Raw genomic sequence first — 72,089 nt, forward strand, 5'->3', positions numbered from 1 at the left:
CCTGTGGTTATTTAATTTGTTGCACTATCGAACACAACCTAACTGCCGACAAACTATGCCTATGCTATTACAAGATACCATGCATTGTACAGACTGGTAGCACATCTTTTGCAAGGGGTCATTTAAGTGTCCTTATCCTTCAATCTACCTCTATATAACTATATGCAATGACTTGAACACAAATACAAATAACACAAGTGTTCTAACAATAAAATAAAACATGTTTTATTAACAGTACATACAATGCATGAAGGCTGAGCGTGTAGCTACATCTTGAGTGGAATTATTAAACTATGTACAGCAATACAGTAGCAAGATACATAGACAATACATTTAAGGTCTTGAGATTTGTAAGCATATTAAATAAAATACTAAACTATAATATACAAACTTTGTTCGAGGTCTAAGAGTACACCTTTTACATTTTAAAGATGAAATTCATGAGCTTCCACTGAGAATAAGTTATACTTTTGGAAGTGCATGACGGCAGTGTTGATTTACAAGCTTTTCACATGTTTTCATGTAATCTTAATCAACCACAACTTCTCAAATGAATGGAATGTGTAGTCTAGGATCACCCATCCCTCCTCCTGGAGAGCTACCCTCCGGCAAGCTTTCTCTCCAACCCTTAGCTAGCACATCTGATTCTACTGCTCATTAGCACCTAGATTAGCTGAACGAGGTGTGTTACGATTGGGTTGAATCAAAAGCATACCTACACACTAGCCCTTCAGTAGGAGGGATGGCCAATTTGATCCTGAAGAAAACAAACCTTCCCAGCTGACTTTTGTGTTAGACAACGTTTGTCTTGCTAGGCCACCGCTGGGATGAAGTATTGCAGAGACACGTCTTCATGTAGCAGAATCAAATGAATGATCCTCTTGTGGACAATATCTGGTGGGAATAATAGAATGCTCATCAGTAATCTGCAATCAGTGGATCTTTCTTATGACTCAGTCTTAACAATTGTTTTCCCTCACTCACACAATTCAATTCAGTCAAGGCTCTCTGTCTGTCATCAGATGGCATAGTCCAATCTTCACCGACCCTGGTCCTAAAGAGATACATGGTGTGCACGTCTTGTGTGGAAAATCTGTTACTTTAGGGCTTGAACAAAAGCCTGCATCACCTTGTGGGTCTTTGGGACCAGGGTTGGTGACGTTGAAATTAGAGGAGCTGATTGATTGGTCAATATGGTTAATATTAGTAAAAAGTCCATGAGAGTTGACTCACTGCACATTGCCTTGCTGGGGTTGACCTGCTGGCCCATGAGGAACTGTTGCAGCTTGCGGATGTCCACGCGGGTGTGGGCCATGACCTCAGGGTCCCTGCTCTGACTGCGCCCCTGAGAACCATCGTCACCTGAGGGGGGCCAAGAGAGACGAGACTGAAATTAGTAAAAGCCCTGAGACAGGGTCCAGTTTGTTGCCATGGCTAACATGAGTTTTTTCAAAAAGGTTTTGCTACGGTGTGCCTTAATGCACACGACACAAGTAAAGGGGATGCACCTACCCCAGGGAGGATTACCCAGGTCTTTGAAGTGGGTGGTGACAGACACCAGGTCAGTTTCAATCTTCAGGTTCATCTCTCCATTCAGGTTGGCCTCCATCACCTAGGACAGAGGGCACTGTGACTTTGTATTGAAAGCTAATAATCCAATCTACAAACAGCTCTATTTTACGTTACTTTAAAGGACATTACGACATACCGGTGACTTCCAAACAATGTTTTCCTTTATATTTAAAATATTAAAACATACAGTGAAGATATTTTAACAAATATATCATAGTATGTTGGGGTCATGTGTAAAATTATCTGAGCTCATAGTAAACAGTCTCTTACCAGAAAGTTAGAGAGATTCTTCATTCGATCCACAACATTTTTCATAGTTTTCAGTGGAGGCAAATATATGCTCACCTGAAAAGCATTAGATATAGTTATCATTAGAACAAATTAAATAACAGTACACCTGACGTGTTAAACTGGCATTACTTTAGAGGACTTGCCTGGATGCCAGTCTGGTTCTGCTTTAGTCGGCTTCAGCAGAACGAGACTGGGATCCAGGCTAGAGTGGCTCTGGTACTCACGTCAAAGTCTGGCATTCTGGGCTCTTTGAAGTCGTGCCAAAGCCTTCTGGGTATCACGTCCACCGGGATGTCATGGGTGACAACACGACTGACGCTGGAAAGTGTTGGCTAACAAGGAAGAAGAGGGCAGGGAAAGAAAATGACTGAACTTCTGACGTATCCAAACTTCTAGCCAGCCAGCTAGGAGGATGAGCTGCGTCTATGAAGTTTGGTTCCTCTCAAAGTTATTTCCTACCTGGAGAAATTCTTTGCCACTGTTGGGTTCTGAGAATATGAAAATATACTTATTCATGTCACTGATGGAGTGCTGAGGTTTAGAGGGTCTACACCAGAATTTAATGGTTATAGAAGGAAGGTATATAGTGTGTGCAATTAAGCTTTGAATGTGTTGAGTGCAGGGAAGCGATCACATGTGGCAGGCATTGATAAGCGGAGAGAGCCATGGATTAGTGATGGAAAGGGTTTGAGGTCAGGTCAGGTCACCTTAAGGGAGAAATAAAACTTTATGGCCGTATAACTAGTGTCCTGCCTAGCAGTAAAGAACAATGTTTGTACAGATGAGGTTAAACGGTTAAATATCAGTGCTTGTGTGAAAATGTTTTTGTCTAATACAGCTGTATTGATCCTCTGGGAAGAATAAACTTGGTTAAGCTTTCATAATGTCCGTTGAGTGTTTTACTCTGAGAATTAGAACCTAACACCACAAACATCTTGCTTTTAGGGGGGTTAAGACAGTTTCATTTATAGGTGTTAAACATAACCCCGTTTGTTAGAAAAGTGTTACATACTGACTGACTGCTTGACATGTCAAAGATCATAATCAACACAGCCCAGTGAGTGTTGACAGTTTTCCCTTGAAGCAGACACATTGGATATAATTGCTGTAGCTCTTACCAGTTCTGCAACGAGAGTGAGACAAGGACAGTGCTTCTTGGTCAGTTTGATCTTCACACACTTGGCATTCTGAGAGGTTCTCAGAGCCCTGGAAAGGTTTTCGGGGGTTACCTCTAGGCAGATCTCATTAGCGTCAGGCGCCACACCTTCCAGCTGATACTCATCAAAGAAGTTGGCCTGGTCAAATACAACACAAATAGAGAATGGCTTGGATAAGTATAGAGCAGACACCAGTGAACACAAGAGTCTCTTACAAGCCAGAATATTGAATACAATTATATTTAGAGTTACTTTACAGGTTGTCCATGCTGTTAGTTTTGCTGTTAGGAGGTGGAGATGGGGTATCCACAGGAAAGTGTTTACCTGACTTTTTGCGTCGCCAGTAGGTTCTGTGGTTTGAATTTGCAATCTTCTGACACATTGCACATCATGCACAATATGTAAACAATAGCCGAATGTAACCGAACGTAGTTGACCAAAGCACGTTTCCTCGCAATCAGCTGGAAGTGGTTGTGAAATTTGCCAGCTAATTGCGTGGGACAATGTTCTGTCTGTGGTTTGGTTACGCTCAGCCATATCGTGCAAGTGTTTGTCGCGTGCGATAAACCGATTACAGACCAGCAGGTTGAGAACGCTTCCCTGTGGATATTTTGTCCCAGATTACCTCCAACATAAGGACAAAAATCGGCAGACAACCGGTCAAGTGAGTTAAAATGAAGTTATCACCATTTCAACATTCTGACTTGTAATGATTGGAGCTTTGTTCAAGACTATCCTACCAACGGGATATTAAAACTAATATCTTATGTTTCACCGAGTTGAGGCACCTAAAACCCTCACAAACTTTTACAGATGCACAATTGAGAGCATCCTGTTGGGCTGCATCACCACTTGGTACGGTAACTGCACCTTCTGCAACCGCAGGACCCTGCAGAGGGTGGTGCGTTCTGCCCAACGCATCACCGGGGGCAAACTACCTGCTCTCCAGGACACCTACAGCGACCGCTGTCGCAGGAGGGCTAAAAAGATCCCGAGCCACTGCATGTTCACCATGCTATTATCCAGAAGGCGAGGTTAGTACAGGCGCATCAAAGCTTGGACTGAGAAACCTTGGACTGAAAAACAGCTTCTATCTCAAGGCCATCAGACTGTTAAATAGCCACCACAAGCACATAGAGGATGCTGCCTATATACATAGACTTGAAATCACTGGCCACTTAAATGGAACACGAGTCACTTTAATAATGTTTACATACCTTGCATTACTCATCTCATGTTTATACTGTATTCTATAATATTCTACTGTATCTTAGTCTATGCCACTCTGACATTGCTCATCCACATTTGTATATATTCTTAATCCCATTCCTTATTTAGATTTGTGCGTATTGGGTATATGTTGGTAAATTGCTAGATATTACTTGTTAGATATTATTGCACTGCCGGAGATAGAAACACAAGCATTTCGCTACACCCGCAAAAACATCTGCTAAACACGTGTATGTGACCAATACAATTTGATTTGATATGAACGACATGGATAATATACAGTTGGCTGGGTATTCTGTGCATCGGCAAGACAGAACAGCTGCCTCTGATAAGACAAGGGGTGGTGGTCTGTTGGTCAATAAAAGCTGGTGCGTAAAATCTAATATTAAGGAACTCAAGGTTTTGCTCGCCTCATGATAAGCTGTAGACCACACTAAGAGAGTTTCCATCTATATTTTTCAGAGCTGTGTATTTACCACCACAAACCGATGCTGGCACTAAGACTGCACCCAACGAGCTGTATAAGTTCATTAGCAAACAAGAAAATACTCATCCAGTGGCGGCGCTCCTAGTTGCAAGGGACATTTAGGCATGTATTCAGAGCATACGCTGACCAACTGGCAAGTGTCTACACTGACATTTTCAACCTGTCCCTGTGCCCAAAAACACCAAGGTAACCTGCCTAAATGACTACCGACCTGTAGCACTCACATCTGTAACCATGAAGTGGTTTGAAAGGCTGGTCATGGCTCACATCAACACCATCATCACAGATACTCTAGACCCACTACAATTCGCAAACCGCCCCGACAGATCCACAGATGACGCAACCTCTATTGCACTCCACACTAGAGGTCGACCAATTAATCGGAATGGCCGATTAATTGGGGCCGAGTTCAAGTTTTCATAACAATCGGATATCGGTAATTTTGGACGCCGATTTTGCCCATTTTTTTTTTTACAACTTTATTTAACGAGGCAAGTCAGTTAAGAACACATTCTTATTTTCAATGACGGCCTTGGAACGGTGGGTTAACTGCCTTGTTCAGGGGCAGAACGCCAGATTTTTACCTTGTCAAAAATACAGATTTCCGATGAAAACTTGAAATCGGCCCCAATTAAAATCGGCCATTCCGATTAATCATTCGACCTCTAATAAGAACATCCAATAGTCAAAGGTATATGAAATACAAATCGTATAGAGAGAAATAGTCCTATAATTCCTATAATAACTACAACCTAAAACTTCTTCCCTGGGAATATTGAAGACTCATGTTAAAAGGAACCACCAGCTTTCATATGTTCTCATGTTTTGAGCAAGGAACTTAAACGTTAGCTTTCTTACATGGCACATATTGCACTTTTACTTTCTTCTCCAACACTTTGTTTTTGCATTACTTGAACCAAATTGAACATGTTTCATTTATTTGAGGCTAAATTGATTTTATTGATGTATTATATTAAGTTAAAATAAGTGTTCATTCAGTATTGTTGTAATTGTCATCATTACAAATTAAAAATGGAAAAATTGTCCGATTAATCGGTATCGGCTTTTTATGGTCCTCAAATAATCAGTATCGGCTTTGAAAAATCATAGACAGTCGACCTCTACTCCACACTGCCCTTTCCCACCTGGACAAAAATAACAGTACCAGTCAAAAGTTTGGACAAACCTACTCAATCAAGGGTTTTTCTTTAGTTGTATTATTTTCTACATTGTAGAATAATAGTGAAAACATCAAAACTATTAAATAACACATATGGAATGATGTAGTATCTGGTAGTGTTAACAAATCAAATTATATTTTAGATTCTTCAAAGTAGCCACCCTTTGCCTTGATGACAGGTTTGCACACTCTTGGCATTCTCTCAACCTGCTTCATGAGGAATGCTTTTCTAACAGGCTTGAAGGAGTTCCCACATGTGCTGAGCACCTTTTGGCTGCTATTACTTCACTCTGCGGTCCAACTCATCCCAAACCATTTCAATTGGGTTGAGGTCGGGTGATTGTGGAGGCCAGGTTGTGGCGAAATCTGCACGGAGCCTTCACCGTGCACTGCCACTTTAAGAGCGCATGAGCAGTAAGGAAGGAGAAGATGAAGAGAGCTCATTCAGCTCTTTGGGGAGGAGCTCTTTGGTGGCGCAACAGTTTGATTGTGTGTGTGCTGTGCTGCAGAAGTTTTGTTTGTTTTCAGCGTGTGTAGTTTATAGAGTGTTTAACTCTATCATCGGTGTAGTCGCTCTAGGTCGTGGTTGTTTTCATTTGGGACCACGCCCGTTATGGATCGCATGGATTAGTAGCAACATTGTTGCGAAGCTTTAACATACAAACCAACAAGCCATCGGACAGCCAGACAGTACACCTGCACGCCTGAAGACCACAGCTAAGATCTCTCTTGTTCTCTTTTTCTCTTCCCTCTATCGTTCCAGTGCTTTACCCTGAAACAGACTCTATTTTTCCAATGCACTTCCCATTGAAGTTCATTAGAGCTGGACTATTATTGCCCTGCCAGAAGTATTTGGACATTTTAGTTAAAAGGGAGGTTGCTTGCAAGTTGTGTATTGTTATGTGAACTGTATTGAGGTGTACTAATGACATGTGGCCGAGAAGACTGTGGACATTTTTAAGGCCTTTGTTGTGTCGATGAACACCCCCCACATTCATACCCTCTGCACTCATCTACTAGAAAATAATACAGAGTACTGAACCTTTCTATTCTCATAGCTTCTACAGACTGTAAATTAAAGATAAACATAATAATTATATTATTGATCGATTGACTATGACTTTTCAAATCACCCAGTATTGCTATCTGCAGCGTTAGTTCTAGGTAAATGTTGCAGTTCTTCAGCCATTCCTGGACCTGTGACCAAAAACGAGCTACACATGGACAGTATCAAAATAAATGATCTAATGACGGCCTCCTCGCTGCAAAATCTGCAGAGCTGGGAAGATTGTATCCCTCATAAATATAACATTCTATTGGTTGCAAGAATTTTGTATAATAATTTAATATGAAAAATCTGAAGTTTTGAGTCCGGCGTTGTTTTGCGTGTCAATTCATAAACCATGTGCTATGGAATCGGTACATCGAAAATCTCTTCCAACTATTTTGCAATTTATATGGACAGCTGTCAATTTTTTGGACCTGAAATGAAATTGGTACATATTTTTATTTATCACAATTTTCTTTAACAATTTTTGGTCTTTAATGCAGGTCCGACAGACAAGTTCCTTACTTTTTCCCCCTTCCACTTGTCTCGTCCATTTTTGTGGTAATGCTGTAATTAGTTTTAATTTTGGGTAGAGCAGACATTTCCATATATCTGTGTTAGCTGCATGTGTGACATAATTCCACCAGTCATATTTATGATATAATTTACAGAGATATTACCTTTCTTAAAACTTATTGAAAAATATATTTTTTAATCAATTTGCATATTCGAGTTTAACCACAATATTTGTTGTATTATTTGTTCTGTCTTTTCAGGTAGATTAAACTGAAATTGTAACCAACTTTCTAAGGGTTGTTTAAAAAATAACAATATTTTGGAGATGATTTAATTTTAAAATAACCGAAAGTGAGCAGTTGTAATCTGAATAACGGAAAAAAGGCCATTTTTGAACATGGTTGAAATTCTTAGTAATTTACTAGAGAACCATTTCAGATTTAAGTATAACTTTTGTATGACCGATGCCTTTAGTGAGAGGTCTAATGCTTTAATAATTTCTGCCCTCATATTCGTTATATAAAAAGGCCATTTTAATTTTGTCTGGCTTGTCATTCCAAATAAAATTGAATATTTTGGGTTCATATTATTTAAAAATCATTTCACTAGGTGTAGGCAAAACCATAAGCAAATAGGTAAACTGTGATATGACTAAAGATTTGATCAGGGTGTTTTTCCCCACAAATAGACAGGTATTTTCCTTTCCATGGTAGCAAGACCTTATCTATTTTTTGCTAACTTTCTATTAAAATGTATTGAGTGAGATCATTTCTTTCTTTCGCGATATGTAAACCGAGTATATCCACATCCCCATCAGACCATTTTATTGGTAAACTACACGGTAATGTAAAAGTTGCATTTTTTGGTGATCTAATACGTAATATAGTACACATCATAATTTGGTTTTAATCCAGAGAGGTTAGAAAAAGTAGATCATAGACCCTCTGAGGCTGTGGAGGGATTCTAATGGTGGTTTTAAAATAAAGCATGAATCATCAGCGTACAATGACACCTTTGTTTTTAAGCCACGGATTTCAAATCCCTAAATATTATTGTTGGATCTAATTTTAAAAGCTAACATTTCAATGGCAATAATAAATAGACATGCCGATAGTGGACAACCTTGTTTTACTCCTCTTGACAGTTTAAAACTTTGAGATGTAGCCATTATTTACTATTTTACACCTAGGGTTACTATACATAACTTTAACCCATTTTTTTTTAGAGATTCTACAAAATTGAAATATTCCAGGCATGTATATTTAAACTCCAGTCGTATTTTATCAAAAGCCTATTCAAAATCAGCTATGAAAACCAGGCCAGGTTTCCCCGATGTTTCATAATATTCTATTGTTTACCGTACTTGTCTTATTTTACCTCCAATGTATCATACATGTCTGATTCGGATGAATAATATCTGACAATGCCTTTTTAATTCTATTCGCCAAGCACTTAGCTAGAATTGTTGCATCACAACACTGATGTGTAATAGGCCTCCAATTTTTTTTATGGACTGGATCTTTATACAGTGCCTTGCGAATGTATTCGGCCCCCTTGAACTTTGCGACCTTTTGCCACATTTCAGGCTTCAAACATAAAGATATAAAACTGTATTTTTTTGTGAAGAATCAACAACAAGTGGGACACAATCATGAAGTGGAACGACATTTATTGGATATTTCAAACTTTTTTAACAAATCAAAAACTGAAAAATTGGGCGTGCAAAATTATTCAGCCCCCTTAAGTTAATACTTTGTAGCGCCACCTTTTGCTGCGATTACAGCTGTAAGCCACTTGGGGTATGTCTATCAGTTTTGCACATCGAGAGACTGACATTTTTTCCCATTCCTCCTTGCAAAACAGCTCGAGCTCAGTGAGGTTGGATGGAGAGCATTTGTGAACAGCAGTTTTCAGTTCTTTCCACAGATTCTCGATTGGATTCAGGTCTGGACTTTGACTTGGCCATTCTAACACCTGGATATGTTTATTTTTGAACCATTCCATTGTAGATTTTGCTTTGTGTTTTGGATCATTGTCTTGTTGGAAGACAAATCTCCGTCCCAGTCTCAGGTCTTTTGCAGACTCCATCAGGTTTTCTTCCAGAATGGTCCTGTATTTGGCTCCATCCATCTTCCCATCAATTTTAACCATCTTCCCTGTCCCTGCTGAAAAAAAGCAGGCCCAAACCATGATGCTGTCACCACCATGTTTGACAGTGGGGATGGTGTGTTGCTTTTACGCCAAACATGACGTTTTGCATTGTTGCCAAAAAGTTCAATTTTGGTTTCATCAGACCAGAGCACCTTCTTCCACATGTTTGGTGTGTCTCCCAGGTGGCTTGTGGCAAACTTTAAACGACACTTTTTATGGATATCTTTAAGAAATGGCTTTCTTCTTGCCACTCTTCCATAAAGGCCAGATTTGTGCAATATACGACTGATTGTTGTCCTATGGACAGAGTCTCCCACCTCAGCTGTATATCTCTGCAGTTCATCCAGAGTGATCATGGGCCTCTTGGCTGCATCTCTGATCAGTCTTCTCCTTGTATGAGCTGAAAGTTTAGAGGGACGGCCAGGTCTTGGTAGATTTGCAGTGGTCTGATACTCCTTCCATTTCAATATTATCGCTTGCACAGTGCTCCTTGGGATGTTTAAAGCTTGGGAAATATTTTTGTATCCAAATCTGGCTTTAAACTTCTTCACAACAGTATCTCGGACCTGCCTGGTGTGTTCCTTGTTCTTTATGATGCTCTCTGCGCTTTTAACGAACCTCTGAGACTATCACAGTGCAGGTGCATTTATACGGAGACTTGATTACACACAGGTGGATTGTATTTATCATCATTAGTCATTTAGGTCAACATTGGATCATTCAGAGATCCTCACTGAACTTCTGGAGAGAGTTTGCTGCACTGAAAGTAAAGGGGCTGAATAATTTTGCACGCCCAATTTTTCAGTTTTTGATTTGTTAAAAAAGTTTGAAATATCCAATAAATCTCGTTGCACTTCATGATTGTGTCCCACTTGTTGTTGATTCTTCACAAAAAAATACAGTTTTATATCTTTATGTTTTAAGCCTGAAATGTGGCAAAAGGTCCCAAAGTTCAAAGGGGCCGAATACTTTCCCAAGGCACTGTACATGTTAGAGAAGAGACTAAGTATTTCACTTTCGGAAAATAGTTTTTTTTCCATATAATGGAAACAGACAGACTGACCTCTCCCTGGAGTTTCTGTTCTGCTCCATTCACATGACAAATTTAAAATAATGGGCAACAGTGTGCAATTCATAATCCATAGGCCTACATATAATATTGAGTATTAAAAACATAATTGTCTGAGCTATCGAAGTACAACTCATTGGTAGAAATAGACATATTGTATTGAATGGGCATGTACCTGAGATAATTCACACCACATGCCGACTCCTCCGCTGGCTACCTTACCAGACAGTACAAAATATAGGTTGTTTGGAGTAAGTCGCAGGATGCATGTCTTCGTTAGTTTAGAGATGGTATTCACCACACCTGATGGGGAGAAGTTAAATGTAAAATGGTTCAGGGTTCAATTGATAAACATGCACTCTCTCAAGTCGCGAGGTCATCTTCCAAATATCGTCTCGTGGAGCAAAGGATTTTTTCCCCCGCTGCATTTAACTAACGTTAACCCTTTCCCCAACCTGAACACAATTACCCTTACCTGCTACGTTAATTCACCTAACCTACTGCGTAAGTGTTCTATCACGAAAAGTCCATTCTGACAAAGGCCGTATTCCATATAACCAAAACCGAGTCAGAGAAGTTTGATCATGGTATATCCTCTTTGGCAAACGTTGTGTTCTATCAGTCACAGTTAGAACGATGAGGTTTAACGTTAGTTATACAAATCTTTGTATCAGCGTCTTTGGGCTAGTTTAGTAAACAGCCAACTTCTTTGCAGACAGCACCCGCACCAACCATATATTTTCTCTTGCAAGTGAAATACGCTTGCTAGCAAGTAACAGTAGTTGGTATAATTGTTCAACTTTATGTGAAGCCTAGAGAAGGACTTTGGTCAAATTGTTAGTCTAGCTGCTAACGTTATTAGCTAGCTAGCAATGAATGCTTAATACTAGCTAGCTACACAAGAGCAACATTATAGTATTAATGTTAGACTTACGTGTGAAATGGTTAAGACAACCAACATCAATCATTTTTGCTCGGAACTTCATGATCAATTTTATTTTCACTGACAAAAATCAAATATTTTCTTTAGGGAGTAGCTTAGAGCAAAAAGCGTTGTTGTGGCGTTCAATTTGGCCCGCGCGCCATTGACACAGCCCTGTTCTACTTTCCCTGGGAAACAAGTGTTTTTCCTTTTCAGTTCCTATTTCATTCGTTTCTTCTTCTTCGATGAGGTTTAACGGCGGTTGGCATCCAATAAATGCTGCACTACTGCCATCAACTAGACTGGAGTGTAAGTCCCTTATACTTTGATTGGAAAAAAAACCCACCTCCCTACTCCACTAAATCTATCTAGTTATATCTCAGGCCAACAGCCTGAAAGGACGGGACACCACCACTCAACACACAATGTAACTCTTCTGACGTCAAATCTCGTACACCAAAATACTTCTCTGCAGCTAACACCACAACCTACATTTTCTATGATTTGCAGTACAGTTGATAACCATTGCTGTAAACACTAAAAATCCAAACTTACTGAAGCATAAATCACTTGTTGGCCTATCCCTCTGTACTGGTTCAGATCTACTACTCACACCACTCCTCTCAGGATCCCTCCCCCTTCACCCATCTTCCTCTACTTCTTAACTACCTCAGCATATGACAACTTCTGCACTACTCTAACCCTGGTAACCTCAAATTGCCTCTCATCAGACATTTCTGATCCCCAGCCCCATGAGCACCCCTACAATTAGCACATACCGCTTCTTTCCCCAATGCTACACATACAGTTGAAGTCGGAAGTTTACATACACCTTAGCCAAATACATTTAAACTCAGTTTTTCACAATTCCTGAAACTTAATCATAGTAAACATTCCCTGTCTTAGGTCAGTTAGGATCAGCACTTTATTTTAAGAAAGTGAAATGTCAGAATTATAGTAAAGAGAATGATTTATTTAAGCTTTTATTTCCTTCATCATATTCGCAGTGGGTCAGAAGTTCACATACACTCAATTACTAGTTGATAGCATTGCCTTTAAATTGTTTAACTTGGGTCAAACAATTTGGGTAGCCTTCCACAAGCTTCCCATAATAAGTTGGGTGAATTTTGGCGCATTCTTCCTGACAGAGCTGGTGTAACTGAGTCAGGTTTGTAGGCCTCCTTGCTCACATACACTTTTTCAGTTCTGCCCGCAAATTTTCTATAGGGTTGAGGTTAGGGCTTAGTGATGGCCACTCCAATACCTTGACTTTGTTGTCCTTAAGCCATTTTGCCACAACTTTGGAAGTATGCTTGTGGTCATTGTCCATTTGGGAAGACCCATTTGCGACCAAGCTTTAACTTCCTGACTGATGTCTTGAGATGTTGCTTCAATATATTCACATAATTGTCTTTCTTTATGATGCCATCTATTTTGCGAAGTGCACCAGTCCCTCCAGCAGCAAAGCACTCCCACAACATGATGCTGCCACCCCCGTGCTTCACGGTTGGGATGGTGTTCTTCGTCTTGTAAGCATCCCCCTTTTTCCTCCAAACATAACGATGGTCATCATGTTCAAACAGTTCTATTTTTGTTTATTCAGACCAGAGGACATTTCTCCAAAAAGTATGATCTTTGTCCCCATGTGTAGTTGCAAACCATAGTCTGGCTTTTTTATGATGGTTTTGGAGCAGTGGCTTCTTTCTTGCTGAGTGGCCTTTCAGGTTATGTTGTTATAGGACTCGTTTTACTGTGGGTATAGATACTTTTGTACCTGTTTCCTCCAGCATCTTCACAAGGTCCTCTGCTGTTGTTCTGGGATTGATTTGCACTTTTCTCACCAAAGTACGTTCATCTCTAGGAGACAGAACACGTCTCCTTCCTGAGCGGTATGACGGCGCGTGGTCCCATGGTGTTTATACTTGCAAACCATTGTTTGCACAGATGAACGTGGTACCTTCAGGCGTTTGGAAATTGCTCCCAAGGATGAACCAAACCTGTGGAGGTCTACAATTGTTTTCTAAGGTCTTGGCTGATTTATTTTGATTTTCCCATGATGTCAAGCAAATAGGCACTTAGTTTGAAGGTATGCCTTGAAATACATCCACAGGTACACCTCCAATTGACAAAAATGATTTCAATTAGCCTATCAGAGGCTTGTAAAGCCATGACATTTTCTGGAATTTTCTAAGCTGTTTAAAGGCACAGTCAACTTAGTGTCTGTAAACTTCTGACCCACTGGAATTGTGATATGCATGAATTATAAGTGAAATAATCTGTCTGTAAACAATTGTTGGAAAAATTACTTGTGTCATGCACAAAGTAGATGTCCTAACCGACTTGTTTGTTAACAAGAAATTTGTGGAGTGGTTGAAAAATGAGTTTTAATGATTCCAACCTAAGTGTATGTAAACTGTACCTTTGTCTCATGCCCTTCTGCACACTTCTCACACCTAGGAACCTACCACATACACACAGATGCCACATGCCTATAAGCTTGACACCTGTAACAACAAAATGTATTCATTACAAAAGCTTGTACTTTTCACCTTTATTTAACTAGGCAAGTCAGTTAAGAACAAACTCTTATTTTCAACGACGGCCTAGGAACACTGGGTTAACTGTCTTGTTCATGGGCAGAATGACAGATGTTTACCTTGTCAGCTCGGGGATTCAATCTTGCAACGCTCTTACCACTAGGCTACCTGCCGCCCCTTGACAACTTGATAACTGATATATCCTAACATCACTTTGTCGGACAAAGACTCAACATCAGAACTCAAAAGAATAGAGAATTACTTTTTTGTTTCTCCACTCGCCACCCTGTCTGTGCCGCAGGGTTGCACCAAACAACGAGCATCACATTAGTCCTCTTCATTGGTCAACTTTCACATTTACCGCTATCCTAGTAATCACTCCTTTCAATGATACCCTTTTCTTGAGAGCAAAATGTTTCACATCTCTTGTCCCCAGCCGTTTGATGCAGAGCGCCTATTCCCTCTGACCAACAGAAACAATGATCACAAAACCACTTTGGGTTACCTTCACCGATTTCACAGCACCTAACTCTGTTTCCATCCCTTAAAGTACAAATTGTCCGGCCAAAAGGCAAGGGTCCACTTTTTCCAAGAATTTTCACTCCTATTGTCAAAGACTCATCTGTATCCTAGGCCTTGGGCTCCGAGAACTTCACCTCACCTTCCACCTCCGATACTTCGTTCACTTCCATTTCTCATCCTGTCTTAGATCCGGCATACTCTTCTTACACTTTCTACCATTCTTCTTCAACAAACCATCTCCCTTTTTTCCTAAATTCTTTACAAGTTCAAGCTCACTCCCTTCCTCCCTCTCTCTCTCTTAGACCTCCTCAGCCTCTCTTTTTCCCTCCATTCCTCCTCCGTAATCCAAGTATACGTCTCCTTATGATAATACTGCACTTCTCCTGACATACATGTCGTTCTTGCCCTCTCAAGGGACGTCATTCCCCACTCTCCCCAGCCCTCCCCTCAGTTTAAACTGTCCCACTGAGACATTTCTCAGGAAATCCTCAAGATAGTGCTCGGGTTACTTTTCTTCCTGGATGTAATCCTTCAGTCAAATAAAGCATCTTTATGAAAAGGAATATCTAAACTTTATACAATTTGATATTGTTTTAAGTCTTTTTTTGATATTCCCAACATAAGCTATGGATTTAATCTTGCATGCATTACTTTGAATTATAGCATTTGACAGGTTAAAATGTTTGAATAATATTGTAGAAGATGTCCTAGATCAGGGATGGGCCACTTTGATGGGGGTGGGGGACACAAAAAAATCGGAACTCATCATGAGGGGCCACAGTGGCTTGTGGGTCTGTGTACCCACATCCATACCCACACATGCAGTCAGAGCCTTTTGGGGGCCCTAAGCAAAATGTTGTTTTTATTTTATACTAGGCTACTTTTCATTAGGTATAGGTGGTAATACTTTATAACTTTCATTTATGGACATGTATAGAAATATTAAAGCATTCAAAAACATTGCACAATAATTAATAAACCTACATAAAATTAAATGTAATCATCTATAACGCATTTATAAAAGCTTACAATGTCTTATTCTTCAAATCAAATCAGTTTTCGTCACATGCTTCGTAAACAGCAGGTGTGGACTAAGAGTTAAATGCTTACTTAACCACCCTTCCCAACAATGCCGAGAAAGCCATTAGAAAATGTAAATGAATCATACAATAAAATCGTTATCATATCATTCATATTAAATTGCCAATGTCATGCTTTCTAGCATATGGAATGAGATAGATCGTCCCCTTCCTCTCCCTTCCTCTCTCTCCTCCTTTCTCCCTCCCTTCTTCCCACCGTCCATCTGAAAAGATGCAAGGAAGCGCAGAAGTCATTTTAACAACGAGATGTGCAGGAAAGCACATGTGGAGGTTTGATCATAGGAGCCAGAATTGAGGAGGTGTTGCGGAGTTCGAAGTTTCTAACACGGGCTGACAATTTTGCGTGACGACAGACTCGTGAACTATGAAGGAACTTGCGCGCGCGTGCTTTCAGTGAATTTGGATAATTATGGTTTGCCACAGACATTCATCACCCACCTGAGATATCATTGAATGCTTCTGAATCGTGTGTGTGGGATCTTTATTCACGACGTGATGGATACAAATTATTTGGCTGTGTTGAAACTTCTACTTGTTGGAATTTTGGGTGAGTATTCTATGGTATTTTATTAGCATATTATGTAGTCTAGGATAGTTTTCTAGAATATTAAAATAAACTATTTCTTAATGATTTAATAGTCTATTTTTTAGCATGTTGCGTCTGTTTTAAATGGGTTCATATCATGGAATAAATGAATTAAAATACATTAAAATACTTCACAGATCCTTTTGATTGAAATCTGTTGTCATTGTTCATTCTGTAGCCAATAAGACGTTTTAGTTGCATGACCTATCATCTTTAAAAAGGCTGATAATAAATATGAAATAAAAGGGATGTTGATCAATCACTTCATGAATTTCATATAATTTCATCATATATTTGATCAAATATAGTTAATAGCCAACCTAACACCTATGTGTGTCTCTTGACCCTGGTAGATATGTAAATGACTGTTGGCCTATGATAAAATGCCATTAGAATTCATTAAACAATATAAGAAGCTCCATACCAGTATGCTGTTCAAAAAATATTTATTTAACGGAAAATTCCACCCCAAAATGTTATTTTGGTATTTGTTTCATTAGTCCATTGTTGATATAGTCCCAAAATGTTTTGCATGTCAGCAATCAAGTTTTCAAGATATATAATTTCCTACCGGCTGTATTTCTGGATTTTGAAAGTCATGTATCTTTAATTTTTCTTTAACGGATGATGACGATGGATGTCGATTGAAAGGGGCTAATGCAGTCTATACGATTGTCTATAATGACAAGCAATCATTAATATCTTTCAGTTACCACAAATTCATGTTTATATTTGTAACATATGTTACAAAGATACACTTTGTTGTCCCTGTGATGAGATTAATTCTTCTTTGGGGAGGATTTTTTCTGGTTCTCTCATCAGGGGGAGACTTGGACAGGAACCCACCTCCATATACCCAATAGCTTATATTCAAAGCTGAGGCCCAAAGATTATGGGTCAGGGATATACTAAAGTCCCGCAAAATAGCCGATGTACAGTGGAAAATGCAAAGGCAGATTTTGAGGTTTACAACCCAAATGGGACCTTTTACATGCATGCATGGTATCCTCAAAAGCTGCATGTATCCAACTGTATGGGGCACAGGGGGACTATGATTTATATGTTGTAAAATGTATTAACAAAAGATTATGTCATTACATCAGTGCTGCAGCACAATTAGCATGGCTCCACTGAGTAAGGTCTGTTTACTTGAATTAGCAGATAATAATGGTCAGGCTATAAAGGGGCATCGAAATTCTGTAACCAAGGAAAAAGCCTTAGACTCTTCAGTTCTGCAGGTTTTGGCTCCTGCATTTGCATGAGCAGTGTCTTTCGCCTTGAGTTGGCACTCAATCAATAGCACTGCTCTGTTAATGGGTCACCGCCTCTGATAATGTAATAGTGCTGATGAGCGAAACCCCCAGTTGGAAGCCAGACCTCTGGCTTGGCTTCCCACGGTCACAGCAAGAGGGCAGAGTTGGAACAGTGTTGTGGCTCAGCCAAGGATAGTGTAGAATGCTCTTTGTGTGTGTGTGTTTGTGTGCGTTTGTGTGTCTGTGTGTGTGGGTTTATGCATGTTTGTGTTTGTGTGTCTGTGTTTGTCTGTGTGTTTGCCTGTGTGTTTGTGTGTTTGTGTTTGTGTGTCTGTGTGTGTGTGTGTGTGTGTGTGTGTGTGTCAGTAGTTTGAATATGTGGTCCAGGAATAAATCCAGGTTTCGTTTGCATGTCTCTGTGTGATGTGGAAGTGGGGTACGCTCACTTGGATTGTGTAGACGTCTGGAAGAGAGTACTCTGTGTGAATTGAAACTGAGGTGAACCCTTATTGCCATTTTTCATACCTCAAAATGGGTTTTAAGTACACTGTAAAAACAAATCCTGTTGTTTATACAGTAACTTACTGGCAGCAAATTACCTGTAAATTACTGCAAAAAAGGTACAGTATGTTACCATAAATTCCCAAAAATGTTGGTTTAACAGTACATTAATGTAAACTTTACAGTAATGTAAATCCAATCAAATGTTATTTGTCACATGCACTGAAAATAACTTGTGTAGACTTTACTGTGAAATGCTTACTTACGAGTATGTGGAGTGTATATATAGACTAGTGAGTGTGCGTAGGGTCAGTGCAAGATAAGAGTCAGTGCAGATAGTTTTGGTACCATTAATTTACTATTTAGCAGTCTGGCTATTTAGCAGTGTTATGGCTTGGGGGTAGAAGGCATGTACTGTTAAATCAAAGTTTATTTGGAATTTACGGTAACATACTGTACGTATTTTTACAGTAACTTACAGGTAACTGGCTGCCAGTAAGGTACAGTAAAAACAACAGGACGTTTTTTTTAACAGTGTACTGAAATGGAGTGCTGTGCTGTGTAAGTTTTCTGTGCCTGATTTCAAACTCTAAATGGGGTGGCCATACCTGTGTCCTCTGTCTCACTCACTCGCACACACACGTGCACACGCACACACACATGCACACACTTTCTTCTCTTTTTCTCCCTTCCTATCACTCTTATACACAGCAGGTCACAGAGCCACTTTGGCAATGGGCTGCCCTCCTGCATGGCAAGGGTCATTGGCACTAAGACAGATTTTCTAAATGAGCATGGCTTACAAAAATGGTGACTTTCCATGAATTAACTCTTGCGCTGTGACTTACTAAGGCTGACACAGATTCCGCCTAGTCTTGGACTAAGAAGACATTTCGGAAGAGAGAACCGCCATTGAACTTGTTTTTTAAAGTCTAGGTCTAGGCTTAATCTGTGTCTGGAAATGAATGTGTTAGAGATAAGATTCAGTGGTGTAAAGTACTTAAGTACAAATAATTTAAAGGACTACGTTTTTTTTTTTTTACTATTAATATTTTTGACAACTTTTACTTCACTACATTCCTAAGTAAAATAATGTTATTTTTACTCCATACATTTTCCCTGGCACCCAAAAGTACTTGTTACATTTTGAATGCTTAGCAGGACAGGAAAATGGAGGCTATCACTCACCTATCAAGAGAACATATCTGGTCATCCCTACTGCCTCTGATCTGGCGTACTCGCTAAACACACGTCTGAGTGTAGGCTATCCGTATAAAAAAAGTCTTATAAATGCTGCCGTCTGGTTTGCTTAATGTAAGACATTTGAAATGATTTATACTTTTACTTTTTACTTTTACAGTTGTACGGGGAGACAGATATCGATGTTGGTTCTCATGGAAACCATAGCCTTGCCAGCTCAACTGTTTGAAATCTCCCTAAACGACTTTCTTTTGACTTCCGGGTCCCTTGTACGTCAATAATCCTGCTGGATTTAAAGCATTGTCATATTATTGTGTTGCCATGCAACTGCTAGAATGCCAATGGTATTTTATTTTTTTCTTATTATTTAATTAAGTTCATGTGCTAATAGACTGCCTTGCAATACCAGTGTTGTTTAAAAATATATATCTGCCAGACATATTATGTGTGGTATTTGGAGAGAACTGAAGGCAGAAGGAGGCTGGAGGATATTCTTTCATTTTTCATGAATGGAATAGACTTGAAGCAGTGACTTTCAACTAAATGCCTCAGTGACTTTTCCCCACTCTATTTTCTGTTTGGTTTTCTCTCCCTCATATTGGAATGAGTTTAAATTTCAAGGGCTTTTATTGAATGACTCAGAGGCCTCCGCTCCAGCCAATTCACCACGTTGTAATTTTAAGATTTTTTATCTGTAACCAACAGTCTGCATTGGTAATATTGACTGATCATGGTGATGTTGTCACACAGTTAACAAAAGGAAAGCGTTCCCATTTGGTTGTGAGATGACATCATCTAATCCTGTCTGAATATTATTGGAATGGTGTCAGGTATGACGTTCCAGAAACATCCTCAGCACGTTCAAGCAACATCTCCATGGCTTTTTGAGAATAATTGTCGCTGCAATGTTTTTTCAAATGGGACATTCTCAGAACAATTCCATCCTAGACAATTAGATGTTAGAGGAAAATGATCATTATGTGAACCCAAACATGTTTTTAAGCTAAAATAGAGAAAATACACCTCAGATATTTGGTCAGGTATCTGTGTTTACATGTGTCCCATTGTCTACACCTCCTACAATAACTTTCCTCTCCAAACAGGAATGGGTTAATGCTATAGCCTCTTTGGAATGTCCCTCCTTGCTTGGAGTGACCATCCCTCACATGATTTTAATTCAGGCTTTCTCTTTCCCCCGGCTATGCAGTGTTTATTTCGGTCCCTTTTCAACATGGCCATTCATGACAACCCCTTCCTGCTTTTGTTTGCGAAGTCCAGAGAGCCTCTCTCTGTCTTCAACATCCGTGTCAATCCTCAGTCGCCTTTTCCGCTCCACTTTCTCATCCAATCCCCATGGCCCTGTATCACAATCTCACTTTGAACCTTACCCTATGACTTCGGATTGAGGTTGTGGTTGCCAATCCACAACATCCACGTAATCTTGAGCCTTTGTCCCCTGGTCCACTTAGTGGTTCATTCCCTCAGTCAAAGCAGAAGTCGTGCACAAGGTACAGATGTAGGGTCCTAATTTGAACCAGTTTGCTACAGCAGGAATATAATCTTGCAGCAACAGTAAATGGTCATTATTATTTGGATTATAATTAACTGACATTAACTGACAAGGGTTGATACTAGAAACATCTAGTCAAAGTGGAAATTACAAACTTCATAAGCCTTTATAAACCTCATACATTACAAGTTTTACATTTGCAATGCAGGAACGTTTTCCTGCAACAGGGTGATCAAATTAAGATCCTAAATCTGTAGTCTAATACTTCAGAACCTCTTGGGGCTAAATGGAAGACATGTATTAGCAGTTAGCAATTAAGAATAATTTCATAATATGTACTTTAGTTCATTATTTAGGCGAATGACTGGGGCATTCTAGGGCATTTTGTGGTGTTAAGTCATTAGATGTTATCACGTCTGCCCAGTTTAATTTGAACAGAGGTACATTTTCTATTTGGATTTATGCCTGTCTTCCACCAAGGTGTAGTGGCCTGATTGAAATGTGAATTATGTTGTCCAAGGGATTTGATATGTGTGATAAAAATAATCAAAGGGCTTTGATCAAAGCATTCATGATGAAGCCTGTTTAATGTGCATAAGTCATCTAAGAAGATCTTAGAAGACGATCATAACATCGATGTTGGTCATTAATGTTGGAAATGTATGTTTTACTGGTCCTCTTGAATTAGTTATCTACTCTTTTTGCAGCAATAGGTTTTGAACCTATGTAATTAGCGGGCAAAACTGGCTGCTATGATGTCTTAAGACTTCATGGTCAGGTTGTATACTGGTTTTTAAAGGACAACCAAAGTAGGACTTATTTCCTATGACATCTTGATGTCGTTATGAAAAATACATCTTTGCCTTGTCTTAACAGAGACCAGTTTGTTGTAAATCTAGTTATGTGGCAAATAACCAGCACAATTTTAAAATCACAGCAGAGGTAATTTCAACGTTCTCTTGCAAAGCTGAAATGACGGAATCCAGCCCTCCAATTCTCTCAAGTACAAATCAATAAATAAGACAGGTCTGGGAACATTCTTTTATACCATTACTGCTCTCAACACAAAAGTGTGACAATGAAAAATGTGCATTTAAGTATGTGACTTTAGACACTATGTGACCTTAGACACTATGTGACCTTAGGCATGGAACAGGATTTAAGTCAATTGACTGCCTCTATTGGGCTGTATGGGAGCATAAGTCTAACTTTTGAGTAAATTATGCATAAAAAATTTCAATTTATGTGCTGGTATAGTATTTGGCTTAGTAAGAATGCAAAGTTGGCCACATAACAGAAGTAAAATGTATTGCAATAGCTATAGTACAGTTCTAAAACATTTAATCTGGATTGATGCCATCTGCTTATTGTAATTTATTTGTTTTTCAACAAATCCCCCCCAATTTTCATCTAATGATTGAGAATGAATTGCAAGAGATATTAATCCTAGTCCACATAGAGAGTTTCTCTCTCTATCCCAACATGGCCAGCACTAAATGACAGCCTTTTTAACCTTTAGAACACAACCTTAGCAGGAAGAGGTGTGTACTTCAATGAGTGACAGACAAGCTTCAAATAGATTGTAGAATGACATTGGGGAACCTTGGTCAGTCGAAGTTAGTATCACAACTACATCCTCCCATTGTTGCTGTGACACAGGGTGCATGCTAGTTTCTGCGCCTGTGGTGAGAGTCAATTTATTAAAATCACAGTTAACGACAGCAATTTGGACAATGGCAAATTTGAGAGCAGACTGTTTCAGTTACCTGCACTAATGGCTTCTATATTTTTGATGAAGTCTTCGAGGACCGAAATGTCAATATTATCAACCAAAATGAATCGATAAACGTCCCGGTTTGTTAAACAAGTGACAGTGGTACCTTTATCCTCACCATTTTTGCTCTGTATTTTTTGCACCCAGACAACCTCTACTCAAATATGATCTCATTTGAATCAAACACTCCCTTTTGCAATTGACTTCAATGAGCTCATTCTACGACATAATTTATTCATTGAGGAATTGCAAATTACCTCAGACCATAAGAGTGGTTTGAATGTAACGTAAGATGCAATGCAATGTATGATAGGAACCATGTACTTGATTAGAACTGCATCATGGACTTGACAAGTCCAACACCCCCCCCCCCCCCCCCCTCTCAATCTGTCTCTCTCTCTCACTATATGACACCTCCCCATGCATCCCAGCAGATCATTTGCCTTCATTGATATTTTTGTCTCTGCTGAACTGTTTGTTTCAAGTTAGCAGCCGCAGAGCTCGAGCAACTTCAAAGGACCACCTCAACTTGAAATGAATAGAAACGCCATAGGTCCACATTAGCATTGATAATGTTTAGCATCAACAGAAGCATACAGTGAGTTGAGATCGAGCCAAAGAGCCTTGCTCTCTGCAAAGAAACAGCCATAATGCCAAGGGAACAGGGAGCTGTAGCGTTGTCCTTTTTTGACAGCTGAGGCTATACTTGAGAGGTTGAGTAAGTCTCCTCGCTCCATTTGTGAAGTGGACTCCAGTGCCCGGTGAAGCATGACGTCTTGACACCTGCAGATAGATGACCTTAAACTGCTATCGAACAGAGTACAGACTGGTTATTTTCTGATTACATTCGGTGTCTGGCCCTGTGTTAACCTCTAGCAGCCTCAAGGAAATTACTGGGAGATTAGTATCACATCTGAGAAATTAGCACTTTTAATTAAGCCTGGATATGGTCTCCGTGAAATTTCTCCCATTAAGAGTTCCTGGCTAATTACAAGGAATCTATCAAGAAGGATATAGAGCAGGGGTGTCAAACATATGGCCTGTGGATAGTTTGAGTAAAAACAAAAATCTCTATGAAATAATAATCTTCAAAAATGAGCTCGATATACTTTAAAATGACTAAAACCAAATGGAAACTGTGTAGAAATGAGAATGGACCTACATTCTTCACTGTGTCCGGCTCGCTAATATTCACAGTAATGAAAGCTATACAGTGGATACAGGACTATGTCTTGCCAATTTTGATGGTAAGGAAACATAAAAAGGTTCAATGAGGCCCTCTGACCCACACTCACCGTAAAGTGTATTTCTGTGTATAGAATGTTTATACGACAGACAAGTTGGCAATTCAGGAACATGGCAACGCTACAAGGTGAAGCCTTTTTGTATCTTTGTATTTCATGCTTCAGTCGACATTCTCTACCGACAAGTTCTTAATTGTTTCAACCACAAGACTATATCAGGCATATAGAGGGGTGAGGTGGGGGCATGCGGGGAGGTGTTGACAGTCACAGCATTGTTCCCATATGAAGATAAAACCCAATGAGAAGTGTTATGCTTGATGGTCCTGCACTTGTCACAATGCTATGCTTCTATTTTTATTTTCAGAACCTAGCATGTTGGTTCTATAGCTTCCCTAATAGACTTCTACAAAATGGATTATGTGGTTGCTAGGAAGCGACTAATTCAAATACTGTCTCTTCAATTTGAAACAGCATTTTCTTTTTCTTTTTTGTTTTTAGGCTCCAGAAGAATGTTTATTTTCGAGTCAGGATACAAGTGAATTTCTCAGCTTTCTGAATGATATCCTTGTAGTGTGGAAGAGAGACCGACAAGGGTTTACTAGCTCCAGTCTTATAAAAGCTGTGTTTTAATTTCTCTATTTAATGGATGGATTTGGCCCTTTGACTCACTGCTGTACAAATGTAAACCAGGAATATTACTCAAGAGACTGGTTAATGTGAGACTTCAGATTTCTAGTTGCTGCTTCTCATAAACCCTGTCATCCTATTGCCAAGTGAGAGGGAACAAGGCTGTAGTAAAAATGAAGGCACCCAAAGCAGCAGCAGACAGACACCAAGCTGTCTTTGTCAAACTCATGCAATGGACGACAGCCTCAACTCACATATGCATTCTTCAGGTCATAAAGCTATATAGATGTTTCAGACTTCATTCATAAGCAGATATGAGATTATATAGCTATGCAGTACAACGTGGCAAAAGGGTAATGCCCCATTATGCAAGGCACCAGACGTAAGGACCTTTTATATCACCCTTTATGTAGTATGACTTGTTCTAATCATTTGTGTATCATCTATTGAGTGCTTATGAATGCTCTATAAAGAAGTTATAACTTGTTATTTTAAAGTGGCACCATAAGAGAGGCGACAGGTAGCCTAGTGGTTAGAGCGTTGGACTAGTAACCGAAAGATTGCTAGATCGAATCCCGAGCTGACAAGGTAAAAATCTGTTATTCTGCCCCTGAACAAGGCAGTTAACCCACTGTTCCTAGGACATCATTGTAAATAAGAACGTGTTCTTAACTGACTTGCATAGTTAAATAAAAGTAAGACAATTATTTTTTTCTACTTTCCACAAGAACAGCCGTCAACTATTCAGTGTACCCAGTGTGACAGTCAAAGCTGCATTTAAACTGATCGTGGCAGGGGTTTGGCATTCCCCAGCCTCCGCTATCTACCTCAGGGAAGGCTGTGCTCTGACACTATCAAATGGTTATGCAGGCAGCTCAGCGGTGTGTTGTCGCCAAGGGCCGCTTGGTTTACCAGAGAGATTTCATATTCATGGTGTGTGCTCAGAGCTACCTCATGCTGGATTGACTGTTGTATGTCATTTTGGTCCTTGCCTATATTTACAAAACCATCGCTGAAGTGTGACACAGGAGGGAAAGAGTGAAATACCTTCCTCTTCCTTATTAACCTCTACAGATACAGTGCTTTCCATGACATTGAGTGTGTTATGAGTGTGTTATCAATGTGTTATCAGTTTGTTTTTAGTGTGTTATCAGTGTGTAATCAGTTTCAGTGTGTTATCAGCAGTGATGTAAAGTACTTAAGTAGAAATACTTGAAAGTACTACTTAAGTTGTTGTTTTGGGTATCTGTACTTTACTTTGCTATTTATATTTTGACAACTTTAAACTTTTTCTTCACTACATTCCTAAAGAAAACGATGTACTTTTACTCCGTACATTTTCCCTGACACCCCAAAGTACTTGTTACATTTTGAATGCTTAGCAGGTCAGGAAAATTGTCTAATTCACACACTTATCAAGAGAACATCCCTGGTCATCCCTACTGCCGCTGATCTCGCGGACTCACTAAACACATTTTGTTTGTAAATTATGTCTGAGGGTTGGAGCGGGCCCATCTGTAAATTGAAAAAACAAGAAAATGGTGCCGTCTGGTTTGCTTAATATAAGGAATTTGAAATGATTTCTACTTCTACTTTTACTTTTGATACTTTAGTTTATTTGAGCAATTACACTTACTTTTTATACTTAAGTATATTTAAAACCAAATACTTTTAGACTTTTACTCAAGTAGGGTTTTACTGGGTGACTTTCATTTTTACTCCAGTCATTTTCTATTGTGTTATCAGTGTGTTATCAGTTTGTCATCATTGTGTTATCAGTTTGTTATCAGTGTGTTATCAGTTTGGTATCAGTTTGTCATCAGTGTGTTATCAGTTTCAGTTTGTTATCAGTGTGTTATCAGTTTGTTATCAGTGTGTTATCAGTGTGTTACCAGTTTCAGTTTGTTATCAGTGTGTTATCAGTTTCAGTTTGTTATCAGTTTGTCATCAGTTTGTTATCAGTTTCAGTTTGTTATCAGTTTCAGTGTGTTATCAGTGTGTTATCAGTGTGTTATCAGTGTGTTATCAGTGTGTTATCAGTTTCAGTTTGTTATCAGTGTGTTATCATTTTCAGTTGTTTGTTATCAGTGTGTTATCAGTGTGTTATCAGTTTGTTATCAGTGTGTTATCAGTTTATCCGTTTGCCATCAGTGTGTTATCAGTTTCAGTTTGTTATCAGTGTGTTATCAGTTAGTTATCAGTTTGTTATCAGTGTGTTATCAGTTTGTTATCAGTGTGTTATCAGTTTCAGTGTGTTATTGGTTTCAGTGTGTTATCAGTGTGTTATCAGTTTATCAGTTTCAGTTTGTTATCAGCGTGTTATCAGTTTCAGTTTGTTATCAGTTTGAGTTTGTTATCAGTTTGTTATCAGTTTTAGTTTGTTATCAGTGTGTTATCAGTTTGTTATCAGTTTGTTATCAGTGTGTTATCAGTTTGTTATTAGTGTGTTATCAGTTTGGTATCAGTTTGTCATCAGTGTGTTATCCGTGTGTTATCAGTGTGTTACCAGTTTCAGTTTGTTATCAGTGTGTTATCAGTTTCAGTTTGTTATCAGTTTGTCATCAGTTTGTCATCAGTTTGTTATCAGTTTCAGTTTGTTATCAGTTTCAGTTTGTTATCAGTGTGTTATCAGTGTGTTATCAGTGTGTTATCAGTTTCAGTTTGTTATCAGTGTGTTATCATTTTCAGTTGTTTGTTATCAGTGTGTTATCAGTGTGTTATCAGTTTTTTATCAGTGTGTTATCAGTTTATCCGTTTGCCATCAGTGTGTTATCAGTTTCAGTTTGTTATCAGTGTGTTATCAGTTAGTTATCAGTTTGTTATCAGTGTGTTATCAGTTAGTTATCAGTGTGTTATCAGTTTCAGTGTGTTATTAGTTTCAGTGTGTTATCAGTTTCAGTTTGTTATCAGTGTGTTATCAGTTTCAGTTTGTTATCAGTGTGTTATCAGTTTCAGTTTGTTATCCGTGTGTTATTTGTGTTTCCCTTCCACACTTTTCATACGAGATGTAAAGGCCCCCATAGCAATTTCCAGACCCGCCAGAAACTAAAACTGTCAATTGAAACCCATAATAGCCGAACTCTTTCAGCTGGGGAGAAAGTGAGCCTTGAGCCACCTATACAATTGTGGGGGAACACTGTGTGGGTATAAGGGAAGCTGAATGCCTATGTGTTTGGGATGTACATAGTATTGAAGGTTTGTCAGGAGAGGGGGGGGGGGCTGATTTGTGAAAACACTCATTGTGACGACTCTGTATTTGTGTCATGCCCCGATACCGTTTGAACTTATCACACGTAGCGATCACAGACCCCTCTGCTTTGAACACATATCCTGCGGAAGGAAATTGCTAAATTTAGAGTAGTTATCCCCCGGGTGAAACTGAACTAAACAGCATAGTTTTTGTAATCACAGAGCAAGTAAAAACAACTGTGGGTTCACTCAGAATGCTTACACTGTATTTGTGGTTTCGAGTCAATATCCAATAATGACGAAGTCTACGACACTGTCCATTTTATTGTGATCAGCATCTTTGATACATCATAGACATTCTGAGTGATTCCGCAGTGTGGTTTACCTATCTGTGATTGATTGAATTTGGGCATAAGACTGGCACTTGAAGGAAAAAACAAGGAACATAGTAAGAAAATGGGGGGAGAGTGAGACAAAGAGCGATCGAGGTGAAAACTTAACGAATGTGTTTGTGAGAGAGAGAGAGAGAGAGAGAGAGAGAGAGAGAGAGAGAGAGAGTGTGTGTGTGTGCTCGTGTGCATTCTCTATTCAGTGATGCTCTGGTTTTGAAGAGGTGCAAAATGGGCTTCAAATTCCCACGTAACAGTTTTGCTGCACAGACACATTGAGGGAGTAACATGCAGCTGGGTCAGAGAGGGGGATAGAAGATTGATTATGTGTGTGTCCCACACTTGGCAGTGCCAGTGCCAAACAACCGACATGGCATGAGGTCAGATTGGAGGTTTCTCGCTGAACCATATCGCCTCTCCTCCCTCTCTGTCCTATGCTGTGGTAGTGTATGCACTCTAAGCAGTGTTTCTCAACCCTCTCCCCCTCTCTATCCTGTGCTGTGGTAGTGTATGCACTCTAAGCAGCGTTTCTCAATCCTCTCCTCTGGGATCCCCGTTCTATGAATTTGAAAACCGAGCACCGCTACGGTCTTCCTGAGAGCTACAAGTACCATCTCCCGACAACCAGAAGGTGCTTCTGGATTATGTTGTGTTACGGTGCAGAGGGTTGTCAATTTCCACTCTGTCAAACAAGCACACCTGATTGAACTTGTCAGCTAATCATCAAGCCCTTAGTCTAGTCGAATTAGGTGTGGAAGTCAGGTGTGCTTGTCAGGTGTTCTAGTCAGGTGTTCTAGTCAGGTGTTCTAATCAGGTGTTTTAGCCAGGTGTTGTAGTCAGGTGTTGTAGTCAGGTATTCAAATCAGGTGTTCTAGTCAGGTGTTCTAATCAGGTGTTCTAGTCAGGTGTTCTAGTCAGGTGTTCTAATCAGGTGTGGTAGTCAGGTGTGGTAGCCATGTGTGGTAGTCAGGTGTTCTAGTCAGGTGTGGTAGTCAGGTGTGGTAGTCAGGTGTGGTAGTCAGGTGTTCTAGTCAGGTGTGGTAGTCAGGTGTGGTAGCCATGTGTGGTAGTCAGGTGTTCTAGTCAGGTGTGGTAGTCAGGTGTGGTAGTCAGGTGTGGTAGTCAGGTGTGGTAGTCAGGTGTGGTAGTCAGGTGTTCTAGTCAGGTGTGGTAGTCAGGTGTTCTAGTCAGGTGTGGTAGTCAGGTATGGTAGTCAGGTGTTCTAGTCAGGTGTGGTAGTCTGGTGTGGTAGTCAGGTCTGATAGTCAGGTCTGATAGTTCAGGGCAACAACAACATTGTGAAACATATGGGGAGAGGTATGACAAACACTGTATTAAAAGCTCTGAGAAAATTTCTACCTCTATCCTATCCATACGCTGAGAGTCAGATGCGACATTGTTGTATTAGTAATCACGGCAGGGGGTGGACTCTTGATGGAGTAAATATTCATCAGAGAGAGCCCCATCGGGGTGGGGGCACAGGTTCAGCCGAGAGGACGACAGGTGTCCTAAGAGACAGAAAGGAGCCCTGAGCAGTGCCAGTCACCATTTCTTTATCCTTCCCTTATCACTGAACTCTATCTGAGATACAGCCACAGACAGCCACACAGTTAAGGTCTTTTCACACTACTGAGCCGACCCAAGCAGAAACAAACCAAGCTGTACTGAGCTGGCCTGTTTACACATCCACCTTCGTTGCATGGTTTGGTTCAGGTCAGCACGATAGTGTGCAAAGGGATACTAGCTATAGCCATCTCCTCAGCTTCAACATTATATGAATGCTGTCTTACAAATCAAATCAAATCAAATGTTATTTGTCACATGCGCCGAATACAACAGGTGTAAACCTTACAGTGAAATTCTTACTTACAAGCCCATAACCAACAACAGCAGCATTAAAATAACAAGGGAGGCTATATACAGGGGGTACTGGTACAGAGTCAATGTGCGGGGGCACCAGTTAGTTGAGGTAATTGAGGTGATATGTACATGTAGATACTATGCATAGATTAAAAACAGAGAGTAGCAGCAGCGTAAAAGAGGGGTCTGGGTAGCCCTTTGATTTGCTGTTCAGGAGTCTTATGGCTTGGGGGTAGAAGCTGTTAAGAAGCCGTTTGGACCTAGACTTGGCGCTCCGGTACCGCTTGCCGTGTGGTAGCAGACAGAACAGTCTATGACTAGGATGGCTGGAGTCTTTGACAATTTTTAGGGCCTGACACCGCCTGGTATAGAGGTCCTGGATGACAGGAAGCTTGGCCCCAGTGATGTACTGGGACGTACACAGTACCTTCTGTAGTGCCTTGTGGTCAGAGGCCGACCAGTTGCCATACCAGGCAGTGATGCGACCAGTCTGGATGCTCTCGATGGTGCAGCTAGAACCTTTTCAGGATCTGAGGACCCATGCCAAATCTTTTCAGTCTCCTGAGGGGGAATAGGCTTTGTCGTGCCCTCTTCACGACTGTCTTGGTGTGTTTGGACCATGATAGTTTGTTGGTGATGTGGACACCAAGGAACTTGAAGCTCTCAACCTGTTCCACTACAGCCCCGTCGATGAGAATGTGGGCGTGTTCGGTCCTTCTTTTTCTGTTGTCCACGGTCATCTCCTTTGTCTTGATCACGTTGAGGGAGAGGTTGTTGTCCTGGCACCACATGACCAGGTCTCTGGCCTCCCTATAGGCTGTCTCATCGCTGTTGGTGATCAGGCCTACCACTGTGGTGTCATCTGCAAACTTGATGATAGTGTTGGAGTCGTGCATGGCCATGCAGTCATGGTCCTCCCCCCTGAATTTAGTGTGCGCTTGTGCATGACAACAGCAGCAGCAGTAACAACATCCGACATCAGACAGCTTGGCATTGTTCCAGAAAACTCTTTAACGAATTTGTTCTTCTCGCCATCATTTACTCAATTAACGATTCTCGCACAACTGTTTCATAAACTGTGGATTCATGTTTCTTTATTTTTTTGTCAGCCAGAATGTGATTAGAATGGGAAAGGTAAGGGCCAGCTGGTCAGAATTGTCAGTTTTATGTTATATGTTTCAGTTGTGTTTTGACAACAACGTTTAAAACTGCAATGTGTAGCTTTTTTGGCGACCCAACCAAATTCACGTAGAAAATTGTGTTCTAGATCTGTCATTTTCATTGAAAGCAAGTCTAAGAAGCAGTACATCTGTTCTATTTGCACTTTTTCTATGTTTCCCATTCTTAAGTTTTGTTTTTGCGTCTTTTACTTTCGGTTTTGCACACTAGCTTCAAACAGCGGAAAATATAATATTTTGGGTAATAAAAAAAAAATTCAGAGTGATTTAGATGGTACAATGGTTCTCTACACTATACAGTGCCTTGCGAAAGTATTCGGCCCCCTTGAACTTTGCGACCTTTTGCCACATTTCAGGCTTCAAACATAAAGATATAAAACTGTATTTTTTTGTGAAGAATCAACAACAAGTGGGACACAATCATGAAGTGGAACGACATTTATTGGATATTTCAAACTTTTTTAACAAATCAAAAACTGAAAAATTGGGCGTGCAAAATTATTCAGCCCCCTTAAGTTAATACTTTGTAGCGCCACCTTTTGCTGCGATTACAGCTGTAAGTCGCTTGGGGTATGTCTCTATCAGTTTTGCACATCGAGAGACTGACATTTTTTCCCATTCCTCCTTGCAAAACAGCTCGAGCTCAGTGAGGTTGGATGGAGAGCATTTGTGAACAGCAGTTTTCAGTTCTTTCCACAGATTCTCGATTGGATTCAGGTCTGGACTTTGACTTGGCCATTCTAACACCTGGATATGTTTATTTTTGAACCATTCCATTGTAGATTTTGCTTTATGTTTTGGATCATTGTCTTGTTGGAAGACAAATCTCCATCCCAGTCTCAGGTCTTTTGCAGACTCCATCAGGTTTTCTTCCAGAATGGTCCTGTATTTGGCTCCATCCATCTTCCCATCAATTTTAACCATCTTCCCTGGTTTTATATCTTTATGTTTGAAGCCTGAAATGTGGCAAAAGGTCGCAAAGTTCAAGGGGGCCGAATACTTTCGCAAGGCACTGTACATGGCTTGTTTTGTCACATTTAGATTAGAATTAAATTAGGCAAACTATTAGAATTTTAGAAACTAGGAAATGGCAGAGTTATTTCTGCATATTGCGTCTTTAATTTTGGTCCCAAAAAGTCATGCTTCAATGAGATTGTTGTCATGACTACTAACACTGTTTCAAGTCTCTGTGTGATTTTGTCTTTGACAGTGAACTCTTGGATGACAAGAGGATTGTCAGGTAAGCAAGGTTTGCTTACATCCTCCTTCTGAAGACATGAAACACTGTGGAACACAGCTTACAAATGCTGTACTTTTTATGTTTTTATAAGTCATTTTAACCCTGTGATAACAATAATAGTCAAAATTGACAAAATTCAGATTTCCTTACTTCTGACAAACCCTGTGCGAGAAGTATATTCACTTCTGGGTTGTGTTCATGAGGCAATGAAAAGAAAACTGACTAAAACAGAGAGGGACTATCTGGACACTAATTTTCGTTTTCAGTTGTATAACTTTTTCTGTTGCTTGACCTAATGAACACGACGCTAATGTTACTGTGGAACATTGAAGGTTATGTTTCTTTCTGTAATTTGGACCTTTTTATGTCCTGCAGCCACCGAGAATATCAATGTTGAGTCTGTACCACGAAGGCCTAGTGTGGCTCTGTGCAACGAGACCCAGCTGCTGTGGGAGATGGAGGTGTGTGGAGAGGGTTTCAAGCGAGAGATGGCTTACGTGGATCCCCAGAACTGGTGCAACTTAACACACTTCATCAGGTAAAAGACTCCCCTGCCGTCTCTTGCCCTTTCAGTCTTATCAGAACAAGCCAGTGTCCTATCAATTCAGTATAATTTCTGAATAAATGTGTGTGAGAAGGGAAAGGTGGGATTAGTTCCAGCCAGAAAAACATGTGTAGCCCCACTCTATCTGTTGGTAAACGTTTTGCTTTTGGAGGCAGTCTAAGATTTGGATATTAAAGCCAAAATAAAACATATTTCCACTAAAATTATCATTTCAGCACAATAATTATTGTACAATGTCTTGGGGAAGCTCAGAACAGTTTTCCTACTTAAAAAGTTGACTTAAGAAACCTACTGTAAGATAAATCAAAGAATACTGTATTGCAGTGTAGGTAGTCTAGTAAAATAAAACAAAAAGTGCCCACTCTGTGTGTGAATGCATGCATCTGGCTGTTTGTGTATGAACAGGCGATTGGCATCCAAATGCTAGTTGGCATTGCAGATCCAGGGGGCTGTTTGCCTGGCTGGGCCTGCCCAGTGATAATTTCCCCCTCACCAATGAGTGGCACCTGTGCCTGCTGGCTGACCCAGTATGGTTCTCTAACACGCTTCAACCGTCCACACACAGATAAACACACACATGGACACACACATCCACAGGCATACTCATACACCCGTACAGTATTCAGACCCCCTGACCTTTTCCACATTTTGCTATGTCACAGCTTTATTCAATAATGGATGAAATTGTTTACCCCCCTCATCAATCTACACACAATACCCCATAATGACAAAACAAAAACAGTTTTTTAGACATTTTTGCAAATGTAATTTTTTTTAAATACAAAAATGAAACTATTCAGACCCTTTACTTAGAATGTTTTTGAAGCGCCTTTGGCAGCGATTACAGCCTCAAGTCTTCTTGGGTATGACGCTAAAAGCTTGGCACACCTGTATTTGGGGAGTTTGTCCCATTTTTCACCGCAGATCCTCTCAAGCTCTGTCAGGTCGGGTGGGTACTGTTGCGCTACAGCTATTTTCATGTCACTCCAGAGAGCAGGTTATCATCAAGGATCTCTGTACTTTCCTCCGTTCATCTTTCCCTCGATCCTGACTAGTCTTCCAGTCACTGCCTCTGAAAAACCTCCCCACAACATGATGCTGCCACCACCATGCTTCACCGTAGGGAAACACTGTGCCAGGTTTCCTCCAGACGTGACGCTTGGCATTCAGGCCAAATAGTTCAATCTTGGTTTCATCAGACCAGAGAATATTGTTTTTCATGGTCTGAGAGTCTTTTAGGTGCCTTTTGGCAAACTCCAAGTGGGCTGTCATGTGCCTTTTGCTGAGGAGTGGCTTCCGTCTGGCCACTCTACCATAAAGGCCAGATTGGTGGAGTGCTGCAGAGATGTTTGTCCTTCTGGAAGGTTCTCCCATTCCCACAGAGGAACTCTGGAGCTTTGTGAGAGTGACCATCGGGTTCTTGGTCACCTCCCTATATTCTATATTTGAGATAGCCACCCTTTGTCTTGATGACAGCTTTGCACACGCTTGGCATTCTCTCAACCAGCTTCATGAGGTAGTCACCTGGCATGCATTTCAATTAACAGGTGTGATTTGTTAAAAGTTCATTTGTGGATTTTATTTAATTCTTAATGTGTTGTGACAAGGTAAGGGTGGTATACAGAAGATAGCCCTATTTGGTAAAAGTCCATATTATGGCAAGAACAGCTCACATAAGGAAATAGAAACAGTAATCCATCATTACTTTAAGATATGAAGGTCAGTCAATCCGAAAAATGTCAAGAACTTTGAAAGTTTCTTAAACTGCAGTCGCAAGAAACATCAAGCGCTATGACGTAACTGGCTCTCATGACGACCGCCACAGGAAATGAAGACCCAGATACTTTGAAGAATCTCAAATGTAGAATATATTTTGATTTGTTTAACACTTTTTTGGTTACTACATTTAAAAAAAAAATATTTAACTTTTATTTAACTAGGCAAGTCAGTTAAAAAAAAAAATCTTATTTTCAATGACGGCCTAGGAACATTGGGTTAACTGCCTGTTCAGGGGCAGAATGACAGATTTGTACCTTGTCAGCTCGGGGATTTGAGCTTCCAACCTTCCGGTTACTAGCCCAACGCTCTAACCACTAGGCTACCCTGCCGCCCCATGAGTCCATATGTGTTATTTCATAGTTTTGTTGTCTTCACTATTATTCTACAATGTACAAAATAGTAAAAATAAAGAAAAACCCTGAAATGAGTAGGTGTGTCCAAACTTTGACTATTACTTAAGCTTCCATCTAGGTACCTGTCTATTACCAACTGGCCAGATGTTTATGTGAGAGACAAATGATCTTTACAGGGTGTAACAGCCATTTCCACAAACCCTTCCCTCCCCATCTGTACCTTGTACAATACCTCATATTATGTCCAGTAGCTCGTATTGTCAAGACATTGCTTAAGTTTTCTATTTTCAAGACATCCGTTACCAAACATACCAGCTTGAAGGTCCTACTGGCAGCCAGTAAAAAGGCTATCACCAGGAAATGGCTACAAAAAGACCCTCCCACAGTGACACAATGGATAGACATTGTAGAAGAAATATACCACATGGATGGTATGACCTTTGCTTTAAGAACTCAACAGGAGAGAGGTCAAGAATACTGGGAAAAATGGGTTCTGTAATTGGAAAGGGTCTAATTCAAAGATGTCAATGTAACTAATATGATCATGAAGGTATGACGTGCACTGTAACTGCCAGATCTTTTTTGTTGTTCTTTTATTTGACTTTATTTTTAATTTCTTTGTGTTCCTACAATAAAAGTATAAAAAAAAACACACCAGCTTGAAAATTATATTTACAGTACTTGTTAACAAGTTATTCATGAGACATGTGTTCTCATGGACATCCCCAGGGAATCTTTGGTGCTCTGTTTAGAGCGAGAGAAAGAAATAGAATGAGAGAAAGTGAAGGACCTTTGGTCCTCGTTGATGTTCTGCGCTGAGAGAAACAAAGCATGCGGCCATGTCAGCGAGGTGTAAGTTAGATGGAACTCTCTCCAAAGTGCACGGCCATCTACACATGTAAGATCTTCATTTGACCAGTTTCTCATAGCAGTATCCTGCAGCAACAGGAAATGTGAATTATTGTGTGGATTATAATTAATGGAATTTTTTTGTAGGGGTTAGGGCATATCAAGTCTGCTATTTTTAAGGGGAAATTACAAACTTTCACTTTTGAATACGCTACAATTTTGCATTTCCTGCAACAACATGGTGATCAAATTAAGATCCTAAATCTGTATATTGATTCAAATTAGCAAATCTGAATCTCACCACGGGTACACAGTCAAGAGAATGGGACAGCCGAGGAGGCATGGACCAACTGCAGAACATCAGCAGAGACTGAATGCCAGGCACGGTGCCGTCCACTGCTAATGAATATTAACACAGGGACATTATCAACAGCAGGCCTAGGGACAATATCATCAGCAGGCTTGGTCTGCTTTCTAACTAACAGATGCTCCTTCAAGGTCAACAGTGCATGTTAGTGGCCACAAATGGCCATTTGCAAACGCAATGTGAATTTACTGTCTGTGTAATTTAGTAGAACAGAAAATTTGGTAATTACAGTACCAGTCACAGAGGACATACGGAGAGGAGAGTTGGAAATAAAATCAGTTTACCACAACTTGAAGGGAACCGTTTTTTTTCTCCAGGTCCCAGGTCGATCCCTTGGGATTGCTAGTGTATACCACTTGAATGAAGAAGTAAAATGCCATTTTTGTCAATTCCGCAAAACATCAACTCCGTCAGATTTTTGTCTAACGTCAACTCCGTCAGAGTGCTGAAAGATCTGATAGAAGGTTATGTTTTTATTGGGATTTTCAAATGAATCATTTTCCATATTTTGACAAATGTTTGTATTACAATAACATTTTTAGAGGCAAATATATTTTAATCACTGTTCTGCAACATATGCTTAAACAATTTAATTATTTGCTGTGCTAGACCTAAGGGATAATGTTCGCTTTATAAATGTTGTTTCATGTACTAAATCTAGAAAAACTTGCCAAAATTCTAACAAAATTAGCCCTGGACCATTTAATAGTGGTCTAAAACAAAACAAAAAGAAGTTTGGAGATTTGTATGACATTTTTGAATAATGTAGTGTTATAAAAAAACAATCAAGGCCTTTAAACACTTGTTGGACAATACTTGTAAAAATGAAATGCCTTTTAGGATGTCTGATGGAGTTTACATAAATCCAGCAAAACTGCGCTATGCCACTGTCTCTTGGGTCGAAAAAAAATTACCTCAACAACCATAATCCAAAACAATCCAGCAAAAATCCATCTTGGATGACACTGATAAATTTGTTGTAAAGTCTATGCAATTCACTGTACCATTTACAACGTGTATCCTGTGGACGTGACCAATAAACTTTGATTTGATTTAGGTTCTCTCCTCCCTCAAGTATGCCTGTCTGTACATATCCTTTATTACATTTTTTTTAAGAGCGGTGCAGAATTTTTCTGCAGCGTAGCTTCTTCTGACAACCTAATGGACTCATTGACTACACAATCAGACATAATGATCTTTTGTTATGTTTCTGACAAGCTGGACTCAAAACACTTTAAAACAGGATCCCATTGGATAATCAACACTTTAGAAAGCCTTTTTAGAACACTCATAAAGTCTTCATAAGCAATACATGGATACTTCACAAATGATTTACAAGCAATATTATCCAGCATAAACTGTTATATAAAAAGGTCCTAGCGTGTTGTTTGCTGATGAATGATTTCGGAAGCATTTTTATGGACCTTATAAAGAGTATGAGGCTTCATTAAATACATTTTTTCCTTGAAAGTATTGTTTGTGGCCATTTCTGAACAATATTTGTGCAGGCAATGTTTGGCAGTGAAGTTGACCTGTAATGTTGGCATTGTGGTTTGGTTTTGTTTTGCGATTGGGAAGCTTTGAATTTTCCTTGCATGAAAATACATATGAGAAAACATTTCAAATATGCCTCAGCTCTTCTCGTGCACCAAATGTACAGCTGCTGGAAATAATGTAGTTTTTCCAGTTATTACTTTATCTGAAGCACAGCAGATTTTGAAAACAAATTTGCCAATGCTACAGAAGGCTAGTAAAGGCCCAGTGCACAACTTTTGTGTAATAAAAATATATGTGTGTGTATATATATATATATATATATATATATATCCTTTTTTAATTCACATTTTTCAGGGGGTGCTGCAGCACCCTCAGCACCACTACTTCTCCCAAGTGGGAGCAGTGGTCTAAGGCATCCCTACAGACCCTGGTTCGATTCCAGGCTGTATCACATCCGGCAGGGCATTGGGAGTCCCATAGGGCGGCTCATAATTGGCCCAGCGTTGTCTGGGTAGCCCATCATTGTAAATAAGAATTTGTTCTTAACTAGCTTGCCTAGTTAAATAAAGGTCAAATAAAAATAAATATGACTTCATTCGTCTAAAATGTACCCTTGTTAACCTAGAGTTCATGTCCGTGCCCCCGCATAAATCTAATTAGCATAATAAATACATCCCCATCAAAACCTGTTTAAGCTAGATATATCTGTTTTATTTGCATGGCTGCGTCTCAATCCGCCTCATCCACTGATGTCGCCCTTCCGCATCTGCAGTTGAAAGGTGGCAGAGCTAGAGCTGTGTTTGTCAGACCATGAGACATCCTGAAAATTGGTATTCTCATGAAAACGTCTGTAGTGTCCAAATGGTTTAGCCTACAAACTATTTTGACCCCTCTATGGAAAGATGAGACTCTCACAAACATGATGGTGTTGCTCTGGGACGCCCCCAAGCCTCACAAGAAGAGTCTGAAGCCAGGTACCAGTTTAAAAAATGAATGGAAGCATAGATGGAGATAGTTTTGTGCCTAAGATAAGGGGTTAAATACATGTAATTTAAATTTAAAAAAGTATATACTGTATATACATAGGACAGACACTTCAGAACAAACTTGCTTCAGATAATTGTTTTTCACCATCTGTTTATTCATGTATGAAGCTGTTATTACATGTTTTTCTATGAGCTAATAGCAGTAAGGTCAAATTCAATGTGTCATCCCCCCAAAAATGTGTATATAGTTTTGATACCTTAAGGGGTCCTAAAATTCCAAATCAAATAGCAAAATTATCCTTGGTATGACCATTTAAAAACAATTCCATATGTTAGCTTAGTAGAATCCCTCCCCCCAGCTTAGACTCTTAAGGATTTTTAAGCAAGAGACAATAAGCTTTTCTAAGAATGTATTCGTCCTTTTAATGATGGGTAAGCTTTTGCAGTTTTAAATTATAAAAGAAAATAACACAGCATGCAGCTAAATATATATGGTAACTTCACGTATTCTATCACTTTTCAGTCTGGGGTCAACATCTTGTACCATCGTTTTTCTACAATAATATACAAGCCAAAAAGCTATTCCAGAGTTACCATACAATTAATCCATTAATTTACAGCAGCCTCCCTTATGTCTGTATGGAGACACAGTCTACACGCTTGACCGAGACTCATTCGATTTGCAGCACTTAGGCGGAGGTTGTCTGAAAGCAATGATGGGGATTGGCTGACGTCAAACCACACCGCTAGTATGAAAGGCGTAGGAGGGGAAACTGATGTTTGTTGAATATAGAGCTAACCACTTTGGTCTTGACTAGTTTGACTTAATGTGGTCTGATGGGATCTGTTTTGATAGGTAAGCATCATGGCTGGGACCCCATGTTACCCAGAGTGCTATTATATCAACTCTAATCACCCATTTAGCTCCTAACTGTGTACTGTAACAAGCCTGGGAAGTGCAGGTAATTTGTGTCATATTGGAAGAAAAACTGTGTGTGTTAAAATGGGTTGCTTTTAGTGCAGTTTATAGTGCATAGTACACACAGAAATGCACCCTAATGAGGCAGCCTGTGTCCAACTCGTAGCTAAACTTGATGAGGAGGACACACATGGCAAATGGCTACTCCATCAGTTTCCAAAGTGACATGCTTTGAACAAAAACAATTTTACAAGGGCTTTATAACACATTCATAAAGCATGCATAAGCACTACATAGATTCTTCAAAAATCCTCTATTTAAATGTGTCATACTATATAAATTAGGACATCCTTAAGCAGTGCTTAATGAATGCTCTATCAATTGTGGTTCCTTTAAATGTAAATAAGTGAATTGTTTTGCCCCACAGTTAGCCATGATGATTAGCTAGCCAGCCAAAATGGTTTACAGTTACTGTAGCTATCAATCACTTATACACTAATTTGCTAGCTACAGTAGCACTACCGTACCTCCAAAAATAACGTCTTCAAAAATGTACCATTGTGATTTACCATTGTGATGCACATTCATTCATATCGATTTTCTATGCATATTATGACTAAAGAGGCATGACTTGAGCCTCTTTCTTTATAGATTCACGCCGGGCTGAAAAAGTTTTTTGCAGAGTAAGAATTTTAGGGATATACCCTCCCTGTTTATCAGTTTAGACACATCCTATGTGTAAGATTCTGTATTTATTTTCTTAGTCGACCTTGTGTTCTGTTTCTTTGTGTTCTTGAACGCAGCCCTGTCTTTCATTTTTTTCCATTGATTTCACCTGGGTAAGTTACTCACCTGGTCTCATCAACTCCTTATTTAGTTCAGTTCATTCTGTTTGTGCCTTTGAGGTATTGTTCTTTTTGACTCTACTAAGCCTTTTCCTAGTTCGTTTGTGAGAACCAGTTATAGCCTTCAGTCCTAGTTTTATTTCACCTGCCTATTTATGACCATTGCCTGCATGTGACCACGATTCCTGCCTTCGCAGAAGGCGAAATAAACACCTGTCACGCTCTGCGTGTGAATCCACACCTTTTTCTCCCTGATTATTCATTACACTAAGTAGCTGTGCATATGGTAACAGCTAAGATCCAAAATCTGCTAAGTAGACCCCTTATCTCTTCTCCCCTGAAATAGAAAATATATACGGAGATACAGAGAACATCATTTTCAATCTAATCCATGGCCCCAGATTCCCTGCCTTCTGATTGGCTAAACACTTTGTGTTCCTCTGCCATCTGGACCAGGGATTGACCAACCCTCCTCCTGGACAGCTACTTTTGTTCCAGCCCTGCCACAACACCTGAATCTACTGGGCTGGAACAAAAGCCCATGCCCAGGAGGAGGGTTGGCCAATCCCTGCTCTAGGCCGGCAATACCAGAGCCATATATTTACATCTCTATGGCTTTGGTGAGTACTAGCCCTTTCTCAACCTGACTGTTTATTTTAAACATTTGTGTTTCTCTGCTCTCTCCACAGTGAGTACCACGTCTTCTCGCTGTGCACAGAGACCAACGCCGGGCGCATCAACTGCTACTGGCCCAACCCGCTGGTGGAGAGCTACATCATCCGCATCCACAAGCACTTCTTCTCCAACTGCACCCTGGAGAGGGTGATCCTGGTGGACCCGCCAGATGACACACTCACCATCCTCATCCTCATCCCTGTCTTCCTCACCCTGGCTATGATTGCACTGGTGGTGTGGTGCAGTAAGCGCAGCGACATCCTGGCTTAAGATGTTGGTTTGTTTGGTTCCCATGTGACTGTGCAATGTGACTGTCCAGAGACCTATGAACTTCTTTGAATGGAAATACTTTATTGATGCCCAGAGGGGGAATTGGGTTAGACAGGTAGCCTGGGAAGACAGGTAAGTAACCTACGAAGGGTAACCTACGAAACTTTTGTTTGTTCATTGTGTCATGTCAGGATTATGGTGGATTGAATGGACCAAAAGAAGCTACTTAACGCCTTTGAGGGAGATGCATCCTAAATCCATTTTGCTAGCTTGAGACGGTCCAAGCCCTTTTGAGAGATATACAAGGACTCAAGGCACAGAGCTACAAGACATTCAGGATTTTTGATCATTGGTGTAAAAAGGGACAAACGTCCAGGGACTGCTTCATCATCATCACCTATCAAACGCCATTTAAGCTTGTGGTTATATATTCTGGTGAAGATTCTTCTCGATGGGAGAACACCGACAAGTTGACACCAGAACATGTACAATACTTTTCTGTACCAGTGCCGTCTACTGTAAAGACCCTGAGTTTTCCTTCCTTAATTGCCTGCCATTCTTTCTCTACAGCAGTGTTCCTGGCACCATGGCCTGCTTCACGCTTCCTCATCTGTTATGTGTTGTCACTATCAGTTCAAGCTGCAAAGACGGATACAACAATTTCTTTCCAAAAAATCCGATTTTTACCCAACCCTGATTTAACTTACCCTAACCACACCCCTAACCATATGCCTAACCAAAACCTTAATTTAAGACCAATGCTAATTTTCATGTTCATGATATAGGCAATTCTGACTTTGAAGCTTGGCCATAGAATGGGAACAAACCCTATATGTGTCGCTGAGACTAGAGAACTTGGTTTGTTTCTTGAAGTGAAATGGTTGTTTGACTTCTTTATTTATCTTGTCTCTGGGTTGTCATTGCAATGCCCCAAAAGTTGTTATCACTGATCGCACTGCTCATGTGGTGAAACCTCAGCAGGAATTCTGCTCACTCTAATTGTAATTTAATTTCACAGTTTAGTCGTTCTGGGAGGTATGGGCGATAGGAACATAAATCACTGTCAAGATTAGACTCGTTTTGAGAGAATTTCGTTGTGCCAGAAAATTTTTGGTATTGAGGAGCTATTGAATTATTTACTGTAATGCTATTTAATGTTTGAATTAAATTACTTAGAATTAGTCAATGCTTTGGTTATTAATCAAAATGTCCATAGGGCAATTTGTCCCTTTTTGTCCTCTGCCGTTTCGAAACCATTCCTACCTCTACTTCCAACTACATCCATCTCGATGTAACTCCAATTCAATTGAAACATCCTTAGTACTGTGGTCATAACAAAATAATATTGTTTTGACATTTCAGTGTGTAAATGTAGTTAAACAGTCAAATCCGCAAAAAAAATCTGTTCTGACGTTTAGGTTAATTTCAAGGTAAAACTCAACATTGCTGTATGATACATTACCATATGGGCAAAGCTACTAACAAGGCTGTATGAACATTTCAGAAGGGATTGGGGGGGATGTTCATATTCCTCATCAGTGGTGTAATGTACATAAGTAAAAATACTTTAAAGTACTACTTCAGTTTTTTTGTGTATCTGTACTTTACTATTTATATTTGACAACTTTTACATTTACTTCACTAAAATAATGTACTTTTTACTCCATACATTTTCCCTGACACCCAAAAGTTCTCGTTACATGTTGAGTGCTTAGCAGGACAGGAAAATGGTCAAATTCACGTACTTATCAAGTGAACACGTGGACATCCCTACTGCCTCTGATCTGGCAGACTCACTAAACACATGCATTGTTTGTAAATGATTAGTGTTGGAGTGTACCGCTGGCTATTTGTACATTTTAAAAACAAGAAAATGGTGCCATCTGCTTTGCTTAATAGAAGGAATATGACATTTTTACTTTTGGTACTTAAGTATATTTGACTAATTCCATTTACTTTTGATACTTAAGTATATTTAGAACCAAATACTTTTAGACTTTTACTTTAGTATTTTACTGGGTGACTTTCACTTTTCTTGAGTAACTTTCTATTAAGGTATCTGTACTTTTACTCAAGACAATTGGGTACTTTGTCTACCACTGTTCCTCATATTCCAATTTAAGACAAAGTCACTTTATAAAATGGGGACTATTTCCTCATTATTATGCGATCAAAACAAACATATGAATCTAAAGATGTTGACATTCAGCTCTGATCATCAGGATGTCAAATGAAGTGATATACACTGAGTGTACAAAACATTAGGAACACCTTCTCGTTCCATGACATAGACTGACCAGGTGAATCCAGGGGAATGCCATGATCTCTTATTTATGTCACTTGTTAAATCCACTTCTGTCCGAGTAGATGAAGGGGAGGAGACAGGGTTAAAGAAAGATTTTGAAGCCTTTAGACAATTGAGACATGAATTGTGTATGTGTGTCATTCAGAGTGAATGGGCAAGACAAAGTTTTAAGTGCCTTTGAACGGGGTATGGTAGTAAGTGCCAGGCACACTGGTTTGAGTGTGTCAACAACTGCAACGGTGCTGGGTTTTTCATGCTCAACAGTTTCCCATTGTGTATCAAGAATGGACCACCACCCTGTTGTAACTCTCCTGTGACGATCTGAAGGATCAGGTTACAGTGGGTCCGCTATACAGCGTGCTCTCTCTCGTAGAGGGGGAGAGTGGGAAGTCGGCTGTTTTATGGCGGTCGTAAAATACGCTGCCGCTATGCTCTGTTGTGTTCGAGATTGGAATGTAAACTGTGGAACACAGAGAGACACTTGGACATCAAAAGTTTGAATAGTTAAACAATATATTTTTGAGAATGTGGGAATGGTCCATAGGTATTTAAAGAACAATCCTGTCAAAGTTGTTTTATTTTGTGACATCAGGAAAGGTAGTAGGACAAGATAACGGTATCTATGGAAGTGCACATTCCTCAGTTATTCGTTTTCTACCTGAATGTTGTATAAAATGAATGAGTAAATATGAAACTATTTGTGAAAAGATGTAATGTGATGTTAGCTTTCTAAATGAGAAAAGTTATCTTCATATAAAAGGGTTTAACAAAGTCGGTGGCAATGCCCACGTGACCAGACATATCATTAGGCATCATGGAACTGCCCCTTCTTCTACAGAGTATAAAACCCACTTCCGACAAAATTTACATAAGATCAGAAAACATGAAGCCATACCTATGTTGAAATGGTTGGCAATATAAACTAGAGTCAAGATAACGGCGGGATTAGGTCCCCACGTTGGAATGGCTGTCACTCGAGACCAAAACATGCCGGGTGAAGCTGTTGTGTGAAGTGGTTCAAACTACAACTCTATCAAAGGACAAGATCAGAAAACATGAAGCGGTAGCTGCATGTTGAAATGGTTGGCAACTCTGCAAGAGTTAAAAACGCAGGGATGAGGTCCCCACATTGAAATGGCAAATAAATCTACAAACTAAAGAACCATTTTTCAGACCGTTTAAATACTTTAGTCTGGTAAACGCATCCGATCCTAAGAACAGTCCCGTTTAGTACTCTGAAGTATCCATTCTAACAACCTACGACTTTAATCTCTGGTGGACAAATCAGAGACTCTGTCGACTGACTATCCAGCAGACTGACCGGCAATCGCAGAGAGGGACAACAAAGGCAGACACTCGTAAATATGTAAATTGCAATACTTTTCGAATGAGTGGTTGTTCATATTCAGTGTAGTAATCCTCTGAGTTTCACTTAAGTGGTCCCCACCCCTTTCCTTTGTCTACCAAGCCATCATATCGGTTTTGTCCGCTAGAGACTTTTTCTTTGTATCATGTAGTAACCGATGTATGAACTATTTGTGTGTGTGTTTATGTCATTCTGTGATTGATTAAGTTAGTTAGTAAATAAATAAATAATTAAGACAATTTGTCTATCGCTGATTCATGATCTAGGCTAGGTTTTGTGCAGATATCCAAGGTTTTGCAATGTTCAGTAATGAGACTGATGAGGTAAAATTCGTTAATAAGCGACTGTTTGGATAAGATATGAAAATATCTGAAGAGTTATATTCGGGAAATTTAAACTCTATAAACAACATGTTCCCATGGTGCCCGGACTTCCTAGTAAATTAAAGTTACATGATTAGTTTAATCGCATAATTAAATCACACATATAGAATTGATTTGATAATATACAGTCTTCACATTTAATGATAGGCAACGACACGACAGCCCAAAGAACATCCAGCCACAACTGACACAACTGTGGGAACCATTGGAATCAACATGGCCAGCAGCCCTATGGAACACTTTCGACACCTGGTTAAGTCCATGCCCCAACGAGTTGAGGCTGTTCTGAGGTCAAAAGGGGGTGGAACGCAATATTAGGAAGGCGTTCCTAATGTTTTGTACACTCAGTGTACAATGAGAAATTATTATTATCATAATTTTGAGGGATAAACAAAGAGGGACAAGACAAGCATGATTTATATGACAAAAAACAGCCCGGCATTGTATGAGGGTTTAAGACGCAAACAAAAATACAATTGTTCATGCCCTCAAGGATGACTTGCCAGTGCCTCTGCAGCACAAAAGTTGGACTGCAGGAAGGATGTATAATTGTTTCCCAGAGCCGGCGAAGAATTAAAGGAAATGGGCTGGCTATGATTTTAACCAAAAGAGGTAAAGGAAGTGCAAAGAGTGCCATACTTCCTCATACATGCATTGTTATGACTGGGTCCGCCAACGGCACAGTTCAGCTCTGAGAGTTTGCCTGTCTCAACCCCCCCCCCCCCCCCCCCCCCCCTTGGGACCCCCACCCCCACTCCACCCTCCAGTCGTTGATTACAATGTGTAGAAAATATGAATGGTTACAGTATGAAAGGTTACAGTAATGATTCATGAAAATGTTAAGTTACACGTGTGGTCCATGAAGAGAGAGAACCACAGGGAGGAAGAGAGTCCAAAAGCTGCCAACTGCGGGGGAAAAAACGTGTGTGTGCGTGTAAGCACCCTATTCCCACGGAGTCCCTATAACATGCAAGACTCCTTGAGGCCTCCAACAGACTCACTCACAACAGAGGCCCTGCTTTTCTTTCTCTCTCTCTCTCTCTCTCTCTCTCTCTCTCTCTCTCCTCCCCTTTCCCACACTAACTTGCTCCAGTGCACATGACCTTAACAGGACATCCCCTCCCCTAACTCCTCTCACCCCCTCACCCTTACCCTCCCCTATCCTTCAGCAGCACTCGAGTGGTCTGTAGTATTTAATCTGTCACTGATAAGCATTCTACAGACACAAACATGGCTTACAAACCTGCAAATCATCCTCTCAGGCACACTGGCCAGTCCACAGGGAGTCTCCAGAGCTCATTTCATAATGTAATTCATGAGCAGGGCTTTTTTTTTTGTTGGTTCGTTACCACAGCCTGCTCCATTTGGCAGCTGGACTTATTCATGTGGATTTTGCAATGACTTGCATCATTTTATGATTGCGTTTCTAATGATATTCAATTGAATCATCCCAGCAAGTCTTTCGAATGTGCTTTCCCCCCCCCAGAGTTAGCAGTGAGTCAAATGTCCTGACATTCGAGTTAGATCTTTTCCTCCTTCTCTGTGATTTATTAACACACATTGTGGGAGTACTTACATAATTTATTAATTGTAAAATCCTCCGCTGGCACACAGCTCTCAATGATTTGTGTAATTCATTTCTACAGTACTGAATTTTAGTCTCTGGATTGCTTTGATCGTTATCAAGTTTTACATCTAGCGTTACATAAAGTTGCCCTCATGCCATGCAATTACTCTAATTTAATTTATTTATTTTATTTTACTAGGCAAGTCAGTTAAGAACAAATTCTTATTTTCAATGACGGCCTAGGAACAGTGGGTTAACTGCCTGTTCAGGGGCAGAACGACCGATTTTGTACCTTGTCAGCTCGGGGATTTGAACTTGCAACCTTTCGGTTACTAGTCCAATGCTCTAACCACTAGGCTACCCTGCCGCCCCTTAATACACCTTCATAGCTCTCAGAAAATAATTACTCAACTGCACATATGGCAAATGTAGATAATGTATCATCCGTTACAATTACTAAATTGTGTAGTGAGAGGAAAACTGGCCTAATAGGAGTTAAGACTCGTATAGTTACTTTGAAGTTATATTCCATGTAGATGCATGGTATATGTGGGTGACTGTGGTGTACATTTGTATTTTAGGTGTTCCATCCTGACAGTACAAGTACAAAAGGAGAATTTTCTTAAAGCTCAATGCCCTCGAGCACTACCTTACTGTTTACCCAGCGTATTCCACTCTGCTGCGTGAGTTCACACTGAAGCTAAGCCCATGCTATTTTTTTGTTTCGTGGATGCAGAGACCACAGCTTTCCCTAGCAGAACACACTGACGATTTGTTATCGCTAAACTTCAGACTTCATGAATTTGGGGTTGTGGTGAAATATACAGTAGCTTGTATCCACGTTCCCATATGTCAAATATGGATGTAGCCAGCTGCGCAACTGTGGCATTTGGTAGTCTTTCTCTTATGTAGGGCCCACTGACAGACGCTTTAATTGACAAAAAAAATAGACGTGTGAACTTTCAGTTTAATCAGATAGCTAGTCGCTGGAAAGTGAGATGAATTGCTGACATATTTTAACCAATGATGTGTATAAACCCTGGATTGCTGATGTTATGTAATGGCCAATGAGAGGCTTTGAATCCATCGGCCACCACATTGGTACTCCTCAGAAGGAGTAGTCCTCCATAGGAATGAATGGAATTCTACAGTATTTCAATAAAATGTCTCAAGGACAGTATTTATTAAGTATTTATTTGTTGTAGTGGGGACAGTAAAGTTGGTAGGATAGTAGGGGGTAACTTCCCCCCCCCCCCGTAATTTAGATGAAGACCACAAGATGTCACCAAATTATTTACCCAACACTTTCCCTGGCTGTCACTGTTCTTGTTGAACAAAACGATTGTGGTAAGTTTATCAATTTTCTTTACATTAAATAAAGGTTGTAGATGTATATTTTAAAAAATGTAATATAAGTAGGAACCCTAGGAACTCTAAATCCACTTGTTTAGAGAGTTAGAGAATTTTAGATACTTTGTAATAAATAGTAATATGTTGAATGAATGTGTTGGGAGCAACTCGCCCCCCTTTATGGTTATGAATGTGTTTGTACCTGTCATTTAGACAATGACTAGCCCAGTTAGCCCTACTGTAGTTTAAACGCTATTTAGCGCGAACCACCGCGAACTACCTAGCTGTTTCACATCCGTTACACTAACTTGCTAGCTAGCAACTTCACTAGCCGTAAATGCTAGCCAGCCAGTTATCATAAGCTGCTAGGAGTACTAGCTAGCAACCTTACTTCCAGATCGTCTGAGGTAAAATACATACAAAAAATTACTTAATTTCAGTTGTAAATGTTTCCACTAGTGACTGATTGTTTTACAGTTAATGCAACTTTATAGCCTTTTAGCTATTATGCACAGCATTTTATGTCATATATCTATCTACATTTTTCAGAGAGTTTTCAATTGGCATCTCTCCCCCTGTTTTCAGTCACAGGTGGGGACTGGATTAGGTGTGAGCAGTGCAGGAGGTGGGCTCATGAGTTGTGCTCCAATTTGACTGGGGATAGCTTTATTTGTGACCTACAGGTACAAATGAGGATCGTGCAATAGCAGAGCATAAGAGAGTTGCCACATCAATGTTACACTGAGTTAAATTAGTTAAGTTATTCTTATTAAATATTATTAATTATTCTCCATTCCAATATTATATATATATATTTTTTGTGAATTTAAAACTATTGAAAACCTTTTGCTCCTGAAAGTACTTTTAAAGACTGCTGGGATTTAATAGCTTGCATTATTCAAATCCTATTTAGTGCAATTGTACATAATGGATTATATGGAAAAGTAACAAAGAAAATGAATGTGCAGGTGAGTTAAAAAGTGGAACTTTACATCAAATCTCCTCATAGAGCAGATATTAATGGTGACGCATCCCCTTTTTTTAAAACAACATTTCATGAAATAACAAAAAAAAAAAAAGTGTCAACTGTAGCCATTTCCCTTTATAGTTTATTTGCCTAAGCATGAATTTTTTCCAAATGTTGCTTTTTTGTTTCAGCAATTAGGCATTGTTCTTAGGGGGACTAGTTGCCCCCTAGTACCATACTGTTATGCTCAGGTCACATAAAATAATTTAAAAGTATGTGTTAAGGTATCTGAAATAGAATATACCTTTAAGAAATGAATGTAAGCATAAATACATTTATTTGTATAGCTTCCAAAATCTTTTTTTATAATGAAGTACCAAAGTGGCTTCAAAACAGCGGCCCGTTAGTCTTCTAGGGTTAATACATATAATTGGTTTCAACCGTTCTCACTTGCATTCAAAATGGTATACAACATAAAAATAAATACAAAAGGTAGAGGAATACTATCCCTTCTTAAATGAACAGGTGCAAACCTTGCAACAGTGCAATCTTCCCACTGCAGTACACGCATAGTAAATGATTCCCCATGTTGACAGAGTCCTATGAGACAGCAGGTGAGGATAGAAGACCCCCCTGGGTTGCATCCCTCCATTACCGCCCTATAGATATCTCATGAAAGTGTGTTACCAAGTGACCGTGGAGTAAATTGGCTTGGCCATTACGCCAGCTAGTCTACCTGCACAGTAAGCCATACTAGTTCCCGAAGCAATAAGCTCCCTAGTTTGTTTGAAGACCATCTCACCTGTTTTTATTGTTTGATGATGGTTCAAGTAACCATAGAGAACACTGAGGCAGCTGTACACAATCCAAGTGCGGTCATAAAAACAGGCCATATAAGCCCTAAATATCCTGTCTACCAACTTGAAAACGGGCTTAAAAATGACTTAAAATATTTAATATGGAGTAGTAGATTAACCTGGGCCACATTCAGCCGGAACAAAGAGGAAACAATTTTAAAACAAAACTAATATGGACAAGACCTTATTGTGGCAATACTCAGTTTAAAAACACACCTTCCCCCATTCCATGCCTTCTGAATGGGACCCAGTTTTGTTTATCGGCCTGAAATATTACCTTGCCTTTCCCTGTCGAATGCCCAGATTCAATAAAGAGATGTATTACTCCTCATTACGCTCTGTCGCAATCACAAACCATATGAGAAAATCCTGATGAAATTTGCCATTTTAGGCCCTTTTTAGAACTATACTTGCCTCCTGTAAGACCCTATGATCTTTGAACTGTACATGACACAGACAACATCCTGGTGTGATTATAATCCTTATAGTGTGCTCTAACATATGGAGTATGTGTAGATTCTGAAATACACATTTTCACATGAATTTATTCAACATGAAGAATATGAATATCTCAAAACCACTCTTTGGTTGTGTTAATTTTAAGATAGATTGTTTGCAACTGTTAGATTGTAAATAATTGTCGTTTGTGAGATTAATAGCTTTTGTGTTCACAGATCATAGGGTCTTTCTGTATGCAGTGCCTTCAGAAAGTATTCACACCCCTTGACTTTTTCCACATTTTGTTGTATTACAGCCTGAATTTAAAATGGATTAAATTGAGATTGTGTCACTGGCCTACACACAATACCCCAACATGTCAAAGTGGAATTATGTTTAGAAACAACTTAATAAAAAATGTAAAGCTGAAATGTCTTGAGTCAATAAGTATACAACCCCTTTGTTATGGCAAGCCTAAATATGTTTAGGAGTAAGGATGTAAATTGGTGGGGCTCCCCAATTTTGTTAGATGCATGCCAGCAAAGACACTACACAACACAACACTAAACAATACATTAATTGCACTTTAACGGCGACAAGTGGTGCCCATAAACTGTTAGGGCCTAAATAAAGCTGTCCCAACAGCAGAGCTTTCTTTCCAGCACAATGGAGTGAATCCTTACCACTGCTACATCTGGCTATCAGCGGAGCCTTGTCTGGCAGCGAAACAACGAATTCAGCCTTGTTTACTGCCTTTTTAAACGTAGTCTAGGTGTTCAGCACTTTTGAAATGTATGGCAACAGAATGCAGAACAACGGCTGCTCTACAGTATTTTCTCTGTACACCAAGTCAGAACTGTAGGATAAATAAAAGGCTCATATTTTTTTTTCACCTTCATTTAACCAGGTAGGCAAGTTGAGAACAGGTTCTCATTTACAATTGCGACCTGGCCAAGACAAAGCAAAGCAGTTCGACACGTACAACAACACAGAGTTACACATGGAGTAAAACAACCATACAGTCAATAATACAGTAGAAAAATACATCTATATACAATGTGAGCAAGTGAGGTGAGATAAGGGAGGTAAGGCAAAAAAGGCCATGGTGGTGAAGTAAATACCATATAGCAAGTAAAACACTGGAATGGTTGATTTGCAGTGGAAGAATGTGCAAAGTAGAGATAGAAATAATGGGGTGCAAAGGAGCAAAATAAATAAATACAGTAGGAAAAGAGGTAGTTGTTTGGGCTAAATTATAGATGGGCTATGTACAGGTGCAGTAATCTGTGAGCTGCTCTGACAGCTGGTGCTTAAAGCTAGTGAGGGAGATGTGTTTCCAGTTTCAGGGATTTTTGTAGTTCGTTCCAGTCATTGGCAGCAGAGAACTGGAAGGAGAGGCGGCCAGAGGAAGAATTGGTTTTGGGGGTGACCAGAGAGATATACCTACTGGAGCGCATGCTACAGGTGGGTGCTGCTATGGTGACCAGCGAGCTGAGATAAGAGAGGACTTAACCTAGCAGGGTCTTGGAGATGACCTGGAGCCAGTGGGTTTGGCGATGAGTATGAAGCGAGGGCCTGCCAACAAGAGCGTACAGGTCGCAGTGGTGGGTAGTATATGGGGCTTTGGTGACAAAACGGATGGCACTGTGATAGACTGCATCCAATTTATTGAGTAGGGTATTGGAGGCTATTTTGTAAATGACATCGCCAAAGTCGGGGATTGGTAGGATGGTCAGTTTTAGAAGGGTATGTTTGGAAGCATGAGTGAAGGATGCTTTGTTGCGAAATAGGAAGCCAATTCTATATTTAACATGGATTGGAGATGTTTGATGTGAATCTGGAAGGAGAGTTTACAGTCTATCCAGACACCTAGGTATTTGTAGTTGTCCACATATTCTAAGTCAGAGTCGTCCAGAGTAGTGATGTTGGACAGGCGGGTAGGTGCAGGCAGCAATCGGTTGAAGAGCATGCATTTAGTTTTACTTGTATTTAAGAGCAATTGAAGGCCACGGAAGGAGAGTTGTATGGCATTGAAGCTCGCCTGGAGGGTTGTTAACACAGTGTCCAAAGAAGAGCCAGAAGTATACAGAATGGTGTCGTCTGCGTACAGGTGGATCAGAGACTCACCAGCAGCAAGAGCGACATCATTGATGTATACAGAGAAGAGAGTCGGTCCAAGAATTGAACCCTGTGGCACCCGCATATAAGCAGACAATGAATCCTCTCACAATATTTGATGACATTTCTCAAAAACAGGTTATGGCCTACATGTGCAGCACCACCACCGTGTCAGAACAGTAACGTTAGACAAAATTAAGAAGTGAAAATATACCAAATTATTAGGGTGAGGCACATGCGCTACTGACAGCTTACTACACAACATACTTAGTATTACTTTCTTAGCTGCAGCATACATATCTTCCTTGCATATTACATCATTTATGCAGAAGCATACATTACATTTTTGGACTCATCTTGGCTTGTGATGTGCTCACTTAAACATGAAGGTGGCACGGCAGTCCTTTGTGGGCAAATTTTGTCATCAAACTTAATCAAAGTCTGGTCTGGGATGCAAGGGAGTAGTAGAGTTGGGAATCCAGGACAGTAGTAGGTTGATGAGACTTGGACAGGGACCAGAGTCAGAGCGGGCAGAACTGTAGCGGAGAGGAAAACAGCGTCAGGCAGGGAAACAGGCACAACAGGATCTGAATAGTAACAAATAGCTAGAAGAGTAGACTGACTGAGCAGAGATTACGATCTGGCAGTGTGGAAGTGGCAGGGCAGAGTATATGTTGAGGTCTTGATTATGGAACAGGTTGCAGCTGGTGGGGATCTGCTCTGACTCCAGCACACCTGTCTCCGCCCACACAATCACACACAGAGAGAGAGAGAGAGAGAGGGAGGGGGAGAGAGTACTGGGGGAGTGGCAGTACATCAAGGAGACACAGGCTGAGCAGTAGAGGACGTTGCAGGAGCAGATGTGACACATTCAACAAGTTTATATTGTGTGAGAGAATTCATCTCATGTGTGCTACGATTGGCCAGCTCAAAGTCAACAAACCTGTAAACAGTACTTTACTGAGCATGAGCTTGACATCTACCACGGCAATAGTCTGGAATTTCATAAACGGTCAATGGCTTAGGTGGGAAAGCCTGACCGTGAAATATCTGCCATCACCCACTCCATGTTTTCATTTGAAACCAAACAAGCCAAAAAATGTCAAGACTGGCTGTACTGTACACTACATTGCTTAGGGATGTTATAATATTTATTTTAATTGTTGTTACAAATGTCACTGCATGGTTTAAGGGACTGGTTTAACATTTGGCTGTTCATGTTTTCCAGAGAGCCCCCTGCTCCTGATCCAGGGTGATTTGAGCGATGTGGCATGAAACCACAGGGATGCAGGTCGGAGCCCTGGTGAGCTCACAGAGACCTGGACGTCCAGGAGACGGAATGTTTCAGCGACACACTTCATTTTTCTTCTCGGGAATCTCCAAAGTACCACAGTAAACTCACCGCACCACAGCAATGTATACTGCGGAGCAAGAGCTGGGACTGGAGATGCTGCCAGCTATTGTTGACACTTTCTAAACCAAGGAACATCTCATACCATTCTTCCTTTCATAGTCCCTAATGATGGTTTTGTTCTGCCTGACTGGCTTTTCCTCTGGCAGTGGTTGAGCAAGCTTCAGCTCATTGGTCAATCACTGTGTCCGTAACCATTTCTTTCCTGTGTCCTCATGACCAGGTTCACACAACAGCCTGGTGTTATCCTGTCACCTTGCTTTGACACTCGTTCCAAGGCCACACTCTTCAAGGTCTGTCTGTTGTCATTATTTGCCCTGAATAGAAAGTGTTGCAGCAGGTGGGTATTGTACTAGGTTAAAAGCACAGCACACATGTTGCCATTAACCAAGCTACCAAACCAGGTTATGTTAATCCACAAAAACCTTGCTCTGTGGGTCAGGGTGTGGGGAGTTTGCTGTTATACATCGTAGAGACTTTAAGGTTAATATCTGTTGCAGGTAAGGCTACCGGAGAAAAACACACACACACACACACACACACACACACACACACACACACACACACACACACACACACACACACACACACACACACACACACACACACATTCACACACTCATGGCCAAAAGTATGTGGACACGGCTTCAAATGAGTGGATTCGGCTATTTCAGCCACACTCATTGCTGACAGGTGTATAAAATCGAGCACACAGTCATGCAATCTCCATAAACAAACATTGGCAGTAGAATGGTCCATACTGAGGAGCTAAGTGACTTTCAACGTGGCACCTTTCCAACAAGTCACTTAGTCAAATGTCTGCCCTGCTGTGATTGTGAAGTGGGAACGTATAGGAGCAACGGCTCAGCCGCGATGTGGTAGGCCACACAAGCTCACAGAATGGGACCGGCAAGTGCTGAAATGCGTAGCATATAAAAAAAAATCTGTCCTAGGTTGCAACACTCCAAACTGCCTCTGGAAGCAATGTCTGTACAAGAACTGTTCATCTTGAGCTTCGTGAAATGTGTTTCCATGACCGAGCATCCGCACACAAGCCTAAGATTACCTTGTACAATGCCAAGCCTAGGCTGGAGTGGTGTAAAGCTCGCCGCCATTGGACTCTGGATCAGTGGAAACGCGTTCTCTGGAGTGATGAATCACGCTTCATCATCTGGCAGTCTGAAGGATGAATCTGGGTTTGGCCGATGCCAGAAGAACGCTACCTGCCTTCCACCCAGGACAACGGAATGGATCCCAGCCTGCGACCCAAAACAAAGACGTCGTAAAAAAGGGAAACGCAGCGGTCTTCTGGTCAGGCTCCGGAGACGGGCACATCGCGCACCACTCCCTAGCATACTACTCGCCAATGTCCAGTCTCTTGACAACAAGGTTGATGAAATCCGAGCAAGGGTAGCATTCCAGAGGGACATCAGAGACTGTAACGTTCTTTGCTTCACGGAAACATGACTCACTCGAGAGACGCTAACGGAATCGGTGCAGCCAGCTGGTTTCTTCACGCATCACGCCGACAGAAACAAACATCTTTCTGGTAAGAAGAGGGGCGGGGGCGTATGCCTTATGATTAACGAGACGTGGTGTGACCACAACAACATACAGGAACTCAAGTCCTTCTGTTCACCTGACTTAGAATTCCTCACAATCAAATGTCGTCCGCATTATCTACCAAGGGAATTCTCTTCGATTATAATCACAGCCGTATATATTCCCCCCCAAGCAGACACATCGATGGCCCTGAACAAACTTTATTTGACTCTTTGCAAACTGGAAACCACATATCCTGAGGCTGCATTCATTGTAGCTGGGCTAATCTAAAAACAATACTCCCTAAATTGTATCAGCATATCAATTGCGCAACCAGGGCTGGTAAAACCTTGGATCATTGCTATTCAAACTTCCGCGACGCATATAAGGCCCTCCCCCGCCCTCCTTTTGGAAAAGCTGACCACGACTCCATTTTGTTGCTTCCTGCCTATAGACAGAAACTAAAACAAGAAGCTCCCACGCTCAGGTCTGTTCAACACTGGTCCGACCAATCTGATTCCACGCTTCAAGACTGCTTCGATCACGTGGATTGGGATATGTTCCGCATTGTGTCCAACAACAACATTGACCAATACACTGATTCGGTGAGCGAGTTCATTAGAAAGTGCATTGATGATGTCGTTCCCATAGCAACGATTAAAACATTCCCAAACCATAAACCGTGGATTGATGGCAGCCTTCGCTTGAAACTGAAAGCATAAACCACTGCTTTTAACCAGGGAAAGGTGACCGGAAACATGACCGAATACAAACAGTGTGGCTATTCCCTCTGCAAGGCAAAATAAACAAGCTAAGCGTCAGTATAAAGACAAAGTAGAGTCACAATTCAACGGCTCAGACACAAGAGGTATGTGGCAGGGTCTAAAGTCAATCACGGATTACAAAAAGAAAACCAGCCCCGTCACGGACAAGGATGTCTTGCTCCCAGGCAGATTAACCTGCGGACTCTCCTTCACTGCAGCCGACGTGAGGAAAACATTTAAACGTGTTAACCCTCGCAAGGCTGAAGGCCCAGATGGCATCCCCAGCCGCGTCTTCAGAGCATGCGCAGACCAGCTGCCTGGGGTGTTTACGGACATATTCAATCAATCTTTATACCAGTCTGCTGTTCCCACATGCTTCAAGATGGCCACCATTGTCCCTGTTCCCAAGAAAGCTAATGTAACTGAGCTAAACGACTACCGCCCCGTAGCACTCACTTCCGTCATCATGAAATGCTTTGAGAGACTAGTCAAGGACCATATCACCTCCACCCTACCTGACACCCTAGACCCACTCCAATTTGCTGACCGCCCAAATAGGTCCACACTGCACACTGCCCTAACCCATCTGGACAAGAGGAACACCTATGTGAGAATGCTGTTCATCGACTACAGCTCAGCATTTAACACCATAGTACCCTCCAAACTCGTCATCAAGCTCGAGACCCTGGGTCTCGACCCCGCCCTGTGCAACTGGGTACTGGACTTCCTGACGGGCCGCCCCCAGGTGGTGAGGGTAGGTAACAACATCTCCATCCCGCTGATCCTCAACACTGGGGCCCCACAAGGGTACGTTCTGAGCCCTCTCCGGTACTCCCTGTTGACCCATAACTGCGTGGCCAATCATCAAGTTTGCGGACGACACTTCAGTGGTAGGCTTGATTACCAACAACGACGAGACGGCCTACAGGGAGGAGGTGAGCGCCCTCGGAGTGTGGTGTCAGGAAAATAACCTCACACTCAACGTCAACAAAACAAAGGAGATGATCGTGGACTTCAGGAAACAGCAGAGGGAACACCCCCCTATCCACATCGATGGGACAGTAGTGGAGAGGGTAGTAAGTTTTACGTTCCTCGGCGAACACATCACGGACAAACTGAATTGGTCCACCCACACAGACAGCGTCGTGAAGAAGACGCAGCAGCGCCTCTTCAACCTCAGGAGGCTGAAGAAATTTGGCTTGTCACCAAAAGCACTCACAAACTTCTACAGATGCACAATCGAGAGCATCCTGTCGGGCTGTATCACCGCCTGGTACGACAACCGCTCCGCCCACAACAGTAAGGCTCTCCAGAGGGTAGTGAGGTCTGCACAACGCATCACCGGGGGCAAACTACCTGCCCTCCAGGACACCTGCACCACCCGATGTCACAGGAAGCCCATAAAGATCATCAAGGACAACAATCACCCGAGCCACTGCCTGTTCACCCCGCTATCATCCAGAAGGCGAGGTCAGTACAGGTGCATCAAAGCAGGGACCGAGAGACTGAAAAACAGCTTCTATCTCAAGGCCATCAGACTGTTAAACAGCCACCACTAACATTGAGTGGCTGCTGCCAACACACTGACTCAACTCCAGCCACTTCAATAATGGGAATTGATGGAAATTGATGTAAAATATATCACTAGCCACTTTAAACAATGCTACTTAATATAATGTTTACATACCCTACATTACTCATCTCATATGTATATGTATATACTGTACCCTATATCATCTACTGCATCTTTATGTAATGCATGTATCACTAGCCACTTTAAACTATGCCACTTTGTTTACATACCCTACATTACTCATCTCATATGTATATACTTTACTCGATACCATCTACTGCATCTTGCCTATGCCGTTCTGTACCATCACTCATTCATATATCTTCATGTACATATTCTTTATTCCTTTACACTTGTGTGTATAAGGTAGTAGTTTTGGAATTGTTAGGTTAGATTACTCGTTGGTTATTACTGCATTGTCGGAACTAGAAGCACAAGCATTTTGCTACACTCGCATTAACATCTGCTAACCATGTGTATGTGACAAATACATTTGATTTGATTTGATTTTGATTTGATATTTTGGTGGAAGAGGAATAATGGTCTGCGGCTGTTTTTCATGGTTTGGGCTAGGCCCCTTAGTTCCAGTGAAGGGAGATCTAAACGCTACAGCATACAATGACATCCTAGACAATTCTGTGCTTCCAACTTTGTGGCAACCATTTGGGGAAGGCCCTTTCCTGTTTCATCGACTGCAAGCCAGGACTAATCGCCCAATATCAGTGCCCGACCTCACTAATGCTCATGGCTGAATGGAAGCAAGTCCCCACAGCAATGCTCCAACATCTATTGGAAGGTCTCCCCAGAAGAATGGAGGCTTTTATAGCAGCAAAGGGGGAACCAACTAGATACTAATGCCATGATTTTGGAATGAGCTGTTCGAAGAGCAGGTGTCCACATACTTTTGTCATGTAGTGTGTGTATTTAAACAGTACCAGTCAAAAGTTTGGACACACCTACTCATTCCATGGTTTTTCTTTATTTTTACTATTTTCTGCATTGTAGAATAATAGTGAAGACATCAACACTATAAAATAACACATGGAATCATGTAGTAACCAAAAAAGTGTAAAACAAACCAAATATATTTTATATCTGAGATTCTTCAAAGTAGCCACCCTTTGCCTTGATGACAGCTTTGCACATTATTGGCATTCTCTCAACCAGTTTCATGAGGTAGTCACCTGGAATATATTTCAATACACAGGTGTGACTTGTTAAACGTTTGAGCCAATCAGTTGTGTTGTGACAAGGTAGGGGTGGTATACAGAAGATAGCCCTATTGGGTTAAAGTCCATATTATGGCAAGAACAGCTCAAATTAGCAAAGAGAAACAACAGTCCATCATTACTTTAAGACATGAAGGTCAGTCAATCTGGAACATTTCAAGAACTTTGAAAGTTTCTTCAAGTGCAGGTGCAAAAACCATCAAGCGCTATGATGAAACTGGCTCTCATGAGGACTGCCAGAGGTAAGGAAGACACAGTCACCTCTGCTGCAGAGGATTTTTTATTTATTTGTTTCATTTTTTATTTAACCTTTATTTAACTAAGCAATTCAGTTAAAAACAAATTCTTATTTACAATGACGGCCTACCATATGGCAAAAGGCCTCCTGCGGGGACGGGTGCCCAGGATTAAAATAAATAAATAAACAAATAAATACAATATAAATATAGAACAAAACACACATCACAACAAGAGGGACAACACAACACTGCATAAAGACCTAAGACAATAACATAGCAAGGCAGCAACACATGACAACACAGGTTAAGGGCAGAGAAAGCTAGTTGGACACTAAGAAAGCTTTGGTGTAGAGCGTTTAACACAAAATCCGGGGAGGGGCCAGCTGAGTATAAGACTGTATCAACTGCATATAAATGGATTGGAGCGCTTCCTACTGCCTGAGCTATGTTGTTGATGTAAATTGAGAAGAGTGTGGGGTCTAGGATCGAGCCCAGGGGTACTCCCTTGGTGACAGGCAGTGGCTGAGACAGCAGATTTTCGGACTTTATACACTGCACTCATTGAGAGAGGTAGTTAGCAAACCAGGCCAAAGACCCCTCAGAGACACCAATACTCCTTAGCTGGCCCACAAGAATGGAATGGTCTGCTGTATCAAAGCTTTGGCCAAGTCAATAAAACAGCAGCACAATATTGCTTAGAATCAAGGACAATGGTGACATCATTGAGGGCCTTTAAGGTTGCAGTGACACATCCATAACCTGAGTGGAAACTAGATTGCATACCAGAGAGAATACTATAGACATCAAGAAAGCCAGTCAGATGATTATTGCCAAGTTTTTCCAACACGTTTGAATAACAGGGCAAAATAGAAATAGGCCTATAACAGTTAGGATCAGCTTGATCTCTCCCTTTAAATAAACAACAAACTGTGGCTGCCTTCCAAGCAATGGGAACCTTCCCAGGGAGAAGAGACAGGTTAGGCTTGGCGATGATAGGGGCAGCAACCTTAAGAAGAAAGGGTCTAAACTACCCTGATGTTTTTTGGGGGTCAAGTTTAAGGAGCTCCTTTAGCACCTCAGACTCAGAGAGAAACTTTGTAGCGGGGCAGGGGAAAAGGAGGGAGAAGCATCGGGATAGTTGCATTAGAAGTGGAGTGAAATGAGGAAATGTTGGACGGGCAAGGAGGCATGGCTGAGTCAAATAGAAACCCTGACTTAATGAAGTGGTGATTAAAGAGCTCAGCTATGTGCTTCTTGTCAGTAACAACCAGATAATCAACATTAAGGGACATGGGCAGCTGTGAGGAGGAGGATTTATTCTCCAGGTCTTTAACTGTTTTCTAGAACTTCTTGGGGTTAGACCCACAGAGAGAGAACTGCTCCTTAAAGTAAATAACTTTGGCCTTCCGGATAGCCTGAGTGCACGTATTTCTCATTTGCCTGAACAATAGCCAGTCAGCTTGAGTATGCGTGTGCCGAGCCTTTCGCCAAATGCAATTCTTGTGGTGGAGTAACTCTGCAAGATCACAGTCGAAACAGTGTCTGAACCTGTTTTTAATTCTCATTTTCTTTATGGCGGCGTGTTTGTTAACAATACCACTGAAAATATAAAAAAGAAGGTCCAAGGATCTTCGACAAAGAGGTTAAAGCTGATTCTATGCAATTTTGCAGAGGCCAGTTCACAAAGGAAGGCTTGCTCATTAAACCCTTTAAAAATGATAAACTTGGATTAGCTAACACAACGTGCCGTTGGAAAACAGGAGGGATGGTTGCTGATAATGGCCCTCTGTACGCCTATGTAGATATTCCATAAATAATCTGCCGTTTACAGCTACAATAGTCATTTTGTCACACCCTGACCTTAGAGAGCCTTTTTATTTCTCTATTTGGTTAGGTTGGGGTGTGATTTGGGTGGGCATTCTAGTTTTTCTATTTCTTTGTTGGCCTGTTATGGTTCCCAATCAGAGGCCCTTTAAATAAACAACAAACTGTGGCTGCCTTCCAAGCAATGGGAACCTTCCCAGGGAGAAGAGACAGGTTAGGCTTGGCGATGATAGGGGCAGCAACCTTAAGAAGAAAGGGTCTAAACTACCCTGATGTTTTTTGGGGGTCAAGTTTAAGGAGCTCCTTTAGCACCTCAGACTCAGAGAGAAACTTTGTGATTGGGAACTTTACGTTCGTTTTTTTGTATTTGTATTTTTTTGTATTTTGTTGTTTTTTCGGTGTCATTTATTTATTTATTTTTCGGTGACCCTTATGATCACTCGACTAAGCATGCCTCTCCTTAATGTCAATATGCCTTGTCCATTGCTGTTCTGGTTAGTGTTTATTGGCTTATTTCCTTGTAGAGCCTCTAGCCCTGCTCACTATACCTTATCCAACCTTTCAGATCCACCACCCACACATGCGATGACATCACCTGGTTTCAATGATGTTTCTAGAGATAATATCTCTCTCATCATCACTCAATACCTAGGTTTACCTCCACTGTATTCACATCCTACTATACCTTTGTCTGTACATTATACCTTGAAGCTATTTTATCGCCCCCAGAAACCTCCTTTTACTCTTTGTTCCAGACTTTCTAGACGACCAATTCTCATAGCTTTAGCCGTACCCTTATCCTACTCCTCCTCTGTTCCTCTGGTGATGTAGAGGTGAATCCAGGCCCTGCAGTGCCTAGCTCCACTCCTATTCCCCAGGCGCTCTCTTTTGATGACTTCTGTAACCGTAATAGCCTTGGTTTCATGCATGTTAACATTAGAAGCCTCCTCCCTAAGTTTATTTTATTCACTGCTTTAGCACACTCTGCCATGTCTGAATCCTGGCTTAGGAAGACCACCAAAAATTCTGAAATCTTCATCCCTAACTACAACATTTTCAGACAAGATAGAACGGCCAAAGGGGGCGGTGTTGTAATCTACTGCAAAGAAAGCCTGCAGAGTTCTGTCCTACTATCCAGGTCTGTACCCAAACAACTTGAACTTCTACTTTTAAAGATCCGCCTCTCTAAAAACAAGTCTCTCAACGTTGCCGCCTGCTATAGACCACCCCCTGCCCCCAGCTGTTCTCTGGACACCAAATGTGAACTGATTGCCCCCCATCTATCTTCAGAGCTCGTGCTGCTAGGCGTCCTAAATTGGAACATGCTTAACACCCCAGCCATCGTACAATCTAAGCTTGATGCCCTCAATCTCACACAAATTATCAACGAACCTACCAGGTACCACCCCAAAGCCGTAAACACGGGCACCCTCATAGATATCATCCTAACCAACTTGCCCTCTAAATACACCTCTGCGGTTTTCAACCAAGATCTCAGCGATCACTGCCTCATTGCCTGCATCCGTAATAGGTAAGCGGTCAAACAACCTCCACTCATCACTGTCAAACGCTCCCTGAAACACTTCAGCGAGCAGGCCTTTCTAATCAACCTGGCCGGGGTATCCTGGAAGGATATTGATCTCATCCCGTCAGTAGAGGATGCCTGGTTATTTTTTTTAAATGCCTTCCTCACCATCTTAACTAAGCATGCCCCATTCAAGAAATGTAGAACCAGGAACAGATATAGCCCTTGGTTCTCTCCAGACCTGACTACCCTTAAAACCTGTTAGAGATAGGGGGCAGTATTTCCCCTTTGGATGAATTGCGTGCCCATAGTGAACTGCATCAAAATCTGTCCTAAATTGCTAATATATGCATATTATTATTATTATTGGATAGAAAACACTCTGAAGTTTCACCGTTTGAATTATGTCTGTGAGTATAACAGAACTCACAGGGCAGGCAATCTTCCAAACTAGTTTTGGAATCCTGAAAGTTGGGGCAACTTTGATGTCATCGCCCCCTCCCTTCCCAACAAGTTATTAATCTGGAAACACTTCCTATGTCTTCCACTAGATATCCTCATTCAGTAGAAAGTGTAATGGAGCATTTGCTGTGAACTGTGACCTAATGGGAAGGAAAGTAGTAAGTGTCGCAAAAGATTTCCATGTGGTTGAGGCGCGTTTGCGTTTGACTGCTTCGGCTGTTCCAATCAGCCCCAGATGAAAATGAATGATCCGGTTGGAATGCTATTGGATCTATATGATTATAACATCCTGAAGATTGATTCTGCACTTAGTTTGACCAGTTTCGTCTACCTGTAATATGTAATTTGGAAGTTTTGATGCAAAGTTATCCTGGACCAGAAGTAATTTTTTGGGCATTTGAGCTGAAAGTGGTAGCAAATGCTGCTACTTGGACACTAGAATTGAACATTATGAAACAAAATGATTTATTGTTGAACTAGGACTCCTTGCACTACATTCTGATGGAAGATCATCAAAGGTAAGGGAATATTTATGTTGCAATTTTGTATTTCTGTTGACTCCGAAAATGGTGGAGAAATATTGTTACGTCTGAGCGCCGTCTCAGATTACTGCAATGTTAGGCTTTTTCCGTAACGTAAAAAAAAAAAATGTGCCACAGAGGTTGCATTAATAACCAGAGTATCTTTTTAATTATATGTAGAACATGTATCTTTAGTCAAAGTTTATGATGAGTATTTCTGTTATCTGGCGTAGCTTTCTATAATTCCTCCGGATATTTTGGAGAATTTTCTGAACCTGGCGTCAATGTAAACCGAGATTTATGGATATAAAATGCATATTATCGAACAAAACATAAATGTACTGTGTAACATGTCACATGACTGTCATCTGATGAAGATTTTCAAGAGGTTAGTGATTGTGATCATTTCATCTTTTGTTGGACAAAATGGCTACGTTTTTTCTTTGTTTCGGTGGTGGTCTAACAGAAATATATGCTGTGTTTTCGCCCTAAAACATTTTACAAATCTGACACGCTGGGTAGATGAACAAGGTGTTTATCTTTCATTTGAGGTATTGGACTTGTTAATGTGTGGAGGTTAAATATTTCTAAGAATATTTTTGCATTCCCTGCGCCACCGTTTCAGCTGAACGGGGGGGGAGGGAGTTCCTGTAGGGGAACCCATAGCCTCGAGAAGTTTTTTAACCAACACAAAAACATCCTATGGCGTTCTGCATTAGCATCGAACAGCCCCCGTGATATGCAACTTTTCAGGGAATCTAGAAACCAATATACACAGGCAGTTAGAAAAGCCAAGGCTAGCTTTTTCATGCAGAAATGTGCTTCCTGCAACACAAACTCAAAAACGTTCTGGGAAACTGTAAAGTCCATGGAGAATAAGAACACCTCCTCCCAGCTGCCCACTGCACTGAAGATAGGAAACACTGTCCCCACCGATAAATCCTCTATAATTGAACATTTCAATAAGCATTTTTCTCCAGCTGGCCATGCTTTCCACCTGGCTAGCCCTACCCCGGTCAACAGCACTGCACCCCTCACAGCAACTCGCCCAAGCCTTCCCCATTTCTCCTTCTCCCAAATCCAGTCAGCTGATGTTCTGAAAGAGCTGCAAAAGCTGGACCCCTACAAATCAGCCGGGCTAGACAATCTGGACCCTTTTTTTCTAAAATTATCTGCCGAAATTGTTGCCACCCCTATTACTAGCCTGTTCAACCTCTCTTTCGTGTCTTCTGAGATTCCCAAAGATTGGAAAGCAGCTGTGGTCATCCCCCTCTTCAAAGGGGGGGACACTCTTGACCCAAACTGTTTCAGACCTATATCTATCCTACCCTGTCTTTCTAAGCCAAGTCAACAAACAGATTATCGACCATTTCGAATCCCACCATACCTTCTCCGCTATGCAATCTGGTTTCAGAGCTGGTCATGGGTGCACCTCAGCCACTCTCAAGGTCCTAAACGATATTTTAACCGCCATCGATAAGAAACAATACTGTGCAGTCGTATTCATTGACCTAGCCGAGGCTTTCGTCAATCACCACATCCTCATCGGCAGACTCAATAGCCTTGGTTGCTGAAATGATTGCCTCGCTTGGTTCACCAACTACTTCTCTGATAGAATTTAATGTGTCAAACCGGAGGGCCTGTTGTCCGGGCCTCTGGCATTCTCTATGGGGGTGCCACAGGGTTCAATTCTTGGACCGACTCTCTTCTCTGTATACATCAAGGATGTCGCTCTTTCTGCTGGTGAGTCTCTGATCCACCTCTACGCAGACGACACCATTCTGTATACTTCTGGCCCTTCTTTGGACACTGTGTTAACAACCCTCCAGGCGAGCTTCAATGCCATACAACTCTCCTTCCGTGGCCTCCAACTGCTCTTAAATAGAAGTAAAACTAAATGCATGCTCTTCAACCGATCGCTGCCTGCACCTACCCGCCTGTCCAACATCACTACTCTGGACGGTTCTGACTTAGAATATGTGGACAAAGACAAATACCTAGGTGTCTGGTTAGACTGTAAACTCTCGTTCCAGACTCACATCAAACATCTCCAATCCAAAGTTAAATCAAGAATTGGCTTCTATTTCGCAACAAAGCATCCTTCACTCATGCTGTCAAACATACCCTTCTAAAACTGACCATCCTAACGATCCTCGACTTTGGCGATGTCATTTACAAAATAGCCTCCAATACCCTAACTCGATAAATTGGATGCAGTCTATCACAGTGCCATCCGTTTTGTCACCAAAGCCCCATATACTACCCACCACTGCGACCTGTACGCTCTCGTTGGCTGGCCCTCGCTTCGTACTCGTCACCAAACCCACTGGCTCCAGGTCATCTCCAAGACACTGCTAGGTAAAGTCCCCTCTTATCTCAGCTCGCTGGTCACCATAGCAGCACCCACCTGTAGCCCGCGCTCCAGCAGGTATATCTCTCTGGTCACCCCCAAACCAATTCTTCCTTTGGTCACCTCTCCTTCCAGTTCCCTGCTGCCAATGACTGGAACGAACTACAAAAATCCCTGAAACTGGAAACACTTATCTCCCTCACTAGATTGAAGCACCAGCTGTCAGAGCAGGTCACAGATTACTGCACCTGTACATAGTGTCGTGGAAATTTCCTGTATTTACCAAATCATGAGAGCAAACCACACACAAGTCAGAGTTATCATAAAGTCCATCTTTTATTACATGAGCTCCATCACAACCCTATGACTCTCAGATCAATTCAGTGTCTATCAATGAATTCTCTGAGAGTCCCTTACACATTGCAACTGAGATCCTTTATAGCAAAGACACACATAGCCAGACAGCATTGGCCATAATTTATTGTTCAGCTTCGTCTCCTAAACTATGTTATTTTCTCAAACTCAGAACCATAAAACAAATCCTCATGTCAACAGGCATATATCAAATACCCCCTCCTTGACAAGATCACATAGACACAATGACTGGCACACAGAAATTGTGGAGCCAAGAGATACACGCTTGACCTCTCCCCTCTCTGCGGCCCAAGTAACTTAGTCCTGACAGAGAACAGATGACTGCAACCCGGCCACAGTATTATACAAAAATAAACATTCTGATGAGAAGTAACTTACAAACATATGATGAATATAAAACATCTTACCTATGTTACCAACTAATTCTGATTATTCCCCAACATTAGCCCATCTATAATTTTGCCCAAACAACTACAGTGCCTTGCGAAAGTATTCGCCCCCCTTGAACTTTGCGACCTTTTGCCACATTTCAAGCTTCAAACATAAAGATATAAAACTGTATTTTTTTGTGAAGAATCAACAACAAGTGGGACACAATCATGAAGTGGAACGACATTTATTGGATATTTCAAACTTTTTTAACAAATCAAAAACTGAAAAATTTGGCGTGCAAAATTATTCAGCCCCCTTAAGTTAATACTTTGTAGCGTCACCTTTTGCTGCGATTACAGCTGTAAGTCGCTTGGGGTATGTCTCTATCAGTTTTGCACATCGAGAGACTGACATTTTTTCCCATTCCTCCTTGCAAAACAGCTCGAGCTCAGTGAGGTTGGATGGAGAGCATTTGTGAACAGCAGTTTTCAGTTCTTTCCACAGATTCTCGATTGGATTCAGGTCTGGACTTTGACTTGGCCATTCTAACACCTGGATATGTTTATTTTTGAACCATTCCATTGTAGATTTTGCTTAATGTTTTGGATCATTGTCTTGTTGGAAGACAAATCTCCGTCCCAATTTTTCAGTTTTTGATTTGTTAAAAAAGTTTGAAATATCCAATAAATGTCGTTCCACTTCATGATTGTGTCCCACTTGTTGTTGATTCTTCACAAAAAAATACAGTTTTATATCTTTATGTTTGAAGCCTGAAATGTGGCAAAAGGTCGCAAAGTTCAAGGGGGCCGAATACTTTCGCAAGGCACTGTACCTCTCCCCCTACTGTATTTATGTATTTATTTATTTATCCTTCGCACCCCATTATTTCTATCTCTACCTTGCACATTCTTCCACTGCAAATCTACAATTCCAGTGTTTGACTTGCTATATTGTATTTACTTCCCCACCATGGCCTTTTTTTGCCTTCTCACCTCATTTGCTCACATTGTTTATAGACTTATTTTTCTACTGTATTATTGACTGTATGTTTGTTTTACTCCATGTGTAACTCTGTGTTGTTGTATGTGTCAAACTGCTTTACTTTATCTTGGCCAGGTCGCAATTGTAAATGAGAACTCTTTCTTAATTTGCCTACCTGGTTAAATAAAGGTGAAATAAAAATAAAATGAAACATTTAATAAAAGGAAAATGTACGCTTGCAAAGCTGCACCTTGGTCCAATCCATCCCTAAACGATCGTGACACTTTTACAACATTAACAATGTTTACACTGTATTTCTGATCAATTTGATGTTATTTTAATGGACAAAAAAAAATTGCTTTTCTTTCAAAAACATGGAGATTTCTAAGTGAGCCCAAACTTTTGAACGGCAGTGTAATACAGTTGAAGTCGGAAGTTTACATTCACTTAGGTTGGAGTCATTACAGGACATCTACATTGTGCATGACACAAGTCATTTTTCCAACAATTGTTTACAGACAGATTATTTCACTTATAATTCACTGTATCACAATTCCAGTGGGTCAGAAGTTTACATACACTAAGTTGATAGTGCCATTAAACAGCTGGGAACATTCCCGAAAATTATGTCATGGCTTTAGAAGATAGGCTAATTGACATCAATTGAGTCAATTGGAGGTGTACCTGTGGATGTATTTCAAGGCCTACCTTCAAACTCAGTGCCTCTTTCCTTGACATCATGGGAAAATCAAAAGAAATCAGCCAAGGCATCAGAAACCAAACTGTAGACTTCCACAAGTCTGGGACATCCTTGGGAGCAATTTCCAAACGCCTGAAGGTACCACGTTCATCTGTACAAACAATAGTACGCAAGTATAAACACCATGGGAACACACAGCCATCATACCGCTCAGGAAGGAGACCTGTTCTGTCTCCTAGAGATGAAAATACTTTGGTGCGAAAAGTACAAATCAATCCCAGAACAACAGCAAAGGACCTTGTGAAGATGCTGGAGGAAACAGGTACAAAAGTATCTATATCCACAGTAAAACGAGTCCTATATCGACATAACTTGAAAGGCCGCTCAGCAAGGAAGAAGCCACTGCTCGAAAATCGTAATAAAAAAGCCAGAATACGGTTTGCAACTGCACATGGGGACAAAGATCGTACTTTTTGGAGAAATGTCCTCTGATCTAATGAAACAAAAATAGAACTGTTTGGCCATAATGACCATTGTTATGTTTGGAGGAGAAAGGGGAGGCTTGCAAGCCAAAGAACACCATCCCAACCGTGAAGCACGGGGGTGGCAGCATCATGTTGTGGGGGTGGCAGCATCATGTTGTGGGGGTGCTTTGCTGCAGGAGGGACTAATGCACTTCACAAAATAGATGGCATCATGAGGCAGGAAAATTATGTGGATATATTGAAGCAACATGTTAAGACATCAGTCAGGAAGTTAAAGCTTGGTCGAAAATGGGTCTTCCAAATGGACAATGACCCCAAGCATACTTCCAAAGTTTGCTTGGGGTCATTGTCCATTTGGAAGACCCATTTGCGACCAAGCTGTAACTTCCTGACTGATGTCTTAACATGTTGCTGAAGCAAAAATGGCTTCACGACAACAAAGTCAAGGTATTGGAGTGGCCATCACAAAGCCCTGACTTCAATCCTATTGAAAATGTGTGGGCAGATCTGGAAAAGCGTGTGCTAGCAAGGAGGCCTACATACCTGACTCAGTTACACCAGCTCTGTCAGGAGGAATGGGCAAAATTTACCCAACTTATTGTGGAAGGCTACCCGAAACGTTTTACTAAAATAAACAATTTAAAGGCAATGCTACCAAATACAAATTGAGTGTATGTGAACTTCTGACCCACTGGGAATGTGATGAAATAAATAAAAGCTAAAATAAATTATTCTCTCTACTATTATTCTGACATTTCACATTCTTAAAATAAAGTGGTGATCCTAACTGACCTAAGACGGGGAATTTTTATTAGGTTTAAATGTTAGGAATTGTGAAAAACTGAGTTTAAATGTATTTGGCTAAGGTGTATGTAAACTTCCGACTTCAACTGTATATCAACAGTATATTTCATAGGTCATGCAATTAAAAATATAGTACAATGAAATAAATATGTATTACATAAAAATGTATTTTTCTTTTCAATGAAAAAGGAAATAGTAATAGGATTAGTGCCAGGTCCAAATGGCATTTACAACAATGGACCTCTTTGACTGACGCAGTGCGTCTTCTAAAATCACTACGCCTGGACAGGGAGATCTACTATACTGGCAGCTTTATGCATTCATCGAAGCGTCCACCATTACCCTCATAACTGGCACACAGCACCCGTGGTATCCCTGCATCTATTCTCCAGTAATCGTGATTGATGCCGCCTTTATCACAACAGCCATTTCAGACGTTCTCTCTGGGGTTATGTTGTAAATCTGCTGTTCTGTGTAAGGGAATGCTGTTGTGCAGTCCCAGTTGCCTACAGGAGGAATTCATCTCTCCAGCAATTGTATGTGGAAGGGCCACGATTTGATTTGCGTTCACTTGTCAATGGTAATCACTGGTTTCCCTCATCTCTGACAGCAACTTCATTGGCCACTTTATCATCGTTGAGTGGAAAACCGGGTTCAACTAGAGGAAAAAGCAATCCAGAGAAAAATGTATTTGTTTCTTAGAAATAGGTTTAAAGATTTATAGTATATCCTCACCCCCCTTCAGAAATGGAAATGGAACGATTCCATCTTTGTGTGCGAAGATAACACATTAATTAAATGTAATAAGTCAAATCACATTTTATTTGTCACATGCTCCAAATACAACAGGTATAGCTAGACCTTATAGTGAAATGCTTGCTTACAAGCCCTTAACCAACAATGCAGTTTCAAGAAATCCCCCAAAAATGTAAGAGATAAGAATAACAAATAATTAAAGAGCAGCAGTAAATAACCAAAGTGGGGCTATATACAGGAGGTACTATCTGCTCTTCCACCCACACATAATACCCCTTGCATGTAATCCCTATAGATATGTGCTCAATGTAATTTTACTTTAAAAAAAAAACTATTAACACTGAATCATATATATACACATTTGTTAACTTGGATCAAAGTGTGTTCTTACTGTCATGCTGTCGGTGGAATAGCAGATAGCTAGCTCGCCAATGCTTTGATGTAATAGAATATTGCTTCAAACACTTGGAGTATATTCAAAAACCAGACAAAATGTTTTAAAATGAAAGGTAAAGCTCCTCAGTCAGGCATGCTGAGGAAATCATGAATACAAATGTGTTTCCAGGAGACAAAATGTTCTGGTCATATGTGCTGTATAATCCTTTTGGTTTGGACTAGATAGAAATGGTCAATTATTTTCAGTTTCTCTAATAGAGTTTTAATTTGTGTGTGTGTGTGTGTGTGTGTGTGCATGTGTGTGCATGTGTGTGTGATCTTTATGGAAACTCACCCCTGGCTAGTATGGATTGTTTAATTTTGATTTATTTATCATGCACAATCTTTTATGTTGTGCATATATTATAATACATTTCACATTTAACATCTGTATACATTATTGACCAATATCTTGAGCACATAACCTGTGTGAACAATGTTTACTCGTAGTTACATTATTGTCACGCCCTAATCTGTTTCACCTGTCCTTGTGTCTTCACCCCCTCCAGGTGTCGCTCACCTTCCCCACTTATCCTCTCGGTATTTATACCTGTGTTTTCTGTCGGTCTGTTGCCAGTTTGCCTTGTTTGTTCAAGGCTACCAGCGGTATGTGTCTCAGCTCCTGCTTTTTCCAGTTTCTCGTCCTCCTGGTTTTTGACCCTGTCCTGACCCTGTACCTGCCTGACTACTCTGCCTGTCCCTGACCATGGGCCTGCCTGCCATCCTATACCTTGGCCTCTACTCTGGATTATCAACCCCTGCCTGCCTTGACCTGTCGTTTGCCTGCCCTGGTTGTTACATTAAACATTGTTACTTCACACAGTCTGCACTTGGGTCTTACCTTGATTCCTGATAATTATAGCTGGGAGCTGAATGGAAATGTTGTTTCTATTAATTAAACATGAATGTGCTGATGAAGCAACATATTTTGTCAAAGTGAAATCTGTATTGG

General features: G+C 40.7%; 2 protein-coding genes across 3 annotated transcripts; one reads left to right on the forward strand and one right to left on the reverse strand.

The window, feature by feature from the left end:
* Positions 1–203: 203 nt before the first annotated feature.
* On the reverse strand, positions 204–12,026 carry hus1 (HUS1 checkpoint clamp component). 2 transcript variants are annotated; one of them, NM_001160574.1, is given in 8 exon segments: positions 205–894; positions 1,234–1,362; positions 1,513–1,612; positions 1,843–1,917; positions 2,088–2,195; positions 2,982–3,158; positions 10,877–11,004; positions 11,636–11,812. In NM_001160574.1, coding segments are annotated over 8 exon segments (852 nt in total). In that variant the 5' UTR covers positions 11,688–11,812; the 3' UTR covers positions 205–811.
* Positions 12,027–15,976: 3,950 nt separating this feature from the next.
* Positions 15,977–45,348, forward strand: LOC110489708 (receptor activity-modifying protein 3). Its single transcript, XM_021562488.3, has 4 exons — positions 15,977–16,329; positions 32,304–32,333; positions 32,709–32,871; positions 41,183–45,348. The coding sequence occupies exons 1-4, from the start codon at positions 16,236–16,238 to the stop codon at positions 41,436–41,438; spliced, it is 543 nt and encodes a 180-aa protein (XP_021418163.2). The 5' UTR covers positions 15,977–16,235; the 3' UTR covers positions 41,439–45,348.
* Positions 45,349–72,089: the final 26,741 nt, after the last annotated feature.

Source organism: Oncorhynchus mykiss, chromosome 15 (genome assembly GCF_057628025.1).
Source record: "Oncorhynchus mykiss isolate SJ-2025 chromosome 15, ASM5762802v1, whole genome shotgun sequence".
Taxonomy (NCBI): domain Eukaryota; kingdom Metazoa; phylum Chordata; class Actinopteri; order Salmoniformes; family Salmonidae; genus Oncorhynchus; species Oncorhynchus mykiss.

Bases quoted from the DNA above. Each gene is read 5' to 3' on its own strand.
- hus1 (XM_021562200.3), bottom strand. From the start codon at position 11,662: ATGTTGGTTGTCTTAACCATTTCACAC. The intron at 2,196-2,981 runs GTAAGAGCTACA...CTTCCTTGTTAG, and splicing joins TCACTCTCGTTGCAGAACTG to CCAACACTTTCCAGCGTCAG. The intron at 1,613-1,842 runs GTAAGAGACTGT...CCTCTGTCCTAG, and splicing joins AGAATCTCTCTAACTTTCTG to GTGATGGAGGCCAACCTGAA.
- LOC110489708 (XM_021562488.3), top strand. From the start codon at position 16,236: ATGCTTCTGAATCGTGTGTGTGGGATCTTTATTCACGACGTGATGGAT. The intron at 16,330-32,303 runs GTGAGTATTCTA...TGTCTTTGACAG, and splicing joins TCTACTTGTTGGAATTTTGG to TGAACTCTTGGATGACAAGA. The intron at 32,872-41,182 runs GTAAAAGACTCC...CTCTCTCCACAG, and splicing joins AACTTAACACACTTCATCAG to TGAGTACCACGTCTTCTCGC.